The 72,089-nt window shown below is 41.8% G+C and overlaps 1 long non-coding RNA gene across 1 annotated transcript; it reads left to right on the forward strand.

The window, feature by feature from the left end:
• Positions 1–6,971: 6,971 nt before the first annotated feature.
• On the forward strand, positions 6,972–37,811 carry LOC126202936 (uncharacterized). Its single transcript, XR_007540204.1, has 2 exons — positions 6,972–7,034; positions 37,470–37,811. It is a non-coding gene; the product is annotated as an uncharacterized LOC126202936 (long non-coding RNA).
• The last annotated feature ends 34,278 nt before the right edge of the window (positions 37,812–72,089 follow it).

Consider the following 72,089-nt stretch of genomic DNA (forward strand, 5'->3'; position numbering starts at 1 on the left):
CACATACACACACAAAATAACGTGTATTCCCTCACGGGAACTACAGTGCAGCTTCGCGCAGTAACTTGTACTTTCGGAACTTCTTCCAACATTCTAGCTGTTAAAGAACGTCTTGAAGTCCACAAGCACTGTCTACAAAGAAACAGGTAAAAGATGCAACAAGTATAACTTCGGCTTACTGACAAAGAAAAACAATATTTTACAACGAACAGCCTAAAAATACACTTGCGGATTTCGATGTGTTGTACGATTTTTCTGTTACTAAACGGCGGATGTAAACGATCTCAAAGCGAATACATTACGTGTAAGCATCAGAATTAAAACCAGAAACCTCAACGCGTGCAGTGTTATCTTTACCACTAATGCTCCATTATAGGACACCTTGACGGACTCATGTTCATTTTTGAACACTGTCACTTCTGTCCACGCGGGAAAAAGTTACGGAAAACGTACAGCTATTCCAGTCGTAACGTCCATAGATCGATACATAAGTCAGACGTCAAGTAGTGTACGCTGTTATAAGTATATATTAAAAAGTCGATATTGTAAAGAAACAAATCCAGAACGAACAGTGTGCCAAAGCATCAAATAAATCTGCAGAGGAAGTCTTTATTACATTGGACACAAAATAATTAGAAATATACTTTGCTAGGCGGCACATCATTAGATATATACCATGTGAGTACATAACTACATACATTGTTGGAAAAACTGAGACAACAAAAACTAATTAATGTACAATAATGAAATTTCGGGAATACAATTGTCTGAGTAGCATATTTAGGTGATTTACATTGCAAGATCACATGTTAATGTAGGTGCGAGATGAGCCATTGCAGATGTGAAATCCTGGTACATTAATAACCGGTGCAACCGCAGAATGTGAATGCAAGTATCCAAAAGTGCATACATCGTGTCGTTAAAGTTGCCGGATGGCAGTTTGTGGGATGCAATTCCATGCCTGTTGTACCTGGTCTGTCATTATAGGGACGATTAATGCTATTTGTGGATGACACTAGAATTGTCATCTGACGATGTCTCATATGTGTTCGATTAGAGACACATCTAGCGGTCGAGCAAGTCAAAGCAAGACGACGACATTCTGCAGAGCGTGTTGTATTGCAACAGCGGTATATGAATGAGCGTTATCCTGTTGGAAAACATATCCTGGAATGCTGTTCATGAATGGCAGCACAACAGGTCGAATTACGAAACTGATGAACAAATTTGCAATCAAGATGCATGGGATAGCCACGAGAGTGCTCCTGCTGCCATACGAAATCGCACCCCAGGCCATAGCTCCACGTGTAGGACCAGTGTGTTTGGCACACAGAAAAGTTGGTTACAGGACCTCAAGTGCCCTCTTCTTAACCAACAAACGGCCATCACTGGCAATGAGGCAGACCCAGTTTTGATCACAAAACACAACTGACCTTCACCCTGACCTTCAATGAGCCTTCGGGTGAAGTCGTAAATGGCCTTGTTTTGGGGTCGATGGATTACACGCTAAAGGGCGTCTGCCTCGAAGCTGTCCTCTATGTAACAGATTTGTTGCGCCATTGTGGTGCCAACTACTGCTCAGATTTCTGCTGCAGTGCACTACGATGCGCCATAGCTAGACACCGAACAGTATAGTCTATCGGTAGTGCCATGGGGCCGTCCGGAGCACACTCTTCTTGCGAGCGTACAGTCTCGTCACCGCCGCTGCCAGCACTCATTACTGTGGCTACGTTTCTGTCAAGTATATCTGCAGAATCGCAGATGTAAAATCCAGTTTCTCGTAGCCATGTTACATGAAATCGTTAAAACTCAGTGAGGTGTTGATTTTGCTTGTTTGTCGACATTTTTGACCGCCATCAACTCACCACGTCCAATGTCAAAGGCAACTAATGCTCACGACCGTTACAGCGCGAATTTAAGGTAATCCTGATTAACAACCTCATAGTGACGCTACTAGCATCACTCTTATGCGACTGAATAGACATGGTCCCCGAAAAAACATGCTATTTCAGATGTAGAAACATTCCTACCAACTTTCGTTTATGTCGGACAAATCGATCTTTGTGTTGCCATTTTTTCTTTCATTAGTGCACATGTTACAAATAACGTTTACTTTAGCTAGAAAGCGACATTTATGACTGACGATATTTTACATTCAGAGTCAGAATAATTATTGTGATACGTGGCTCGCTACATGACAAATATTTTTTATGTGAAAAAATACAAAGTGAAGGTATATAAACAAAAAATGACAAGCATTATCTGTTGTACCATAAGACTGACATGTTGAAAATGAAGAAATAATCAATTTGTAATTTAGCATCATGAACATAATCATATTACGTAACAGAAGCAGAGGTTTGAGGGCCTAGCATCTAATATAGTAAATGATGCATCAAGTAGAGAACATATATAGAAGCCTAAAATATATGATTGTCACTATCTAAAATATGTACAAAGGTAGTTTCCCACAGGTAAAATAAGTGACTGGGTATAACACATGATAGTAAAGTGTATATTACATAAAAACGATAGTTACATTATTCTCGCATCATGGTCTGGGAACTTCTCATTTAAAGTACTATTACCAGTTTAAAAGAGGAAAAAGGGTGTGTGTGTGTGTGTGTGAAAAGGGTCAGTGGTACAGTGTTTAAAAGCCATAGCAAGCTACATATTTAAAACGAGTAAACAAAAATTGTTTGATGCAGTGAACATAAGAGACAGTGAGTAAGTCTTGCATAGGAGGGTAATCAGTCATCTTATAGCGACAAGACAACGGTAAAATACTAGTTATGTTATTACATATAACATTGAAAATATAAGAAAACGTTATTTAGCGTGTTGAAGTCGGACAATTTATAACAGACAGAGTTACAAACACTAAAAAGGACACACTGCTTAATGGACCTCTGAAAGCAGGGTCGATTCTAGAAGTCGGTCAGAGGAGTGGCGTGAGGGGGGGCTAATGGGGTGAATGAGGTTTGGGGGACTGGAATATCGCTTAACAAAAGGAGAGTTGGGATCCTCCAACGACAAACTGCTAAAATTTGGTGTTACTTAACGTAGTTTTCCGTAACTATTTTGGAGCTCAGGTTAAAAAATGTGTATTAACAACAAAATTATTAAATGTGTTTTAATAATAAGACGCTCATTTTAAGTTAAATGATAATTATGGTTTAGATAGTAAGTTATCTGCCGCTCTGGAGGGGGGGGGGGGGGGACTATAGCCGCCATAGCCCCTCCCTTGCCACTGCCCCTGTCTGAAAATCTACATCATCAGCTAGAAAGCGACGCTTCACGGCTGAACGCAGCTTACACTGAGCCTCAGGACAGTTATTGTAATACAGGGCTTTGCCAGAGGGCAAATAAACACAATTTCTCATATTTCATACCACAGAAAAAAAGTAAAGGTAGATTAAGAAAAGTTCCAACAGTTGTTTCCTATAACAAAAGAAATGCATGTTTAAAACAAAGTACGCAATATATCATGAGGCAATTATCAGTTTATAATTTAGCATCATGGACCTAAGGTCATCTTACGTAAATGGCGCTGCTAGAGCTAAAATATGGCAACTCATGCATCAAGTAAAATATATATATAACAGTCTAAAATATAAGGTCGTCAATATTGAAAATAGTAACAGATGTAGTTCGGTGCAGCAAATATGAATGACAAGGTGCTACACTCACATGACGGTGAAATATAAAATTTATAATAAAGTAACAGTTTATTCTCATATCACCGTCTGAGAAAATCAAACGTGCTCTTGGCGACTAAAATGGGGGGAGTGATGGATTGATTAAATAACAAGGCTGGCTAAAGGGCAAGGCTGTCAATAAATTAAAACATTTAAAGCATTTAAAACCTTATCAAAAATTGTCCGCTGCAACAAACGTAAGTGGCGGGCGTGAGTTCCGGATATCAACAGAATAGACAATAGCATAGTTACTCTAGAATCATGGTCTGAAGCAGTCTCACATAAAATGTGCTCCAGTGGCAAACAAAACAGATGAGAGCCACTCAGTCATTTGTAGTGGCAAAACCAAGTGTAACATTTCAAATCATGTTGTTAAATATTAAAAATATAAAGGCATATTATTTACCTTATTAACATTGAGGATCACGATGTTTGATTTGTGGGGCGTTCAACTGCGCGGTCATCAGCGCCCGGACAAATTCCCAGTCTGTACACAATCCAATCTAGCTACTTTCACGACTGATGATAGAATGATGAGGACAAAACAAACACCCAGTTCCCGGGCTGAGAAAATCCCCAACCCGGCCGGAAATCGAACCTGTGACCCCGTTGTCCAGAGGTAGGAACGCTAGCCACTTTTTCTGGTCTCATTTTGTTCTATATTGTTCGATGGATTTGTTCTGGGCTTGCGTCCGATGACACTCGTTTAGGTTCTTCGTTAGTACGATCACTAAGTTTATTATTATTATTATTATTATTACAGAGAGTAGCGAACCCTCTGACCGAACACGCTGAGCTAGCGTGCCACTAAACCACTAGCTGCGGACATTAACATTGGACTATTTATGTACAAACAGTGATGCTATTGAATATTGAAAATAAAATTGTAAAAAAATATATGGTAAATAATATTGTATTCGTAATACAATATCAACATAGTGGGATAGAGCTCTTAACGGAAAGTCCGCACAACTGAGCCTCTTCATTGTGCTATGTACGTGGTGGTGACACTTCACGTTTTTATCCATAAGTTTGTCAAGATATTGCACACTGGGTTTCACTTAGTATGGGCCCACTGATCTTTACATCTGGTACATGTAAGATATTCTCATTTATTTGGAACTGCATTTTATGAAACTTTAAAAGTTGAACGATTAAACTGTCTGGTATGAACCAGTTGTAAGTTTGTCCCACTATCCTCCTGGCTGTGTTTTGTGTAAATGTGTGTGAGCGCCTTCTTAGTACATTTGTGTCATCAGCGAACTTATGGCTGTATATGGCATACCTCACTTGGCATAAAAAACATGTACAGCCATTTCAATGACAGTGGAAATGTTAAATCTGCACGTCAATGACTAGCGCTGGTTGTATTAACAATTTTTAAAAAATTGAAAAAAAAGGAAGGGTCTAAAAATAAGAAATAAAAAAGTAGGCCAACACTTGACGCAAGTTTCAGAGATGCGCGAAATCACCTACAGCAAATATGCTCTAACATTTAAGTTTCTAAGATTGTAAATTCAATAATGAGCTTTAAATTCTAAATCGGAGCCTCATTTTCCAAACATGATTTGGAGTGCGATTCAAAGGTGAGTCGAATGTTTCTCTAAACTATTTTATTTCTTGCTTTTATTTTAAACTTTTATTCTGAAAGCACGAAATATAATTTATTTAAATTTCGATGTATATGTTGTTATTTTCTTAATTACCCTGATTACTTTGAAGCAGTTATCAACGTGCAGCTGTGCGCAGTGTGATACCGTGACCTTTGACTGGTCCAGCCCTGGTTTGCACTTTGGGTCTTTTGCGACAAATATAGTACACGAGTTTCCTCGACAGCTGAGGAACATCTGCATTTGAGGACGAGATAAGCCTTGTCAGACTGTGGTCAGAAATATTCCGAGAACTGTCTGTGGTCGATTGGCGAAACATTATTAGGAGGGGCGGGGAAGGGAGGGGGACTAAGTGTCGACCAAAGACCTTGTAAAAAATAACTAGACTCACTGATGGCGCTGCAGTCGCGGGATAATTTGAACCTTCGGCTGGACGCCATTATAGTGGTTGTAGTCTGATGTGTTGTGTAGTAGCCGGCCGCGGTGGTCTAGCGGTTCTAGGCGCGCAGTCCGGAACCGCGCGACTGCTACGGTCGCAGGTTCGAATCCTGCCTCGGGCATGGATGTGTGTGATGTCCTTAGGTTAGTTAGGTTTAAGTAGTTCTAAGTTCTAGGGGACTGCTGACCTCAGATGTTAAGTCCCATTGTGCTCAGAGCCATTTGTTGTGTAGTATTGTTGTTTATGAAGACCCTGATTCAACGTTGTATATTTGTTGGGGCGTACATACAGTATTTGTTACTCGTAATTCTACTGTCTGTACGTTCCAATCAAAAGAAGTACAATGGTGAAGAGTTGTGCAGCGATTAATTGTACAAGTAAATTCGAGAAGGGAACGAATATTACACTTCACAGGTATGTGGATATTTTAAGTTGTTTTGTATGTCGGTGCACTTGCTTAATAAATGTTTTTGTAACACGGTATTAGCATAATGTCTGTGCATCTATTTGCAGGTTTCCTTTCTCAAAACCACAGCTGTTACAAAAATGGTTACACGCTGTCAGGTGGCAAGATTTCCGACCGACTGAATACCATTTTATATGTTCTGATCATTTTGAAGAAAGTTGGCTGATAGGTAGTGTTTTCACGGTCTAGGTTAGGTTGAAACTTGATAATTTCGTCGTGAGTTACCAAAACACTATGCCGTATATAACGCACTTATCGTCATAAAATCTAAAGCAAGGTAGAGTCAGAAAATATCTATTAATATAGTGGGCAAATATTCGAGTATTTTGATGCATTTTGCGTACATCTATCGTAAATGAACTACGAAAAGTGCTAGGGGTCCAGTCCATAACTTTTAGCTACGGCAGATTCCATGTAGTACGTAAGATAAATTCATAAACAGTGACTAGTTGCTGTTTGTTCATAAATTAAAAAGTATATTGTTGTAACGTATTTAAATGAGGCATTATGTTTGTGACCTAAGTCAAGGGAAGGCATTTTATAACCAAAAACGATGTATAAACATTCGAACTCCGCGCGTCAGTTTACCACTCTAATGGTCGCCAGCCAGCCATTCAATTTGTCCGCTCTTCACAGTCGACCACTCGTGCGGTTGTGGGGGGGGGGGGGGGGGCTGGTATCGACAGCAGCAGGAGGGGGTTGGGCTACAAGGCCTATAAGAACCCCATAACCCGCACTCCTGACAGTTCACCTGCCCCACAGCAGCTGCTATGGCGCGCCACTTGATCGTGCTTCTACTGGTAGCCGTCTGCTTGGTTCAGGTAAGGTATCGCAGCCCACGGACTCCTTCTCGAACTCCTTTAATACAGCAACAGAGCATGTGAAATACCGACACTTTGCAGGTACACGGCTTTATGATCAAAATAATGGAAATGCTTGTGGTTCCTAAACTGTATTTATTCACGAGAACTTCTAAACAGAGGGAACGGGGAAGCAGGTGGATTCCGTCTTCTTAAGTTTCCGAAACTAACACTGAGCAATCCATTGATATGCGACTGGTAGAAAAGTTTTTGACTGACTGCATTTACTTCGCTACACTGGAAGGCGAATGTTTAACAGAAACGAAACTTTCCGAAGGAAGTGTAATATAAACGATCTATTTGACAGGTCCAACAAGACTATTAAGTTGCTCGGTAGCGGTAGTCTTGTCCACAAGAAAATATCATCTTTGGATGACCGTGAGAAAATGCAGAAAAACCTTTGAAATATTTCCTTTTGATGTAATAACGGAATCTCTCTTTAATAGCAACATAATGTCCGGAATGAAGAGTGATAACATACGCACAATACACAACCGTAACAGGACAGAGAATCACTTATATTGTTTCGAAGTATAAGCCGCCTTTCGCTGTACAATGGCTTGAGAAGTATACAGGAAGAAAATTATTGAACTACATGAAATAAAATGGTTTACGTTAGGACGTTCAAACTGCATGGTTGGCCGTGGGTCATGATGGGAATTAGTATGGGCAAGCATGGTTTGGTTTGCGACGAAGCCCATTTTCATTTGGGTGCATTCGTCAATAAGCAAAATTGACGTATTTTGGGGACTGAGAATCCGCATTCCGCGATTGAGAAGCCTCTTCACCCTCAACGGCTAACTGTGTGGTGTGCGGTGTCCAGTCACGGTGTAATCGGTACGATAGTGCTACCGAACGGTACATGAAGGTTTAGGAAGATGATTTCTCCCCTTTATCCAAAGTGACACTGATTTCGACAGGATGTGGTTCATGCAAGACGGAGCTCTACCCCACTGAAGCAGGAGAGCGTTTCATGTCCTGGACGAATACTTTGGGGACCGCGTTCTGGCTGTGGAGTACCCAGAGGCCACTGGCATCACCCTCGATTGGCTGCCATATTCTCCGGACCTGAAAACATGCGACTCCTTTTTGTAGGGCTGTATTAAGTACAAGGTGTACAGCAATAACCTAATACCATTGCTGGTTGGGTTGGGTCATCGATGGCATCGGTGTTCCGACACTTCAGCGGGTCACGCAGAATTTCGCTATTCGTCTGCGCCACATCACCGCCAATGACGGCAGGCATATCGAACATGTCATAACCTAAATCCGAATATTTGTAATGACGTTTACGTGTTGTATAAAGTGTGTGCAAGCCGTAGCTTGTAGCTAATTTAAGTTTTTTTCCGTATAGTTCACCAATTGACATACTGAACATATACGTGTAGAATACACTTGGAACTAAGAACTGGAACCGAATATTCAGTTTATTATAGTCATAATGCAATCTATACCTCATATTATCAAACTAATCTGATAAAAACAGCCCCAAATGGCGATTTCCCGCCTCAGTGCTTGCTTGCATTACACCATACTTCATTGACAGGTATGTATTCTGACCTCACTGCCTCAACATGACGTTTATTCTAGGTGTTTAACTGCTGCTCCAGTCTCTATTCTCCTAAGTGTGCTTTTCAAACGCACGTTGCGAGGTGTTGACTAATTTTCTACTACACGACCCTCAAATTCTCTTACGCGAACAGTAAGTTGTCGACAGCCTTGTTCAGCACTGTAGTGGCTTGAACGACACAACTTCTCTCCAGTTTCTTTCCACAGAAAAAACAACAAAAAACCCTCTCCTTAACTTGACGTCTGTTTAAAAACTTTTTTGTATAGCTTCGTTCACCTTCCCGGGCTCTATATGCTTCTGCATCATATATATGTAATGAGTCACAGAAAATATTATGAGCTCAAAAGGACTTAATTGATCTTGAACAGAATGATCTTCTCCATACCATTCGGTATGCATTTCTCAGACATCGATCATGTGAAACCCAACTCGCACTTTGATCAAGAGGCATCCTAAAAGTCATGATCCAATCATTCAGGTTGAAGGACATTTTCTTGACTTTCGAAAATCATTTGAGTCAGTACCACTCGTACTAGTACTGTCGAAAGTACGATCTCATACGGTACCAGACGAAACTTGTGACCGGGTTGAGCATTTCTTGGTAGGGAGGGGGCAGCATGTTATCTTGGAGAGTAAGTTATCGACACACGTGTTCCAGGGAGATTTGCTGCCACCACTGCTTTCCACGTTGTGTACTAATGACCTTGCCGACCCCATTAATAGCAGCCGTAAACTTTCGCACGAGATGCGGTTATCTAGAATGAAGTACTGTTTAAAAAGCTGCACAAGTGTTAGGTCGGATCTTGACTGGGTATCAAAGGTGTGCACATGTTGCCAGCTTACATCAAATGTACAAAAATGTCAAATTGTGGTGTTAACAGAAAGAGAACACGTAACACCCTATGACTACAATATAAAGACCTCACCGTTGCAATCGGCCATCTCAAGAAAATCGGTGGTTGCTACAATCTGCAGGGATAAGAACTGCGAACGATCACACAAGACCAGTTGTAGCTGAAGCAGGTGAGAGACTTCGGTTCACTCATAAAATACTAGGAAAACGTAATCAATCTGTAAAGCAGATTGGTTACAGAACACTTCTGCGACCTGTCCATGAATTTTCGCTCTAGTGTTGGGGATGGCTCTAGTGTGCGGGACACGTACCAGACAGGACAAAAAGGGGATATTGAACATGTACAGAGAAGGGCACCACGAATTGTCACAGGTTACTTTGATGGGAGAGTGTCACAGAGATGCTGAAGTAACTCAGCTGGTGGACTCTTGAAGACGAAACATACCTACCAAGGCCCAAGAACTAGCTTTAAGTGATGAGTCTAGTAATATACTACTCTTCTGTATATATTACGGCGACAAAATTAGACTACTTACTACAGACACAAAGGCGTAAAAGTTATGATTCTTGTCGCGTTCCATACGCGGATGAAGAGAGAAGTAGCCTTACTAATTGATACGATAGGGGGTACACTCTACCACGTACTTCACAGTCGTTTGCAGAGGGTGGGTGCAGTATATAAACAGTGGCAGCTCTACAGTCGACACATCACAGACGATTGGGTATTCTCTTTGAAATTAGCGACACCAGTGACGATGCAGAAGTGTTATTTTTTTCAATCAACACAGGCAAATTATAAACACGTGGTTCAGAATTGTCATTTCCATTAATACCTGAAGTATTCAGTTTGTACAGTTGGTTCTGGTATGGTATGACTGTCATAAACATGCAAGCTGCAACATATACTGGAGTGCTTTACTTATGTGTTGTCCTGCAGGCGTCGGTATGCATTTTTGCCTTCCTCCGACTTATCAACCCAATTATAAGGGAACCTACAGTTAAAGTGGTCTCCAAATTAGAACGCAATTTGACATTTTTACGTATGTAAATCATTGTTATAGGTCTAAAGATGAGTAAATGACAGAAAAAATAACTTTAGAAACTGAAGTCCGACAACCATTAAGCCATCGAGCGAAAGCAAAATTTTCTTTCCCCTAACTGTTCACTTCCAACCAATGCATTGTATCTCAGAATACTCAACTTTTGCTCCTTTATTTTATGTATAGTCTTGATCCCGCAAGCGAGACATCCTACGTAACTCTACTGTGGAGCGAAAAGCGAGCATGTAGAGAGTGCTTACTCTAGAGTCCACACTTCAAGTATATCATGTAGCTACTTGCAGGTGAGTCTCGCTAAAAGCAGCGTAACTGCTTTCGACAACAGTCTCAAATGATGTACACTTTTTAGAGCAATACGTAACAAGAATGTTTACTTCATTTGTTTCCACATAGTTGTAGAAGTACCAGCAGTTGGTTTGTTCATAAGTGTATGAGTGTCGTGTCCGTTCAGTTGAAGGCAGATGACGTCAGCAGAATGAGGTGGTGCCCTCGTGAGGCACTGGATACACAGTTCGGAGAATAGAGGCTCAGATCAACGTCCAGGCACCCAGAGTTCGCATTTTCGTTTTTACTGTACATCGCTGAACTAAATGCCGGGATGATTGTTTTAAACTAAGCACAGCGGATATCCATCTCCATTCTTCTTCACACTGAAATTGTGCTCCGCCTAAAATCACCTACATCTACATCTGGATGATTTACTTTGCAGTTCACACTCAATTGCTTGACAAAGACTTCTTCGCGCCATCTTCGGAGTATTTCTGTAGTCGACCGAGACTCGAATTACGGACCTTACCATCTCGCGGCCAAGTTCTCTCTGGCGGAAGTACAGCTGTGCGGACGGGTCGTGATTTGTGCTTGGCCAGTTGAGTCAGTAGAGCATTTTCCCGTGAAAGACAAAACTAGCAGCACACAGTTTTATCCGCAAATAGGTCTCATATCAGCGCACTCTCCGCTGCTGAATGAAAATTTAATTTTATGTCTCTAACGTTTCACTCTCGAACAGTGCGCGGGAAAAACGGTTTCTTACATCTTTCCGTGCCAGCTCCGAGTCCTCTTATTATACTTCGGTAAGTATTTACCCCTATCTCAACGAAAAACGCCTTTTTTTAACGATTGCCACTCCAACGCTGTGTTATATTCATGGTACTCTCTCCCCTGTTTTGCGATAATACAAAACGAGCTGCTTTTCGTCGGACTTTTTCGAGGTTTCTCGTCAGTTCTCTCTGATAAGGATCCCACAGCGCAAAGCAGTACTCCAGAAGATGACATACGTGCAAGTGTATTTAAGGCAGTCTCTACAACAGCTGTTGCATCTTCTAAGTGTTCTGCAAATAAAAAAACAGTCTTTGGTTCACCTTCTCCACAACATATTCTCTGTGATCGTTCCAGTTAAGTTGTTTATAATTACAATTCATAGGTATTTAGCTGAATTGACAGCCTTTAGATTTATGTGATTCATCCGTGTAACCGAGATTTAACTGATTCCTTTCAGTACTCGTGTGTATAAACTTACTGTTTTTGTTTTTCACAGTCAAGTTCCACTTTAGGCACCATACAGATCTCTTGTTTAAATCATTATGCACTTAGTTTTGGTTTACTGATACTTTCTCAGACAGTAAATGGCAATATTATCTGAAAACAATCTAAGAGGGCCGCTAAGATTGTCTCCGAAATCGTTTATACAGGGTGTTACAAAACGGTACGGCCAAACTTTCAGGAAGCACTCCTCACACACAAAGAAAGAAAATATGTTATGTGGACATGTGTCCGGAAACGCTTGCTTTTCATGTTAGAGCTCATTTTATTACTTCTCTTCAAATCACATTAATCATGGAATGGAAACACACAGCAACAGAACGTACCAGCGTGACTTCAAACACTTTGTTACAGGAAATGTTCAAAATGTCCTCCGTTAGCGAGGATACATGCATCCACCCTCCGTCGCATGGAATCCCTGATGCGCTGATGCAGCCCTGGAGAATGGCGTATTGTATCACAGCCGTCCACAGTACAAGCACGAAGAGTCTCTACATTTGGTACCCGGGCTGCGTAGACAAGAGCTTTCAAATGCCCCCATAAATGAAAGTCAAGAGGGTTGAGGTCAGGAGAGCGTGGTCCGCCTCTACCAATCCATCGGTCACCGAATCTGTTGTTCAGTAGCGTATGAACACTTCGACTGAAATGTGCAGGAGCTCCATCGTGTATGAACCACATGTTTGTCGTACTTGTAAAGGCACATGTTCTAGCAGCACAGGTAGAGCATCGCGTATGAAATCATGGCGTTAACCGAGCAAGTACAGTACATACTGACGAAACTAAAATGAGCTCTAACATGGAAATTAAGCGTTTCCGGACACATGTCCACATAACATCTTTTCTTTATTTGTGTATGAGGAATGTTTCCTGAAAGTTTGGCCGTACCTTTTTGTAACACCCTGTATACAGGGTGAGTCACCTAACGTTACCGCTGGATATATTTCGTAAACCACATCAAATACTTACGAACCGATTCCACAAACCGAACGTGAGGAGAGGGGCTAGTGTAATTGTTTAATACAAACCATAAAAAAAATGCACGGAAGTATGTTTTTTAACACAAACCTACGTTTTTTTAAATGGAACCACGTTAGTTTTGTTAGCACATCTGAACATATAAACAAATACGTAATCAGTGCCGTTTGTTGAATTGTAAAATGTTAATTACATCCGGAGATACTGTAACCTAAAGTTGACGCTTGAGAACCACTCCTCCGCTGTTCGATCGTGTGTATCGGAGAGCACCGAATTACGTAAGGATCCTAAGGGAACGGTGATGGACCTTAGATACGGAAGAGACTGGAACAGCACATTACGTCCACACGCTAAAACCTTTTTATTGGTCTTTTTCACTGACGCACATGTACATTACCATGACGTGGAGGACGCATAAATTGGCCAGTCCGTTCTCCTGATCTTACACCTCTGGACTTCTTTCTGTGGGGTACGTTAAAGGAGAATGTGTACCGTGATGTGCCTACAACCCCAGAGGATATGAAACAACGTATTGTGGCAGCCTGCAGCGACATTACACCAGACGTACTGCGGCGTGTACGACATTCATTACGCCAGAGATTGCAATTGTGTGCAGCAAATGATGGCCACCACATTGAACATCTATTAGCCTGACATGTCGGGACACACTCTATTCCACTCCGTAATTGAAAACGGAAACCACGTGTGTACGTGTACCTCAACGCTCAACTCAAGCGTCAACTTTAGGTTACAATATCTCCGGATGTAATTAACATTTTACAATGCACCAAACGGCACTGATTACGTATTTGTTTATATGTTCAGATGTGCTAACAAAACTAACGGGGTTCCATTTGAAAAAACGTAGGTTTGTGTAAAAAAAACATACTTCCGTGCATTTTTTATGGTTTGTATTAACCAATTACACTAGCCGCTCTCCTCACGTTCGGTCGGTGGAATCGATTCGTCAGTATTTGATGTGGTTTACGAAATATATCCGGCGGCAATGTTAGGTGACTCACCCTGTAGATTAGGAGCAGCAGATAGCCTATAACAGCTCTGAGTGGGTCACCCGATATCGTATTTTTTACTCGTTGACTTTCCGTCAGTTATTACGAAATGTGAACGTTCTGACATGAAATCAAGAATCCAATAGCACAACTGAGATGATATTCCATGGGCAAGCATATTTTTAGGTTGCTTGTGGGAAACGGTGCCATATACTTCTGGAAATTTAGAAATATAAAATCAATTTGAGATCTCCTGTCCGTATCACTCATTACATTGTGTGAATAAAGAGCTAGTTGTGACACAGAAGAACAGTATTTTCCGAATCCGTGCCGACTATATATCGATAGGTTGTTTTCTTCGAGGTACTACGCAATGGTCGAACACAGGATAGCTTCCAAAATCCTACAGGAAATTGATGTAAGTAATACTGGTCTGTAACTGAGCAGATAATTTCTATTTCCTTTCTTAGGTATTGGTGTATCCTGCGCAACTTTCCAGTCCTGAAGTACGAATCTTTCGTAGAGCGATTGTAAGACTGCTAGGTATGGGGCTGTAATATCTTCATTCTCTGAAAGGAACCTATTGAAGATACAATCTGGAGCGGAAAACCTGCCTTTATTATGTGATTTAAGTTGCCTCGCTACACCGAGGTATCTACTTTTAAGTTACTCATGTTGGCAGCTGTTCACGATTAGAAAGCTGGAACAGTTACTTCTCCTTCTTTGGTGATGGAATTTCGGAAAACCATGTTTAAGTAACTCCTCTTTAGCGGCGCTGGCATCTGTAATATTGCTGTTGCTATTGCGCAGTAAATTTATTGATTGTGTCTTGCCATTGGTGTACTTTACATACGACGATAACCTCTTCGGATTTTCTGCCATCTTCCGAGATACTGTTATGTATTAAAATCATCTAGTATAGAATTCCGCTCTAAATTTAGAGATTTTGCAAAATAGCGCCAATTTTGGAGATTCTGTGTTCTTTTAAATCTGGCATTATTTTTTCCTTGCTTTTGCAACAGTCTTCTGACCTGTTTCGTAGGAGATCCGTTATGTCTCTTATAATTTACTCGTATTTCATACGAATCTCTCAATTCTGTCGACACTATTTTTTTGAATTTAAACTACCACTGGTCTAAGCTTACATAGTTTGGACTTAACGAGGACTGTCTCTTAGGAAGACGTCAAGCGAATTTTTATCTGCTTTTTTTAAATACACACATTTTGCATTTAGTTTTGGTGAATTTGGATGTTACGGCATTCAGTCTCGCTACAACAAGCTTGTGGTCACTAATCCCTTATCCGCCATGATGTTCCGTATTGCTCAGAAATATTTGTTGTTAAGAGGTCAAGCACGTAAGCGCAATCATTTACACATCGTTTGGCCTCATGAATTAACTGCTGAAAAATATGTTCGAAGTCAGCGTTTAGTACAATTTAGGACGAAGTTTTATACCACCACTGACTTCAAACACGTATTTGCGACAACATATCGTTGGCAGATTGAAGTCACCACCAACTATTATTCGAAATGAGACTCAATTTTTCTTTGAACCTTTCAAGCAACCATATCCTCTAAGTCGAGGGGGTATGTAAATGGAACCTATTGTTTATTTATTCCCGCTGTCAAGTATAACTTCCATCCATACTCATAATAACTGTTTACTTGAGTTTCACTATAAGATAAATTACTTTTAACGGAAGCAGACACGCTACTATCAACTGCATTTGATCTGTTGTTTCTGAACAGTGTTACGTCCTTTGCGTAATTTGGGCTGTTCTCATCTCCGGAGGTAGCCAGCTTTCTGAACCTATAACGATTTATCATTCAGTATTTTCTATGGTTGCCTGAAGCTCTGATTATTTCCCAGCATCTCGTTGTCAACGTGATGTTAAAACCTAATTTTCTTTACTTCACTCCAAAAGACATCTCAAGTCAGATATTTCTGTGTCTTCTCATCTATGTGTATGCGAAATACAACGGGAATCATTTCCTCCGTATATGTCTTCATAGAGCAATCTCGGAAACGACTCAAATAAAATCTCTGTCACCATTTGACATTTAACCCTGGCGTACCTGTAACATATTCTCAGATAACTGTCCATCAACTCCAACTGAGTCCTTACAAAGTATGTAAAGATTTTCTTAAATTACCGCTTCCAGTCACAAACTTTGTCAACTATTGTATACTTATTTATTTAGCGACATGTTTCGAGGGAATACCTCATCTTCAGGCTAAATAGCATTACAAAAGCAACTTTACAATAAGGTCATACTGATGTTACATAGTTGTTTTTGTAATACGATGTAGCCTGAAGAAGAGGTATTCCCTCGAAACATGTCGCTAATAAATCAAGATTTTAAACATGGCTGCAGCAGCAACTGTTAAAATTCTTCACAATAAAGGATGACAGCCAGAAACAGTTGCAGGATAGAATTTTTTTATTAAAATTCTTGACCACGGTTTCGGTACATATAAATATACCTTCATCAGAAGTAAAACTTCCTGAACAGAAAGACACATTCATTAGAAAAGCCATATCAACGAAAGTGAGAAACAAAAGCTTAAGTAACAGTGAAATTACTAAAGTAATACAGGCACAAAATCTTTAGTACTTACTAAAATTACATCATGCCATGGAGAATAATAAAATAATTATGCCAAAGGCGTCGTCAGTAATTTAAAACATCATCTCCATCTGTACGACATGTGTAATGGGCACAAGATCATAGCGAACAGTTTAACACCGTTACTTCGCCTATGAACTATTGAGACACGAGTGTGAAAGCACTAAGGCAGACTGTTTCGCCGCGAGAGGGCACTTGCATGTGCAAGACTCGCGTATATTAAAATCCATAAATACATACATAAGCGCATCAAAAATTATTAAAGGTTGTGTTAATTCAAACTCTGTCTTAATAATAAAACGTATCAGGCCAATTAAAGACACTTATGTAAAATAAAAATATAGAACCAAATTTGCCTGTGTCCTAGTGTCAAACGGATAAAGCTTGAGCTTGGAACATCTAACGAGCGAGGGCACAAGTATAATGCGCGAGAGTCTCGCGTAACGTAGGCATGAAATACATACTAGCGAAACAACCAAAATGTTATAATAAAATGAAACCATCTGTCATTATGAATAAAACATAGTAGTCATTTAACCACACATACACATTAAAATTCATAACTAACAAACATCACAATACTTAGATACAATAGTTGACAAAGTTTGTGTCCGGTAGCGGTAATTTAAAAAAAAAAGGCCTTTACATATTTCTTGAGACAGTCACGGTCGGAAAATAGTCAAAAAATGTTCAAATGTGTGTGAAATCTTATGGGAATTAACTGCTAAGGACATCAGTCCCTCAGCTTACACACTACTTAACATAATTATCCTAAGGACAAACACACACACCCATGCCCGAGGGAGGACTCGAACCTCCGCCAGGACCAGCCGCACAGTCTATGTCTGCAGGGTCTGAGACCGCTCGGCTAATCCCGAGCGGCAAAAAACAGTCAAAATGGCTTCAAATTCCTTACAAAGTAACTATCATGGATCGATTGATCAGTTTAAATAATATTGCTCGGTGTCAGCATTACAACTGGCTATTTGCCGTGTATATATGATGTAGACAACATTCCACTGGAACTACTGACGGCCCTGGGAGAGCCAGTCCTCACAAAACTCTACCATCTGGTGAGCAAGATGTATGACATGGGCGAAATACCCTCAGACTTCAAGAAGAATATAATAATTCCAATCCCAAAGAAAGCAAGTGTTGACAGGTGTGAAAATTACCGAACTATCAGTTTAATAAGTCACAGCTGTAAAATACTAACACGAATTCTTTACAGACGAATGGAAAAACTAGTAGAAGCCGACCTCGGGGAAGATAAGTTTGGATTCCGTAGAAACACTGGAACACGTGAGGCAATACTGACCTTACGACTTATCTTAGAAGAAAGATTAAGGAAAAGCAAACCTACGTTTCTAGCATTTGTAGACTTAGAGAAAGCTTTTGACAATGTTGACTGGAATACTCTCCTTCAAATTCTAAAGGTGGCAGGGGTAAAATGCAGGGAGCGAAAGGCTATTTACAATTTGTACAGAAACCAGATGGCAGTTATAAGAGTCGAGGGACATGAAAGGGAAGCAGTGGTTGGGAAGGGAGTAAGACAGGGTTGTAGCCTCTCCCCGATGTTGTTAAATCTGTATATTGAGCAAGCAGTAAAGGAAACAAAAGAAAAATCCGGAGTAGGTATTAAAATTCATGGAGAAGAAATAAAAACATTGAGGTTCGCCGATGACATTGTAATTCTGTCAGAGACAGCAAAGGACTTGGAAGAGCAGTTGAATGGAATGGACAGTGTCTTGAAAGGAGGATATAAGATGAACATCAACAAAAGCAAAACAAGGATAATGGAATGTAGTCTAATTAAGTCGGGTGATGCTGAGGGAATTAGATTAGGAAATGAGACACTTAAAGTAGTAAAGGAGTTTTGCTATTTGGGGAGCAAAATAACTGATGATGGTCGAAGTAGAGAGGATATAAAATGTAGACTGTCTTGGCAAGGAAAGCGTTTCTGAAGAAGAGAAATTTGTTAACATCGAGTATAGATTTAAGTGTCAGGAAGTCATTTCTGAAAGTATTTGTATGGAGTGTAGCCATGTATGGAAGTGAAACATGGACGATAAATAGTTTGGACAAGAAGAGAATAGAAGCTTTCGAAATGTGGTGCTACGGAAGAATGCTGAAGATTAGATGGGTAGATCACGTAACTAATGAGGAAGTATTGAATAGGATTGGGAGAAGAGAAGTTTGTGGCACAACTTGACCAGAAGAAGGGATCGGTTGGTAGGACATGTTCTAAGGCATCAAGGGATCACTAATTTAGTATTGGAGGGCAGCGTGGAGGGTAAAAATCGTAGAGGGAGACCAAGAGATGAATACACTAAGCAGATTCAGAAGGATGTAGGTTGCAGTAGGTACTGGGAGATGAAAAAGCTTGCACATGATAGAGTAGCATGGAGAGCTGCATCAAACCAGTTCTCAGGACTGAAGACCACAACAACAACAACATATGATGTAGACATTAATCTTGAAGTGCTCTTTTTCTCTGATGAATTACGGCAGCATTTATTTGGGTACTCAAACTTGCAAAACAATTTTCCTCGAAATACTGAAAACTGCCATTATTTTGATGAGACATGGTTCATAGAGTGAGAAATTGGGATCAAGACATACAAACTTTATATTCCTTATTAGCTACACCAAAAATCTCAAAACGAAATGAGAGCAAGAGTGTTGTATGCAATTACTGCTACAGGGGATCCTGTCGTCAAAAACCCCTCATAATGCTCATTGATACTGTTTGGTCTCGCATTATCCTGTACGACATAGCTGTAGATCTTTTTGTCAGCTGTTAGGTCACTGTAAAAAGTTGCAGTTTGTTGTCTACATATCTGCCAGATTAAAACTTTTGGTGGTATAAGGTCGCTCCGTAAATTGCGGACCATATCTAGGGTTTTTACTAGAGCGTAGGCGGGGATTCGACCCTACCATCTCGCTATTGGTACAGTAAAACGGTGCTGTATCCAACGTGGCAACTAAAAGGCACCCAGTCAGGTCCGGTATGAGTGATCTGAATTGTTTCTTCGTATCGTGTTCATTTACTTTTACATCTGACATTTTCGCATGCGTACACTGGTCGAATGCAGAACATTTTCGCTCTTATTTTAGCAACTTTCTGTACGGTTCTGTCCTAATCAAACAACTTTTCGACCGGCAACTTTATTCAATTAACTGTAGTTAAGACCTACGCCTTTTGGATACTTTGCCAATACAATGGGTAAGATCTCAGGCATACTACCGAATAAAAGTTCTCGTTACTGTGCTTCTTAGACCGAATTCGTCTGTTCACGCTGCCCTTGCTAGTTACTTTACCTGTGAATAATTACGGCAACCTACCTCCATATCAACCTATTGACTCGCAGTCAAGTCTGAAACATCCTCTAAGATGTTTATCCCACACACGTATCTGGTAGGCGCTGAGCAGTATGGGACTTAACTTCTGAGGTCATCAGTCCCCCTAGAACTTAGAACAACTTAAACCTAACTAATCTAAGGACATTACACACACCCAAGCCCGAGGCAGGATTCGAACCTGCGACCGTAGCGGTCGCGCTGTTCCAGACTGTAGCGCCTAGAACCGCTCGGCCACCCCAGCCGGCCACACGTATTTCCTTCAACTATTCACTGATGTCTCCGTACGTATTTTATGGACCTATCCCGCCTTATAGTCAAATTCTGCAATAGATTTCTTTCCTCGCTGACAGAATTCAGGACGTTCTCATTAACCAATCAATCTAAATATCTAATATTCGTCATTATAATGTAGCACCACATTTCGAGAGCTTCTAATGTCCCCTTGTAAGTACCGCACCCATATAAGGCTACACTCCACACACTTTTAGTAAGAGTTACTAACACATTAATATTCTATGTAATCGTTTCCCTCTTTGTTAAACACATTTTCCTGTCTGTTACTATCCTGTATTTTATTTTTCATTACGGTCAAGTTAATAAAAATGGTTCAAATGGCTCTGAGCACTATGGGACTCAACTGCTGAGGTCATTAGTCCCCTAGAACTTAGAACTAGTTAAACCTAACTAACCTAAGGACATCACAAACATCCATGCCCGAGGCAGGATTCGAACCTGCGACCGTAGCGGTCTTGCGGTTCCAGACTGCAGCGCCTTTAACCGCACGGCCACTTCGGCCGGCCGGTCAAGTTAATAGATCTCCTCCTTGACCTCTATATCAATTTCTGTCTTTTGATTACCTATACTGGTTCCTCGTGTACTGACTGAATAGCATGTTGGTATGCTGCAACTCTGCATCATTCCCTTCTCAAATATTGCCTTACATCCATGTTTTTCGGTTCTTATAGCTCAGTATTATTTTTGCACAAGTTGTAGATAATCTTTACCTCCCTGTATATTTCAGTGGTAACTTCAGAAGTTTAAAAAGTTTGTTCCAGTCAGCCGGCCGCTGGTGGCCGAGCGGTTCTGGCGCTACAGTCTGGAACCGCGCGACCGCTACGGTCGCAGGTTCGAATCCTGCCTCGGGCATGGATGTGTGTGTTGTCCTTAGGTTAGTTAGGTTTAAGTAGTTCTAAGTTCTAGGGGACTTATGACCTCAGCAGTTGAGTCCCATAGTGCTCAGAGCCATTTTTTTTGTTCCAGTCACCATTGTCAGTACCTCTTAAATGATGTAAATGTATGTTTTTCTTTCTTCTACCAATCCAGGTCAGCATTGCCTACCACATTCCCACATTTATTACAGATTCAAGCATTTTCCTCCAGGTCAGCTTCCAGCAACCGTGAATAAAAATTTTTGAAACAAATACATCAGGGTGATGGAAAAACCTTAAAGGAATCCACAGAGCTCAATATAGGGTTCTTTGTTGTTTCTCATATATTTTAATGATCCTTCATGTAACGCACATAGAGGAAAATTGGCTCTTTTTGCGGCTGGTAAGTATTATAATCAATCCCAAGAGCCATAAAGCAATGGAAGAAATTTTAAATAATGTGCTTAAGGAGTACTGAGTGGTTTTCAGCAAAAGAACTTCCACTGAATCTCTGGAAAACGCAGCAAAATCAATTATAAAGTTAATTACAATCATTTCTCGCATTAACTATTTGACGGATATTTCTGCTTCGAGTGACTAGTCATATATATATATATATATATATATATATATATATATATATATATATATATATATATATATATATGGGCCATCGATATCGAATACTCAGTGGAAACTTCATATGAGAACTGAAAGAAGTATTCTTGTTCTAAGTAATATGCTCACTAATGCTCTCAACAAGTAACGTGGAAAATGTGAGTAGGATATTCAATTTTTCATATCAGTTGGTGCAACACCAGCAATAATTTTAAATCATAAGCAGTTGTTAGTCAGCAACTCTCCAAAATTCTTGGTTATATGTGCTTGAATGGACGAGAATTTAAATGTCGTACGGAATATACCCTGAGGTGACTCATCTTCAAGAAGGGAAGTGTTCATTGCACGAGAACGTGCCATAAGAACAATATGTCGTGCTCATCTTCGGCCGTCTTGTAAAACACTGTTTGAGGTGACAGCTATTTCAGCTACAACAACCCAGTGCGAACTTACTCTAGTGAAATTTGTTATAAATATTCCATTAGATATCAGAAGCAATAATGACATCGATAGTTATAATATTCGAACAGAAAATAATTATCCGTTACAACTGACATAGGGGTGAACGACGCTGCTACAACAATCTTTGATCGTCCGTACAATGATATATGTATGAAAGATGACACATGCAAATTTGAAATTAAACTGAAAATGTTCCTTCTAAACAACTCATTCAATTCCGTAGAAAAAAAAAAATATTAAAAATTTGTAGCCTGTTTGATGCAAAAGTGTTACTTTTTTTTCATGCAGCTGATCACGAATTCTTCTCCGGTGCCAAACTTGTCATCTCAGAAGAGCAGTATGTCCTAAATTATTTGCTGGATGGATTCCAATCTCTGTCTTCCTCCACAGTTTTTACCCTCTACAGCTCCCTCTAGTACCATGGAAGTTATTCCCTAATCTCTTGAAAGACGTCCTCTCATCCTGTCCGTTGTTCTTGTTAGTGTTTCCCATAGATTCCTTTCCTTGCTGATTCTGCGGAGAACATCCTCATTCCTCACTGTTTGTAAATAAATAGTCCACTGTTAATGTCCGCTGCTCGTGGTCTAGTGGCACGCTAGCTCAGTGTGTTCGGTCAGAGGGTTAGCTACTCTCTGTAATAATAATAATAATAATAAACTTAGTGAACGCACTAACGAAGAACCTAAACGAGTGTCATCGGACGCAAGCCCAGAACAAATCCATCGAACAATATAGAACAAAACGAGACCAGAAAAAGTGGCTAGCGTTCCTACCTCTGGACCACGGTGTCACAGGTTCGATTTCCGGCCGGGTTGGGGATTTTCTCAGCCCGGGAACTGGGTGTTTGTTTTGTCCTCATCATTCTATCATCAGTCGTGAAAGTAGCTAGATTGGATTGTGTACAGACTGGGAATTTTTCCGGGCGCTGATGACCGCGCAGTTGAACGCCCCACAAATCAAACGTTGTGATCCTCAATGTTAATAAGGTAAATAATATGCCTTTATATTTTTAATATTTAACAACATGATTTGAAATGTTACACTTGGTTTTGCCACTACAAATGACTGAGTGGCTCTCATCTGTTTTGTTTGCCACTGGAGCACATTTTATGTGAGACTGCTTCAGACCATGATTCTAGAGTAACTATGTTATTGTCTATTCTGTTGATATCCGGAACTCACGCCCGCCACTTACGTTTGTTGCAGCGTATAATTTTTGTTAAGGTTTTAAATGCTTTAAATGTTTTAATTTATTGACAGCCTTGCCCTTTAGCCAGCCTTGTTATTTAATCAATCCATCACTCCCCCCATTTTAGTCGCCAGTAGCACGTTTGATTTTCTCAGACGGTGATATGAGAATAAACTGTTACTTTATTATAAATTTTATATTTCACCGTGATGTGATTGTTACACCTTGTCATTCATATTTGCTGCACCGAACTACATCTGTTACCATTTTCAATATTGACGACCTTATATTTTACACTGTTGTATATATTTTACTTGATGCATGAGTTGCCATATTTTAGCTCTAGCAGCGCCGTTTACGTAAGATGACCTTAGGTCCATGATGCTAAATTATAAACTGATTATTGCCTCATGATATATTGCGTACTTTGTTTTAAACATGCCTTTCTTTTGTTATAGGAAACAACTGTTGGAACTTTTCTTAATCTACCTTTACTTTTTTTCTGTGGTATGAAATATGAGAAATTGTGTTTATTTGCCCTCTGGCAAAACCATGTATTACAATAACATGAGATCTTCCCAGCCCATGATGGGAGAATAATCTAACCATCGTTCTTACGTAATATATATTTTACTATCATCTGTTATACCCTGTCCTTACTTTGCCTGTCGCAAACTACCTGTGTACATATTTTAGATACTGACAATTATATATTTTAGGCTTCTATATATGGTCTCTATTTGATGTATCATTTACTATATTAGCTGCTTATGCTAAATTACAAATTGACTATTTCTTTCTTTTCAACATGTCAGTCTTATGCTACAACAGATAACGCTTGTCATTTTTTGTTTATATACACTCCTGGAAATTGAAATAAGAACACCGTGAATTCATTGTCCCAGGAAGGGGAAACTTTATTGACACATTCCTGGGGTCAGATACATCACATGATCACACTGACAGAACCACAGGCACATAGACACAGGCAACAGAGCATGCACAATGTCGGCACTAGTACAGTGTATATCCACCTTTCGCAGCAATGCAGGCTGCTATTCTCCCATGGAGACGATCGTAGAGATGCTGGATGTAGTCCTGTGGAACGGCTTGCCATGCCATTTCCAACTGGCGCCTCAGTTGGACCATCGTTCGTGCTGGACGTGCAGACCGCGTGAGACGACGCTTCATCCAGTCCCAAACATGCTCAATGGGGGACAGATCCGGAGATCTTGCTGGCCAGGTTAGTTGACTTACACCTTCTAGAGCACGTTGGGTGGCACGGGATACATGCGGACGTGCATTGTCCTGTTGGAACAGCAAGTTCCCTTGCCGGTCTAGGAATGGTAGAACGATGGGTTCGATGACCGCTCCCCACACCATGATGCCGGGTGTTGGCCCTGTGTGCCTCGGTCGTATGCAGTCCTGATTGTTGCGCTCACCTGCACGGCGCCAAACACGCATACGACCATCATTGGCACCAAGGCAGAAGCGGCTCTCATCGCTGAAGACGACACGTCTCCATTCGTCCCTCCATTCACGCCTGTCGCGACACCACTGGAGGCGGGCTGCACGATGTTGGGGCGTGAGCGGAAGACGGCCTAACGGTGTGCGGGACCGTAGCCCAGCTTCATGGAGACGGTTCCGTATGGTCCTCGCCGATACCCCAGGAGCAGCAGTGTCCCTAATTTGCTGGGAAGTGGCGGTGCGGTCCCCTACGGCACTGCGTAGGATCCTACGGTCTTGGCGTGCATCCGTGCGTCGTTGCGGTCCGGTCCCAGGTCGACGGGCACGTGCACCTTCCGCAGACCACTGGCGACAACATCCCGTAATATATTTCCACATTAAAAACAGTTTCACAACTTCAACTTCTTCGTGCAGTTTACTGCGACTGAGGGAGGGAGGGGAGAGCGGAAAATAAGAGAGAGAGACTGGGTAGAAACTAGAAAATGTATAGTAAATGTTCATCAAATATACGATGGAAGGGTGTTGGTCAGTATAGGGGGTTAAAGTTGAGGGCAGATACCGTGGTTTTAGGGAGAAGCAACTGGGAGAAGCTCATAGTAGGGAATGGGAACAGAGTGGGGGAGAGAGCGATATTGAGTGGATGACATAGCCACAGGTGTTCTCGTATATAATATTATACTGAACAGCCAATTAATTTAAAAAGCCCTTTAAAAGGTGTGTCATTTGCCAAGTGGCACTGATCAGTTACGAGTTGTTTCATTCGTATTTTGGTTTTATGAAATATGTAGTTTTATTGTAGGGTGTGAATGTGGGTTTTATTATTTAACGTAATGATTTCCATGTCTGTGTCTCAGTTGGTAATTTTATGTTGGTGTCGGTGGAAGTGTTCAGCAAAAGTTCATTGGAAGATGTCTAGGAACGTTTGACATCAGATACAAAAGACATGTAAGAGCATGAAAGTACAGAATAAGGAAAAGATAGATTGCTGCTCACTGTAAAGACCACACATTTCCTTATATTGTTGTTATTCCATTCTGGACTTTCCAATGTTTGAAAGTACAGAATAAATCAGTCAACTTACGCTGTACACTTGCACCAACATCAATATAGACTTTAACTTTCTCTCCCTCCCTTTATCTCCGTTTCTCTCTTCCTCTTTCTCTCTGTCTGTTTGTCCATTTGTTTGTCTCCCTTTCTATCTCACTCTCTCCCTCTCTCTCTCTCTCTCTCTCTCTCTCTCTTTCTCTCTCTCTCTCTCTCTCTCTCTCTCTCTCTCTCACACACACACACACACACACACACACACACAGTTGAGAGCGGATACCGTGGTTTTAGGGAGAAGCAACTGGGAGAAGCTCATAGTAGGGAATGGGAACAGAGTGGGGGAGAGAGCGATATTGAGTGGATGACATAGCCACAAGTGTTCTCGTATATAATGTTATACTGAACAGCCAATTAATTTAAAAAGCCCTCACACACACACACACACACACACACACACACACACACACACACAGGAAATTTTCAAACGAAAGTATTTACAACGCTCTTAATACTCAGGACTTACACAACAAACAGATGAATAAACAAAAACATTGCGCTGAGTGCAGAACAGCTGGAATTACGGTACTTTAGTGAAGTTTACAAAATTTAAGTGTGCAAGCTAGCCTATGGTGGTGGTAGTTCTCCATCTGCCAAACGACTAAAAAATAGTAATCATCACATCCAAGAGGTGCCACGGTTATCAATAGCGCAAGGAAATCTGACTAGTGGCCCCAGTGAGGATCACCCCTGAGTTGGCTAACTTGACATAAAATTAATTTAATTCCTTCAGACCCGCAAGAAAATCAATGACATCATAGGGAATGAGAATGTGTGTCATTGAAAAATTAATAACAAAGACCTATGGTATCATAAAGAGATTTATTAACTAGTATCAAGGGCAAGTGGGAACAAAGACATACACAGAAACTCCAACTGTGTCACATTTCATTAACACGAACTCAGGTTGGTTGGAAATAGACTTGATGAACCCAACTGGAATTTACGTATAGTGAAGACTGGCTATTGTGAGTTGAAGGAAGCCAATGTAGGCAAGCACATTCTGCTGTATCGTTCCACTGTTTGGCCTGTCATGTCAAAATACACTCATGCTCATAAATTAAGGATAATTGCAGAATGTGGCGCCACATAACATGGCACTAGACAAAACTGGTACTAATAGCGTAGGCACATAGGGAACACACACGACACAGATCTGCAAGTCCACAGTATTGGTGGTAAGTTGAGAAAACCGTCCCGAAACACATGTGCTACAAAACGCCACTGATTCCTGCGCATGTACCCCGACATCAATATGAGATATAATCTCCACGCACACGTACACAGGCCGCACAACGGGTTGGCATACTCTGGATCAGGTGGTCGAGCAGTTGCTGGGGTATAACCTCCCATTCTTGCACCAGTGCCTGTCAGAGCTCCTGAAGTGTCCTAGGGGTTTGAAGACGTGCAGCGATACGTCGACTGAGAACATCCCAGACGTGCTCGATGGGGTTTAGGTCTGGAGAACAGGCAGGCCACTCCATTCGCCTGATGTCTTCTGTTTCAAGGTACTCCTTCACGAAGGCAGCTCGGTGTAGCCGTGCGTTATAATCCATCAGGAGGAAGGTGGGACCCACTGCAGCCCTGAAAAGGCGGACATACTGGTGCAAAATGACGTCCCAATACACCTGACCTGTTACAGTTACTCTGTCAAAGACATGCAGAGGTGTACGTGCACCAATCATAATCCCACCCCACACCATCAAACCACGACCTCCATACAGATCCCGTTCAAGGACATTAAGGGGTTGGTATCTGGTTCCTGGTTCGCGCCAGATGAAAACCCGGCCAGAATCAATGTTCAGGCTATACCTGGACTCGTCCGTGAACATAACCTGGGACCAGTGTTGCAATGACCGTGTACTGTGCTCTTGACACAAGGCTTTACGGGCTCTCCTGTGACAAGGGGTCAGCGGAATGCACGTTGTAGGTCTCCGGGCGAATAAACCATGTCTGTTCAGTCGTCTGTAGACTGTGTGTCTGGAAACAATTGTTCCAGTCTCTGCGGTAAGGTCCCGAGCAAGGCTACCTGCAGTACTCCGTGACCGTCTGCGGGCACTGATGGTGAGATAGGGCCAGTGCAAGGACCTGCTATGTTTGACCAGCCTCCTGTCACCCTAGTATTCTACCGCTCATAACGTCATCAGTATGTGTTCTTTGAGGCATTTTCAACACACAGTCACCATTAGCACGTCTGAAAACGTCTGCACACTTACTCATTGCACCGTATTCTGACATGCACCAACACACCTCTGCGTATGTGGACTGCTGCTAGCGCCACCGTGCGACGACCGCAAGTCAAATGCACCGCATGGGCATACCCGGAGGTGATTTAAATCCGCAAACCGACTACCACAGCGTTGCTTCACCATGTATCAGCATTATCCTTAGTTTATGAGCATGAGTGTATAATTAAGCCTGAAATGGACAGTGGGAGTGACTATTGCAAGTACAAGGCTGCTATGAAAAAAAGATGGTTGTGAAAACGATTGATAGGCTTCTGAATTTGCTGAAGCTGCGCAACATTACCGATATATCCGGTGAAAGAGGAGACACAGTCGTCTGCTTGCGGGCGCTGCCAAAGCGTCGTACTGCGGAAGATGACCCCACATCCGCCAGTGATTGTACCATGTCCGCGAAAATATATAGCTTCGCCCAGGTGTCCGGACATGTTTACAGCTAACTCCTCCCTCCATAGATACTGAAGGGCGGAATCGAACAAATGCGACGTCCAGAGAAATTCGTCGTCCTATCTTACAAGGTACGCTGTTCTTGTAATTAACACATTATCCACGCGCCAGCCTGACGCCGCTTTACCTGGACACGCACATGGGATAAGGTTACCAGACTCCCACACCACATCCACTCGCTAATAAGGTGGTTAGGCAGGTGCCAGGAAAAGCCGGCGCCACCAGCTTCTAAAGAAGTGTCATTTCGCATTCAGCCACGACATTCCCATCCTCTTGCTTGGACGCTAGTGGAACAAATCAGGCCAATAAACCACAGCCTGCTAGGCCCACGGTCCGCTTTGGTGACGGCAAAGGAATCTTCGAACTTGCTTGCTGCTCGGGGAAAATTCTACAGCTGCCCTAAGGCAATGGTCACCTCCACCGTCCAAAAATCTGTCTCTAAAACGGAATTTAATTCTACTACCTCTACTCAAGTCATACAAGTACTGCGAGATAAATCAGTGGTTTACCCTAACCCTAATAGAATGAGTTTCTCACTCTGCAGCGGAGTGTGCGCTGATATGAAACTTCCTGGCAGATTAACACTGTGTGCCGGACCGAGACTCGAACTCGGGACCTTTGCCTTTCGCGGGCAAGTGCTCTGCCAGTTGAGCTACCCAAGCACGACTCACGCCCCGTCCTCACAGGTTTACTTCTGCCAGTACCTCGTTTGGGTAGCCCAGTTGGCAGAGCACTTGCCCGCGAAAGGCAAAGGTCCCGAGTTCGAGTCTAGGTCCGGCACACAGTTTTAATATGCGAGGAAGTTTCATATCAGTGCACACTCCGCTGCAGAGTGAAAATCTCATTCTAGAAACATCCCCCAGGCTGTGGCCTGGCCATGTCTCCGCAATATCCTTTCTTTCAAGAGTGCTAGTTCTGTAGAGTTCGCAGGAGAGCTTCTGTAAAGTTTGGATAGTAGGAGACGAGGTACTGGCAGAAGTAAAGCTGTGAGGACGGGGCGTGAGTCGTGCTTGGGTAGCTCAATTGGCAGAGCACTTGCCCGCGAAAGGCAAAGGTTCCGAGTTCGAGTCTCGGTCCGGCACACAGTTTTAATCTGCCAGGAAGTTTCCTAACCCTAATAGTCCATCTGATTAATATCAGTCAGGGAAAATTCAGGTACACCAAAGGCGAATAAAACGGTATGATAATCATCAACACAAAATGAAAGGGGAAGCACTTGACGGGTATTACCACGGCAGTGGCCATCTTTCATTACCCCCCACTCACAGTAGATCATTTTGCGCCATTTGTGGCTCACTTAAGGTAAGGGATGGTGTGACATAACACAAGGAAAATGTCTGAATTAAAACATCATAGCAACCACTAGTCGTGGTGAAGCAAGAAAGGGCAGAGGTCATGGAGGCGAATATTGCAAACATCACAGCCAATTTTATCCTTGTACCTCAAGTGATGCTCATTCATTCACGTGGATACCCACGTGCGCACACACATCCTCTCCTCCAGTTGCAAGATAGTTGAGCACTGCTGGGTGTTACCATTGTCAGTTCCATGGACCATATCGTCTGGCTAACATCCAGACTTACTTCGTTAACAATGCATAGTTTAGCTGTGCAAACACACACATTCAGTAGAAGAAGGAAAGGGGAAATCCTTACAAAGGACATTCCTCCCTATGTGAAAAGTGACCACATACTTTCAGTATCCCTGAGCGAAGAAAAGACATGGCCTGATATCCTTTTGTACTGATTCATTCATGAGACATGACTACTACACAACTTGCACTCACCTTTCATTAATACATGTGCAGCTGGATTTACGAAACGTGTGTCACAATTTATACGTGAGAAATATGTTGTATTACAAGACTAACAGTAAGTGAAAAGCTGCCGCGCGGGATTAGGCGAGCGGTCTAAGGCGCTGCAGTCATGGACTGTGCGGCTGGTCCCAGCGGAGATTCCAGTCCTTAGGATAATTTAGGTTAAGTAGTGTTTAAGCTTAGGGACTGATGACCTTAGCAGTTAAGTCCCATAAGATAAAAAAAAGTGAAAAGCTGGTGAGGATACATAGGAAAACAAATTATCCAGGATACACAAAAAAACAAATCGAATCTGATGTTAACGTTACATGAAAACACAAAACTAGCATTGTTTAAAGCAGAGACTGACCGACAGTGGCCTGTTGTGGTATACTGGTTGCCAAAACAAAAATGAGACCTACTTAAATCTATGACAGGGAAGCAAACAGACAATTATAGTGTTCATCAGTGAAATGGATGATGACAAGAAACGAAATGTCAGTCAACATTTGTGCATATAATAAGTTGTGGATGTTAGCGTCCTTGGACTCGACCTATCTTGTGTAAATGTTGACAGAATTCTTTTGCACAAGACACTACATAACACAGGTAGACGGCACAGTAGTCTTGCGAGAGTTGTGGGCGGTCTTACAGACCAGGACCACACGTGATTCGGTGGGTGTGGGCGTCGGTGGCCGTGAGGCAAGGCACTAGACGCACATCGCAACCCATTAATGCCGCTGGCCACTGTGGGTTGCGGGCGGTCACACAGACCATGCCCACACGAGGACCAACTGCACACATGACAGCCACCGTTTGTCACACTGTGTTACATCTGACTTTTCCCTCATGGTGGCGCGCCGACAGGAGGATCAGATGGCACGTCTCGTACAGCTGCTAGGTGCTGGAGGCTGGAACAGACTGGGTAGTCACACGGACCACACCACGCCATCAACTGTCTGGCAGCATGTAAGAGGCGCTCCAGGACGTCCCTCGGCCGATGGGGATGCCCCTACGTGGGCGTTGTTCTCGGGTAGTCGCGTTGACAGCGACGTGCCCCATGCGCTGCCCCTTCCAGTTCATGCAGCTAGTCAGGCCGGACCACTGGCTGGCGTCAGCTCGTCCCACAAAGAGAGAAAGTGCACACCAGCAGACAGCGGTCCACACTCAGGGATCCTCCAAGGTTACTTCTCTCGCGTCACCTGTCAGCGAAGGCTAGCGTAGCACGTGGTAGCCAATGTCCACTTCTCCCAGCAGGGGTAGCCCTGGTCATCTGCTTGTCGCAGCGCTGTCTACCGTGCCAGTTGACTGGTGGGTTACACCACCTGCTTCTCTCAAATGGCCTTAGCCTCATCCAGTGGCGGCCGGTTTCTCCTCCGACCTCTTCGTACCTCCATGAACAGCACCTGAACAGTCCTCACTGAAAGCCAATTAGTACACTATCCAAACCTTTTACAAAGTCTTGTACATAGTTGCACTAGCACGTCAGATTATTACTAAAAAAAATTACAATGTAGATGATACTAAAATCACGGCATAGATTAAAATATTTATTCATGGATTACTACCATATATATAGATAAAACAAAATATGAATATATGGCACTTGGCAGTAGACATGAAAAATCACAAACATTACTCTAATGTCTAACAGTAGACAGGGGTACCCCTTGCAAATTACCTTATATGTAAATTTGCAGGCCTTAGGCACTAATTGTGCTTAAATACTACCCTGCAACAACTTTTATATCCTAAACATTCTGGCATTCACGGTGGTAATAAAAAATGGCGACTAAATCTAACATGCAGAACTAGATGATTAAGCCCAAATGCAACAGTAAGTCTAAAAACGTAGTCTTCCATCGTGGTGATGGCGCCTGGCAGATCTGTGAACAATTTCAAGACACGTGCAGGGGTCCACAGTAACAAAATAAAGGGACAACAGAATAAAGACAGTGAATACCAACAGTACAATCTGCATGAAGGGAAATAAAATTTCGATACTTAGGTGTCCATCTGGCCCAATCTGCAACAACCGAGTCGTGAAGTGTCGTCTCCCCCGTCTCTCCGAGATATTCATGTTTCAATGGCAGTTCTTCTCCGATTCTCCAAAAAAAATGGTTCAAATGGCTCTGAGAGCTATGGGACTTAACTTCTGAGGTCATCAGTCCCCTATAACTTGGAACTAATTAAACCTAACTAACCTAAGGACATCACACGCATCCATGCCCGAGGCAGGATTCGAACCTGCGACCGTAGCGGTCGCGCGGTTCCAGACTGTAGCGCCATGAACCACGCGGCCACGCCGGCCGGCCTCCGATTCTCCAGGTTTCTATGTTTGTGTATTCCTGTAACTCCGAGGACGAAATGCTTAGTAGACTTTAAAACTCCAAAAGGAAAGCTGGAAAAACGTCCAGACGTGTGCGGTTATACCAAGAGCCAAGAAACACAAGCAATAAAACGTAATTATCCCTACAATGAGACGTAACTGATAAGCGTGGGAAATACGGAGTCCAGTCCCATGTCTCGATTTTTTTTTTGTTGGGGTGTGAATCACTATTCTCCACTATCTTTTCTCCACGATGAGGTTGCACACACACACGTGTATTTAAACGTGGAGGTGACTCAGCCCTGTCATAACACGAAAGTATGACCTCAACGCACAGTGGCGAAGGCGGGCTCGACGGCCTCCTAAGCATTTCACGAGTCCGAATTCAGCACACGCAACTCAAGCGTGGTGAGCACACTCGAGAAAACACCACAAAAATAACTGGCGCAACACTCAAGGCCGTGCCCATACGCACTCGAAACTGATCAAGAGATAGATGCAACGCAACGAATGTATGCCCACTCACTGTCATAAGCATTCGTAAGAGTAGTAAGCACCCCACAACACCACCAGAGACACAAGACCGGCCCAGGATTCACACATGCCAGATGACGATGCCCCCATCAAGAACACAAAGGCCGAGATCACCCATGTATCAGTCATGACCCCAGAAACAGAATGCATTCGCTCACAAAAACACAGATAAATACCATTTTTATAATTATGGCGTTCAAAAAAAATGGCTCAAATGGCTCTGAGCACTATGGGACTTAACGTATGAGGTTATCAGTCCCCTAGAACCTAAGGACATCACACACATCCATGCCCGAGGCAGGATTCGAACCTGCGACCGTAGCGGTCCCGCGGTTCCAGACTGTAGCGCCTAGAACCGCTCGGCCACTCCGGCCGGCTATGGCGTTCACATTCCAGATCAGTGTTCCATGAGAAAAGCAGTCATAGAACAAAAAACAAACAAAATAAACACAATTTTAAGTTGGATGCGACACTGAAAATGCAGTAGTCAGACACAAATGCCCATTACAGACTTGTTTTCACTCAACCCATACAACCAAAAATAAACCCTATGTTACACCTAATTTTTACACAGTTACATTTACCAAACTACTAGACAGATGTGTGATACATTACGAAGACCCTATTTTATGATGTGCTTCACGTAACATACGGGGTGAAGGCCGATCGACCTTTTAGTCTTCAATGACTTCAGTTCCATGGCATTCTCGTGAGTGATTCTGTGAACATGGAAAGGCCCGTTATACACTGCGAAGAACTTGTGGCATTGATATTTTACCTTATTAGACAGCCGGAAGGATTATCTCCAATGTGGAACTGTCGTACTCGTGCAGTCTTGTCAGCCCGAATTTTCCTGTGTGCGGCTGCCTAAATTCTACAGAGCGCTTCCTCCACCAGTCTCTTATGTTGTTCCCACGTCCTCGCAGGGTGATCAACAATGGTTCTAATCAGGTCCTTTGGCTGCTGATTCCTCAATACTGTCACAGGTGTGAATTGTGTCACGCCGTGATGCACCTCATTGAGTATTTCCTGAAAGTAATGCAGGAAAATATTCTACGTCGTATGTTGCTTATTGCAGTATATCCTGCAGAGATTACCCAGTTCCTTTACGACGCCCTCCGCGGGATTCGGACTTGGATGGTGGGAGGAGATAAGCATTTTGTGTTTCTTTAACACCTCCTTCCATTCCCTCGATTGAAACTGTGGACCGTTGCCCTAGATGATCTTCTCGACTTGTCTCACTTGCAGCAGGAAATCGTTAGAGGCCACAACACCGTCCTCGCTGTCACCCTCTTAAGAGGCGTCAACGTTACGAATTTCGACTTCAGCTCCACAAGACGAGGATGTAACAGTACGCTCTATTACTGCGAGGTAAAGGGCCCATGAGGTCCGTCGCTGCTAGAGGTTTGAGTTTCCGGGGTACAATGGGGAAGAGGGTTGCCTGCATGCTTGTGGTGGTGTGTTTTGCCTTTTGGCATGATTTGCACACCGACAGGATGCGGCGGATTCTCCTCTCCAAGTTGTTGAAGTGCGCAAGAGACTGCAACTTCAAGTTACACTTCCGAGCTCCAATATGCCCGTAACTGTAATGAGTCTCCAGACAACTTTCTCTAAAAGGTGCTCTGGTAGGTACAGGCGCCATAGGGTATCCTCCATTCTTCCTCTGTGAAACAGAATTCCTTTCCAAAGAAGGTAGAACTGACGGATTTCAACCTCTCTCCGGTTCTTCCACTTCTCTTAAGTTCAGGAGCCCTGAATCTTTGCCCTTCTCCTCCCTGGTACATTGCATACTCGTAGAGACATTCTCTTCGAATGCGACTTTCCATACGTAATAAATGCAAAAGTGGTCACCCTCTAGGTCATTATCATTGACTTCCTCGAAGCCAATGGGTGACCGAGACAGAGCGTCAGCTATTACATTGGTGCTACCTTTTATGTGGACAATCTCGAAATCATACTCCTGAAGCTGGAGAACCCACCTCCTGAGCCGTTCATGAGACAGCTTCGCCATGAGCAGGAATTCAAGAGCTTTGTGGTCTGGGTAGACCTTGGGTCTACGTCCAAACAAGAAATACCTAAGCTTCTGGAAGCCCCCACCATATCAAGCGCCTCCAACTCCGTCACCGAGTAGTTCTTTCGCTTTTGGTGAGAACTTGGCTAACAAATGCTATAGTTTTCCACATGAAGTTGCCTCCTTCCAAATATCTTTGAAAAATCATCACTCCAAGCCCCGAATACGCACTGTCTGTCACCATGCAGAAGTCCTCTGCTATGTTTGGTTTGATAGTATCGGAGCCTGAAATTGTTTTCCTCTTCTTCGTCCAATACCCACAGTGTTTTCTTGCCGGTGAGTTTGGTTCGACAAGGGTTACTCAAGGTATTTGTATCGATGAAATGCTGATAGAAATTTATGACACCTAGAAAACAGCTTGGTTGTCGTTCGGTCGTCAAAAGTTGGAATTTTGCTATTGCTTCTATTTTTTCTGGGTTAGGGGATATCCCCTCTGTCGTAATGACCTGTCCCAGGAATTTGACACTGGTGGCCCTGAAACATGATTTCTCGACGTTAACTGTGACCCCATAATCACGGAATGTTTTAAGGACTTCTATGATAACTACATTGTTGTCTCGCCACATTTTCTCTGGTATCAGCAGGTTTTCAACGTATGTGTGACACATTCCTTAAGGAAGTCACTCATTATCCCATGAATTCCCCTAATGAAGGCCACAGACGAAATGTTCCGATCGAATGGCAGTCTTTGGAACTGATAACATCTACTGAATGCGAGGAACGTGGTGTACTTTCGACATTCCGGGTGTAATTGAATCTGCCAAAAGCTACTCCGCAGATCTATGGACGAAAACACGATAACACCATGGAAATTCTGGAGCAGCTCTTCCAGCGCCTCTGGTCTGTCTGTTTCCATCTCGATTATCGTATTTATCTGCCAATAGCCAAGAACACGGCGAATCGTCCCGCCTTTCGTCTCCACAACACGGACTGGGCTATTGTACACCGACCTCCTGGTCTCCATAAAACCGTCTGCCAACATTCGGGAAATCTCTGCTGCTACCAGGTGAAAGCTGTTTGGAACGCGATTGTGGTCTGTAATCTCGAAGACAGAGTGCAGTTTTTTTGTTGTGATACTACAGCTTCAAATACAGGTCATATCAATGGTGCCTGTGTGTTACTTGAGCAAAAAATTAACAGAAGTGTCATTCGTTTTCCTTGCCGCCACCACGTCTATGAACTAGTGTTAAAAAACGTGTTCCAGGCAAAAATCAGTTCAGTGACAACAAGTCCTGATATTACACTCTTCAAAAAGTTCCGAGATAACTGGAAAAGTGTAGATCCAGATAACATACAGTGCTACAAACAAAAGGTCGCAATGCACCTGACTGTTTCAGAAATTGGCAATCTGCTTGAGTTTTACCGCACTGAACTGACAAAGGAAGTAATCAGAGATGATTACCAGAGCTGATAGAGCTTTCTGTTGTATTTTTAGTTGGAGATACAGACAGAAAATTCAAGATACGGCCTCCAGGTGCCATACACCAAGCTCGATGGATGGCGAGAGCTATATATTCCCTAAAAATATCATTACTTCGTGCTCAGTTAAAAATTTCGAGCAGGGAGAAGGTAGCGCCGTTTGACGTTTGCCTGTTCATCGTGACATCCTACGTCAAGCCATGTGTATTTTGGCAGTAAAGGCACCCCACCAAGATTTGTGCTTTTTGAAGGCAATGAAGGCATACGAAAAAATAGATAAAGATATCTCGAACGCAGCTCTACAGAATATAAGCCAGCATTTATGGTATTTTGCTGATGAAGTTTCTGTCTTGTCACGCTGTTTGACGATGATGTGGATCTAGAAACAAAAGTAGAAATGGTTGAAAATTTAACCAAAGATAATTTATCACCTCGTGCTAAACGTTGCATTCCTTCGAAGGAAGAACTTTGCGGTCCATTGTATGGTGAGTTAAATAAATGAATAGAGACGTTGTTTCTTCAGTTTTCTATTTACATCGCAATTTTGTTAACTGGTTTGTTCTCTCTTAATTACAGAGAAAAACATCTACGACTTCATTTCTGTCATAAGCATGTCATTGCTCTTAAAATTGATGACAGTTTTCTCCACGAATGTCCTGCCATGTGGTCGAACAATGCTTCCTTTCAAGAAACCAGAAAGAAGATTTCAGCTCGAAAAGCAGTGAATGATACAGCTGAAAGAGCGGTCAAGACTTTCATTGTGTAATCTCGGTTGAGGAGGAACAAAAACAATTTTTGTTACGTTGCCTACAAGAACACCTAAAGATTTATCCTGGCTGCAGAAAACAAACTTTGAAACGAAAATTTAGAGACTAATGTTTTTACATGTTAAATAGTGAATAAACACGATTTGGGCAACTTGGTGTTTTATTTACCAAACAATCATTAAGTTCCAGAATCCCTCCATTCCCACATAGTAAAAGTTTTCAAGTTTCATGTTTAGTGTCAAGTCGGTACGTGTTATAATAATTTAATTATAATAATATTTAGTATGTGAGTTATTAAGGTCAATTAGAAAAAAATAGAGGGTATGCGTTTTCGATTTCACGAAAAAAAATCCCCGTTATATCTTGGGACATCGTAATGGCGAGGTTTGGTACTACTATAAAATTAGTCTCCAGGCGGTGTCCTTGACACTCAAAGTCAATCCTAGCCTGAATATTGACCTCGGCCGCTCTTCGAGCTATTGCCCCTTTAATTTGCGTGTTGGTCGTGGCAAGCATGGGCCAGTTTCCATGCTCCGCGGAAAGCATGTTCCGAAATGGCCGTTATGTTACTACCACTGTCCACAATAACTTTAATTATTACGTCTGCTATCGTTACTGACATTACCAGATGGAGATAATCACCGCTGACTACATATTTCTCCTCCATTAATATGACCTGTATGTCTTCATTACCAACCATGTGTATATGGTTTCGTCCAAGTTTGGCAACGAAGGTATTCGCGGAGGGCTACAGTTAGGTGTGTTGTGAGAGGGATTGGGCGGACGAATCCCAATCACCTCTCCTACCTGCTGATTCGTGTCTGTACCGCGCTAACCTCCAGAAGCTTGCTGGTTCTGTTCCCACTCCCGCCAGTTACGATCGTAGTGCCACACATTATATCCTGCTCGGCTCTGGTACCCGTAGTTTCTGCAGTCGGGTTGAGGTGCACTTCCCTCTGAGCCTCCCTGTGGAGCGTATGGCTCAGTGTGCCAATCCTTGTTCTGCGTTTATCGCTTACGTTCTGCCTCCCATATATCAATTCCAGCTCACTGACTAGACAATTGAAAGTTTCAATGTTGCCTCCGCCCCTACCGACGAATGGCCGTTGGTAGTGCGTGGGGAGCTTTGAGAAACAGAAACGAATAATCTCCGACGGACTGCTGGGTGCGTCCTAGAACTGGTTCTTCTTTAATATCGCCTATAACATTTTTACCAGTCATTTGTATCCCGAAGATTCGAGTTCAGGCCACATCATAATACCCTGTTTTGTTCTGTCCTGCATTTCACGTGACCAGTAGGTAGCGAGAAAAGCTTCCTTGAACTCTTCGAATGTGCTGCACTCTACCGCGACATCTCGCATTTTTTCGGCGGCCGTTCCCACAATATGTGCGCAGATAAATTCCAGCTTCGGACTGAGGGGCCATGAAGATGGTAACGACTGGATGAATTGTCGTATTAAAATTTTAGGATGCAAGCCGCCGCCATTTTCCTTAAAATTTTGAAATTTTGGGACGGACAGAAAATGCTTCTAGTCGAACGTAGGTTCTACCCTCGCATTTGGGAATCTGTCATATTCCGTCACGGCGATTTGGCCGTCACAGCTACCAAAATTCTCCGGGAAAGTATCTACCCATCAGCTGAGAGGTATCGCGTGTGTGTGCACAACACTCGGAAGAAGACGTGACATGCATCGCACTGCTCTGTGAACCAACCGATGGCATCACTCGTGCCGTTCAAGTTTCACAGATAGGGAACTGTTCCGCCGTGCAAGGTCTCGGAGTCTTTGTATACAACTTTTGCTCTTTTGATCTAGTCGGTCGTTTACTTTGGCAACATTCTCCGTGTTGGCCGTCACTGCCTTATGTCCCTCGGCCAAGGCTTTCAGACACTTTTTTGCCATGGAGCTCGCTCGTTTTGCTCGGATGTCAGTAGCAAGAGCGATGTTCTTCGCACCTGCTGCCTCTGTACCGGCAAGGCGAGCGTCTTTCTTCACCTCCGTCCAGAATTTGCGTACATCAGAAAGCTTTGCCCCAAACTCGTCCATGCATTCACTAATGTGCTCCTTTAATGTGATCGCCTCATGCTTTCCTGTTCGTTCTAATTCTTCTGCCTCCTCCCTTCGTTTCCTTTCTTTCTGCCTCCTCCCTCCGTTTTCTTTCTCATGCTTCTGCCTACTGCTTTCGTTTTCTTTCTTTCTTCTACCTCCTGGTTTCGTTTTGTTTCTAATTCTTCTACCTCCTGTTTCCGTTTCCTTTCTGGATGATCTACCTGCTTCCTAAGCTTACCTAGGAGAGCAATGACTGGATCGGGTTCCGGTTCATAATGCGTGCCTGTCATTGGTGAAGCTGCTGCATTGGCGTCGCACTGTGTGTCTGTCTTCTATCTCCCTTTCCGAATTTCTACTTGTCACTAATACATCTAAACGGCCATGGTCGTCTCCATCATCCGACTCATCACCAGTGTAAATTCCGTGTTCTGATCCATGATCCAGCATCATCTATCAGTACCCAGTCCCTATCATACGTGTTTTTTGGCCTGACTCCCCCTCCCCCCCCCCCCCCCCGTGAAACCCCTCAAACACGTCACCAGAAGGGTTGACACCGTTATAACTGTGTTCCATCGTATTTCCCGAGTCTACTAGACTTTGGTCAAGAAGTAACTTCGCTTTACTCCTCGTCAACATTCACGATGTTGGACGATAAGAAAAGAAGTTATTTTGCATGACCCGAAAGAGAACGAAAAAACAGAACACAAAACAAAAAAATGTTACATATGTAAGAACACCTAATAATATCTGGCTCTCAGATTTACTAAATAAACGTAAAGGTCTTGAAATGCTCTTCCTATGACTCAGAACTGATTAATAAGTCTTCGACATAAGTAGCATAGTTACCTCGTCCCTTGCGCACAATTTACATTTTTGATGTCATGCATGCAGGTCAGTGCCCCATCCATGATATCGTATGTGACACATGCCTTATCTATCCGCCGGCCGGTGTGACCGTGCGGTTCTAGGCGCTTCAGTCTGGAACCGCGTGACCGCTACGGTCGCAGGTTCGAATCCTGCCTCGGCCATGGATGTGTGATGTCCTTAGGTTAGTTAGGTTTAAGTAGTTCCAAGTCCTAGGGGACTGATGACCACAGATGTTAAGTCCCATAGTGCTCAGAGCCATTTGAACCACTTTAAAAAAAAACATGCCTTATCTATGATGCCATCACGTCACAAACATGTACCTTTTCATGATATCACATTACAAGAAGCAACACCTCTTTTCGTGGATTGGTGTTGGCGTTTAAAACGAAACAGTCAGTCACATTTTAGAATTCTACAAGCCATTACATTGAAACAGCCAATCAAAATGTAGCCATAAACCGCCATCTTCGTCACTTTGAATAGTGGCTGCATTATCTGAACTTTGTGCCATATTAAAAAACAACCGACTATTCAACAAAACTAGTAAATATTGACATACTGGTTTAACTGCATGCTAGAGATCAAACTTACAGGTCAAGCAGCACTTGTCAATGAATTTAGTTTGATCTCTTTACCACACTCCGCGTAGCGCAATGCAGCTCGTAGATTGTATATTTACACAATTAAATTGTCTGTACTATTTATCAGACACACATTAGCGCACATGCACGCACGTACACACACACACACACACACACACACACACATACCTGTCGCTATTAAAATACTTGAAGAGACTAACCGACAGTATTTTCACATCTCAATTATTCTGTAACTGTACAAAACACATGTTCTCTGCTAAAATAACAGCTATGAAGGCAGCTGACGTTTCCTCCTTCTCCTAAATGAAACTGGTCACAAAAATCTATCTCAGCGAGTACTATTTTAGGCTAGAAGAAGACAACAAAACATATAATGTTTATTTCAAGCGCAGATATGCCATTTTCGCTTTTAAAATGTCCATTACAGTCTATAAAGAGTATAGAGTTTAGTATTCCCCAATCTAAAATGTTTTTCAGAAAATACATTGGCAACAAACGAAATAATTATGTCAAACGACACAGTGTTATTTTCACGTCAAAATATTTGTGAAAATATGTAAATAGTAGGGAATTTTGGCCGTAAGCCTACTCCAGACTATGTTACTGATGGTACGTAAATCAAACTTTCACCATCTGATGTTTTTAGAAGTGTGGTGGTAATGCTTCATATCACCAAGCAGCATTTCATGAGGGCAGAAGATAACGCAACATGTTCCACATTAGAAAAATCTAATTGTCGTTATTTACTGACTAGCATATGTTCGTTGATCTTTGATATACATACATTTATGTTCCGTGATGTACTGTATTCTAAATCGCATTGTCTGACACTTCATTGCAATAAACCACCCTAAAAATTATACACTTTGAATTGGTGTTTAGCTTTTTTAGCGTGCTGTATTATCTTCGTAATATGCAAGGAAAACATGATAATGTATGAACTATGAATGCCGATAATACTCAACATGACTAAAAACAATAATGCAACAAGCTTCCAAGTACAAATATCTTTGTATTGAAATAAATTTATTTTTCGGAATGTGTAAAGAATTTGAGTGGAGGCATATGCAGGTTGCTTATTCTAATCTGAAAGTGTAATTACAGATCTCCAATATTTTTGCACCTAACACACTTATTATCTAAATACATAAGTATTTTAAGTACTAAACACACACGGCACTAATATCGCTACTTAAGTGATATGTAATGATAAAAAAAACAGACATGGCTTGAATAATAGTGATACATTTCTAACTTCCAAGTTATTCAGCACTTTTCAACGAGCATAATTCGATCTTTGTCCCTCTTATTAAAGAAATCGGAGTTACTGTATTATTTATGAAAATACGTAAAAATTAGTTCTGTAACACAGCAAAACACACATGGCACTACTCTTTTTCTTGCAGTTTTAAGTGCACTTATTGGAGAGAATACCAGAGTAAACAACGTTAGTTTCATGACTAAACTGTTTGTATCACTTTGCCAAAAAGTCGTCTTAGTTCCATTAAAATGAATATCAAAGTCACCCAATCATTATAGCTAGCTACCTCACGTTGGGGTACAAATTTGATCTTGTGGTACAAAAAATTTGTCATCATCTGTTGATAACGACAACTTAAGCTGTTGCGTGTTGGAAACTACATGCCACTTCACTCCATACATCGCTATGTTACTGAAGAACTGTGGCAAATTACCCACACATCACTATGTTACAGTCAACTTACGACAAATTGCCTCAAATATCACCAGTATTATACAGAAATGTAACAAATTACCACATGCATAGTCATGTTATTACGAAACTGTAATGAAATACACCACACGTCACTAAATTACAGGAAAATTTTAGCAAGTTGTCTCATACAGCTTCAAATTACGGTAAAATTGCAACAAAACGCACCATAAGTCACCATGTTACAGCAAAACTGCAATAATTGCCCAACGTCACAGCAAAATTGTAACAAATCGCCCCATACAGCGACAAGTTACAACCAACTTGTAACAAACAACCCCGTACATCGACATGCTACGGCAAAATTGTTAAAACTCTGATATATTGCTGTTACGGTAGAATTGTAACAAATTTACCCATACATCACCATTGTTATAAGAAACTGTAACAAACTGGGACAATGATCATCAGTTTATTTGTCTAAAACTCATCTTAGTTTGGCTAAAACTAATACAGTACCTCCCAGTGTCCTGTAGTAAGGGGCACAGCATTTGTGTACTCTCTGAAGAACACACACATCAGAATCAAATGGTTAGGGTACTGTGTAAGTGGTGATTGGACCCTTCCTGCTTAGAACAGGAATCTGTAAACTGTGAGACACGGGGTTTGTGTACACAATGTACATTACTGTGTCATAGTCATGGATTAGAGCACATTGTATATGGTGATTGGAACTAGCCGTCTCTGTGCTGGAAAACAACTAACACCCATGAAATTGTAACGAATTGCTCCATACATCGGCGTATTACAGAAAAATTGCAACAAATTCCCCCATAAAACACCATATTACAGCAAAAATTTAACAAATTGCCCCAAACATCGCTACGTTACAGCAAAATTATTACGAATTACTCCATACATCATCATCATCATCATTACATGAAACCATAACCAATTCCCCATACATTGTGAGCCTATAGTGGATCTTATCATGGGCAATAATGCTATTGGCTGGAGTTATAATGGTCAGATCATAGTGTAATTACCATTACCCCAGATACTATATTTGCATTACTCTGAAAGCAAGGTGGTAGTATATGCACAATAACCTAACAGTTGGTGTCAGTAAGTGTATCGACAATGATACATATCACCAGAAACTGATAGTGTATGGAACATGACAATGCATATCAACTAGAGGATCTTAAGACTTTATTGTAACACCAGATGCTAACAGTATACGTCTCATAACCTGACAGTAAGTAATGAGAAGTAGCGTAAATGAAAACAGCGAGAAACTTAAAATGAGGATGATGATCACGAGGTAGATGAAGTTAAGGAATTCTAGTACCTAGGTAACAAAATAACCAATGAGGGACAGAGTAACGAGGACGTCAAAAGCAGACTAGCACTGGCGAAAAGGTATTCCTCGCTAACAAAGTCTACTAGTATCACACATAGACGGCCGGAGTGGCCGAGCGGTTCTAGGCGCTACAATCTGGAACCGCACGACCGCTACGGTCGCAGGTTCAAATCCAGCCTGGATTTGGGCATGGATGTGTGTGAGGTCCTTAGGTTAGTTAGGTTTAAGTAGTTCTAAGGTGTAGGGGACTGATGACGTCAGAAGTTAAGTCCCATAGTGCTCAGAGCCATTTGAACCATTTAGTATCAAACACTTGAGGAATGTACATCTGGGGCACAGCATTGTATGGTAGTGAAACATGGACTGTGGGAAAAGCGGAACAGAAGAGAATCGAAGCATTTGAGAAGTGGTGCTATAGACGAATGTTGAAAATTATGTGGACTGATAACCATATGAGGAGGTTCTGCGGAGAATTGCAGAGGAAAGGAATATGTAGAAAGACGGACAAGGAGAAGGGCCAGGATGATAGGTCATCTGTCAAGACATGATAGAATGACTTCCATGGTTTTAGAGGGAGCTGTAGAGGGCAAAAACTGTAGAGGAAGACAGAGCTTGGATTACATGCAGCAAATAATTGACGACGTAGGTTCCAAGCGCTACTCTGTGATGAAGAAGTTGACCCAGGGGAGGAAATTGTGATGGCCTGCATAAAAAAAACTAACGGTTGGTTTCAGCTACTGACTACTGTATTTTGAATACCAGAAGGAAAGAAGATAGTGGTTAATGCGCCATCAATATAAAAAGTCGTTAGAGATGGAACACAAGTTCTGAATGATTTAAGGATGGGGAAGGACACTGAACATACTCATTGGAAGGAATCATCCCAGTATTTCCCAGAAACAATGTACGGAAATCATAGAAATAGTAAATCTGAATGGTTGCATGTGGATTTGAAATCTCATCCTCCTAAATGTGAGTCCAGAGTGATAGTCGGCAGCTGTGGCCGAGCAGTTCTAGGCACTTAAGTCCGGAACCGCGCAACTGCTACGTTCGCAGGTTCGAATCCCGTCTCGTACATGGATGTCTGTGATGTTCTTAGGTTAGTTAGGCTTAAGTAGTTCTAAGTTCCAGGGGACCAATGACCTCAGATGTTAAGTCCAATAGTGCTCAGAGCCATTTGAACCATTTGCAGAGTACTAACAACTGCACCACCTCACTTGGTGCCAATACCAGAAGCTGACAGTGTGTGTATGTGTCATAACTCAGCAGTGGTTGTCAGCTATTGGAGCTTAAAACTGTCCTGTAGCAACAGAAGCTGACAATGTAAGTCTCATAACCTAATATCGAGTGTAAGCTACTGATTTTCAAAACCTAGAAGTTGACAGTGGGTTAATGTGCTGTCACTTGACAGTGGATACCACCTACTAGACTTCCCTTATTTTGAAATCATTTGCAGATAAATATTAAATGAAACTCTAAAAAAATACTACATGCATTGTCAAGTTATATAAAAATTTGTAACAAATTACTCCATACACAGCATTGTCAAAGTAAAATCGTATCAAACTTCTGCTGTTATAACAAAATTATAACACATTGTCCCATATGTCAACAAAATAAAAGATTGTAACAAATTAAGTATACATGACCAATGAATGTCAGCTTGGATTTGCAGTACCAGAAGGAAGAAAGGAAGATTGGTTTTTAATAACTCATCAACACTGAGGTTATTAGAGATTGGGCACAAACTCATGATGATGGGTAGCAATGGAAATCGACCATACCCTTTACGAAGAACTTTCCTGGCGTTTGCCTGCAGAGATTTAGGGAAATAACAGAAAACGTAAATTAGGATAGTTGGGTGCAGATTTGAACCATCCTCCACCCAAATGCAAGTGCAGTGTGCTAAACACTACGCTACCTCACTCAGTCCCAACACCAGAGGCTTACTTCCTATGTTCCATTACTTGGCAGTGGGTGTCAGGTTCTGGGTCTTAAAACTGCACTGTAACACTAGAAGTTGACATTGTATGTAGCATAAGTTGACACTGGGTGTCAGCTACGTACTGGGTTTCGAAAGCTAGAAGCTGACAGTGAGTGTATGTGTCACAACTTGGCAATGGATATATGCTACTAGAGGTATCTGCTACTAGATCTTCCTCCTTCTGTAATAGGTTTCAGATAAGCAACAAATAAAACTCTAACAAGTTGCTACATACATTGTCATGTTACAGCAAAATTCCAACAAATACCCACGTACATGAGTATGTTGTGGCAAAAATTGTAACACACAGCCATGTCAAAGCAAAATTTGTAACAAACTGTCCCTATTGTAATGAAATTGTAGCAACTTACGTCACACACTAACGTGCTTACAGAAGATTTGTAACAAATGACTTGTAAATTGACAGAGTGTATCAGCCAGTCGATCTCATTTAGTATTCTAAAACCATAATATGAATCCAGAAGCCAACACTATATGTCCCATAACCTGAAAGGAGCATCAGTTGTTGAACTTCACATAGTATTCCAAGCATCAAACAAAAGTGTAACAGATTGCTACATACATCACCATGTAACACAAAATTTTTGTAAATTGCACCGTAATTTGTTGAGTAAAATGACACATGTTCTGGGAAGTTGATACTTCTGCCAGAAATGTCATTGGCAGACCTTACAGTTTTTATTTATTTGCCTTCACCTTTAATTTCATTTGCACATTTCTCCTTGGTTTCTTTCACAGTTTACAAATTAGGAATATACTGTAAACCTGTCCCATTTCTATCACTTATAATTGCAGTCTGGTTACTGTCTTATAATTGCACTCTAGTTTCTGTACAAATTGTAAATAACCTTTTTTCTCTCTGTGTTTTATTCCGTCTACCTTCAAAATTTCAGAAAATGTAGTCTAGTAAACATTGTTAAAGTACACTCTGAGTTTAATATTTATAATTTCAGTAGAATGAACCATAGTTGTTGTGTGTGGGTTTGACTTGCAGTGCTGTACAGAAATAGTTCGTAAATTCTTTTACAATTATGATTTGTTAAACATATACTCACTTCGAATATATAAAATTTCCTTGAGATGTAAGCTTCTGTCCGCAATCAGCAAGGATTTAGAAAGCATTGTTCATACAAAAGTCTTTTCTCTCAAGATATCCTACAAACAGTAGATGGAGGGCAATTCCTTTTCTTTAGATTTTTGGAAAGTATTCGACGCACTGCCCCACAACAGACTGTTAATGAAGATAAAAGTATCCGGAATAGGTTCCCAGATATATGAGTGGCTCAAAGACTTCTTAAACAGTAGAACCCAGTTCATTGTCTTCAATGCAAGTGTTCATCAGAGACATGGGGTATCGTCAGAAGCGGCCCAGGGAAGTGTGATAGGACTTCTTCTGTTCTCAGTACACATAAGTGATCTGACAGACAGAGTGAGCAACAATTTGTAGTTCTTTGCTGCTAACGCTGTGGCGCACGAGAAGTTGTCATTGTTGAGTGACTCGAGGAAGATAACTTAGACAAATTTGTAGTTTGTTTGATGAATGGCAGCTTGATCTGAATGAAGAAAAACGTAAGTTACTGCCGGTGGGCAGGAAAAACAATCCCATAATGTTCAAATGCACCATTAGTAGTGTGCCGCGTGAGACACTCACGTCGATTAAATACCTAGGAGTGGCAAAGCTAAGCAATATGATACAAAACGGGTATGTAAGGAAGGTAGTAGGAAAGGCAGATGATCGACTTTGGTTTATTGGCAGAAATTTAGGAAAGTGTGATTCATCTCTAAACGAGACCACATATAGAACATTACTGGACCCAATATTAAGTATCGAGTGTTCGGTATCCCCTCCGCCAGATCGAAGTAAAGGAAGATATCGAATTAATTCAGAGGCAGGACACTAGATTTGTTACCGGTAGGCTCGATCAACATGCGAGTATTATGGAGATGCTTTTTGAACCACCCAAGTGGGAATTCTTGGAGCGTAGATGACATTCTTATTGTGGAATACTATTGAGAACATTTAGAGAACCAGCATTTGAAGCTGGCTGCAGAACGATTCTACTGCTGCCAACCTACATTTCACGTAAGGATCAGGAACAAAGGACGAGAGAAATTAGGGCCCAAAAGAGGCTTACAGACAGTCCTTCACCCCTTTCTTTTGCCAAATATGTACGTAAATGTAGATGTTACACAAGAAGTTTTCACTTCAAGCAGAATAACGGGTTGTTGTACACTATCCGATGAACAGAATTCAGACACTCAATGAAGTGCAGAACTGGCCACAAGATAAAAGAGAGACAGATCTGCCAGTGCAACAGGAGCTGAGGAATACTGTATTGTCAGTAGAGAAGCTGCAATACCAGAATGGGACAGTCAGGAGAACTCAGAAACCTCGAACGTGCGCTGGCCATTGGACGTCATTGCGAAGAGCGATTGTAAAAAGTCGCATGATATCAGTGGAAAGAATCACGCATGAGTTTAAAAATGCTGTCACAAGATCGGCTAACAAAATGACTACGTGTAGGAAGTTAAAAAGAATTAGGTGCAATGCTCTAGCAGTTTCTCGTAAGTCACGCTCTTCTTAGTCAGTGCCAAGCAACGCCTGAGCTGGAGTAAAGAGTCATGCTACTGGATAGAGGATGATTGGAATGACGTATCTGGAATGATGAATCACGTTATATCGTCTGGCAATCCCATGGAAGAGTTTACGTTTGGAGGTTGTTTGGAGAACGTTACCTGACATTGTATGGAGAGCTGACAGTGAAGTATGGAGCACGTGATGTTACCGTGAGGTTGGTCTGATAATCCCATGAAGGGGTTTGCGCTTGGGGCTTGTTTGGAGAACGATACCTGACGTTGTATGTAGAGCTGACACTGAAGTATGGAGGAGGTGATGTTACCGTGAGGTAGGTCGTGCTTTTTATTACTAAGCGGTGGTCCCTTATTGCAATTAAGAAGATGCCTAGTGAGTTATGTTCTACATAGAATAGAGCAACATTTGGGAGAGGATGATCGAGTGTATCAGCGTAGCAATGAATCCTGTCATAATGAAGCGTCTGTGCGGCATTGGATTGTGGCCAGTAACATTCCTGAAATGGACTGGCCCACCCAGACTTCCCACCTGAACCCAATGGAACACCTTTCATATGAGGGACAACGTTTACTTCGCTCCAGATTCCAGTGCCCAACAAGATTACTATCTCCAGCTGAGCAGTGGCATCGTCTCTGCCAATATGGCATTTGGGTCAAGATGATCTTTGACCAGGGAGTGCCAGATTGTTTGCACTGCAGTCCTTACCAGAGTGGAAACTCGCAAGGTTAAGTTGATGATCAGGCGCACGCACCCAGAAAATAAAGGAAGTAAGTTGCTGCGGACAGTGGTCGGACAGCAGTGTGTGTGAGAGTCGGATCAGTGAGTAGTATAGGGAAACGTTTTCGCTACTGCAGAGATAGAGGTAGAGAGAGAGAGAGAGAGAGAGAGAGAGAGAAATTGTTTGTGGCTCAGTTAGGTGTGCGGGGCTCGCAAATTGAAAGTAACTGATTCTGGATCCCTGATGAAGGCAGAAAAGCACCACGAGGGCTCGCTTCAGGAATTAAGCAGATGATTGACTTCAGGCGTGGTGTTTTGGGACGAGTCGTTGCTTTTCCTTGGATGGGGAACTGGCTGTGTATTGAATCCAACTCTGATTTCAATGAAGTCTGCGAAAGCTTGGGAATTCGCCATGAATGTGGTGGGCCAGTGCAGATTTATTTAAACTACTGAGCACTTCTCTTTTGCTAGTTATGTGTAAAGTAGTGAATTTGGTATGTAAATGTAAAACTATTCCTCATCTGCTATCCTCGTTTATAGTGGTAAATTTTGTACTTGATAATTTTACCCATTTGTCTGGCACTATGTATTAAGTGGCTAAAGCTCACACTATTTCAGTCAAGCCAGTGTACGAAGCTACAGGAGTGTTTTTCTTAAAAATACGATTATCTTTGTAAGTTATTGCCAGCAGAATAGAGCCTATGAGGTGAACTGGTACACACTAGATTTTTCCAATATATGTGTGACACGTTTAGACCCTCGCAAATTATGGTGCCGTAAAACTGTTGTCAAATGGTGATTATTCAATTCTTGGGTTGCGCTGGTATTAACAGTCTGTGTTCCCGGATTTTTCTGTGTTGTCAAATTCAATTTTTTGAACTACTGTGCCGTTAAGGCGACTTTAGTATAATAACAATTATTCGTTAGTAGTAAAATTTACCATGCGTTTTTGGATCAAAGTTTTAAACCAAGCAGGAGCCATTTTACTTCATCTATTTACTTTATATTTTAATTCTTTAAGGAATTTTCACGTGTTGCAGAAAACCTTATCGTTTTTTTTAATGTTATTGAGTTGATGGTCTGTGGGGCTTTCGTCATGCTGAGGCGTGGCGAGTTGGCGCCTGTGTTGGGTTACAATATAACAAGGCCTTCACGTGTTAAACTAGTGCCTGCCTGGGCGTCTGACATAGATTTTTAGTTACTTGAGTTATTTCAGGTGTTGAAGTTTGGAAGGCGTTTGCATATGACTGTACTATGGCATTTACATTTCGAAAGATTATAAGGATTTTTTAAGAATTTTATTTCATTTAAATAACTTTAACTTCTTTTATAATCGTAAGTTTGAATTTTTTTTAAAAGAAAGGTATAAGGTAAACGAGGTTGTATTGAACTACTGTTTGAAGGAACTTCTCAGGAAATGTGAAACGGTATTCCACAGCCTGGGTGTTTAATGTACAATAAATATTTATTGAAAGTAGTTACATATTAATTAATCCCAGCACTTTCCCTACTCCACAAGCGTAGACGTGTTTACCGTGGTCAGTAAATATATTATTTTACTTAAAGAAAGATCTGACTGTTTCACAGTCGTTTCACGTCTCCCATGTCAAGTATTAGTCTTTTTCTGGCACTTCATTGGTCTGCCCATCTTTTGTCTTTGTAGTCCTCCATCCCTCTGGTTCACCTGTTCAAATTACCCTATAATCAAGTGGACGTTGTAGCCTTAGCGGAAGCAAGTGTCAAAGTTGACATACAACATATGCAAGATGATGGTTCAAATGGCTCTGAGCACTATGGGACTAAACATCTGAGGTCATCAGTCCCCTAGAACTTAGAACTACTTAAACCTAACTAACCTAAGGACATCACACACATCCATGCCCGAGACAAGATTCGAACCGGCCACCATAGCGGTCGCGCGGTTCCAGACTGAAGCGCCTAGAACCACTCGGACACTCCGGCCAGCCTATGCAAGATGAAACGAAACTGTGTTTGTGCCCTCTTTTCCTCTGCTGGCCCAAGCGCACGTTGGGACTGCACAATATCAACCGAGATTTACAAAATTATAGTAGTTAACCTACTGCAAAATGTAACTTAAATTGTTTCAATACATACAACACTAGATCTTGACTTAAGCAATGGTTAATATAGTGAAGGAAAAAACAATCGCAATACCAAAACATTAATGTAAACTAATAAAACTTCTGGAATAAACTTGTCTACGTAACGTATTTAAGTGATTAACGTTGCAAGATCACAGGTTAATGCACGTGCGAGACAAGCCAATGCAAAAGTGAAAAGTTGGTACAGTAATAACCGGTTTAACCGCCAAGTATTGAATTCAGGCATGCAACGGCCATTCATTGTGTTGTACAGGAACCGGATGTCTGTACATGAGGTGGAGTTGCACGCCTGTTGTCCTTAGTCGTTTTGTACAGGCATGATTAACGCTGTTTGTTGATGATGCTGGAGTTTTCGTCCTATGGTGTTCCATGCGTGCTCGACAGGAGACAGATCTAGTGATGGAGCAGGCCAAAGCCACATGTCGACACACTATAGAGCCTGTTGGTTTACAACAGCGGTAAGTGAGTGAGACTTATCCTATTGCAAAACTCCCTCTGGAATGCTGTTCATGAATGGCCGCTCAATGGGTCGACTCATTAGCCTGCAGGACGAATTTGTAGTCATGGGCTAACTACGAGAGTACTCCTGCTTTCATTCGAAATCGCACCCCAGACCATAACTCCAGTTATAGGTCCAGTGTGTCTAGAGCGCAGACAGGTTTGCTGCAGGCTCTCAAGTGCACTTCTAACCAACACACGGCCATCACTGGCACCGAGGCAGAACCAGCTTTGTTCGGAAAACACAACAGATCTCCACTCTGCGCTCCAATGAGATCTCGTTTGACACCACTGAGCCGTGGTGAGCTGGCGCCAGTGTTACTTTGTTTACGTATCGTTGAGATCGATTGTGGTTGAGCTAAGCCATATTTGATTTTCATGTGTTTTATCTTCCGGGTTGGCGGGCGAAGCGATTTAGTTGTTAGCCTTCGACGGGTAACCCTCGAGATCTCGTGACACTCGCTGGGAGACGAGTGTCAACGGCTGCCGAATGAGCGTGAGGACCGTTATATGTTGTGGTGTGAAGTTGGTCGGGCGTTTTGGCGACATGGGCAGCTTGGAGACACAACTTCTGTGACTTCGCTGGCGACAAAATTTGAAGTGAAGCGGTGAAGCTGTGAAACCCGCTCCTTCGTATTGTATACGTGATAGGAGTAAGTGGTCGTAATTGTGTGTTGTTGACCGACGCACTAAGAGGCATTTAAATTTTATTATTATGGTGAGACTTTCATAGTCGAACTTTAAGATGGTGTGGAAGAGTTCAGTTGGCCTAATTAAATGGTGGCCGTTATTTGAAAGCTTTTTTCAGAAGTTTTACTGGTGTTTTGTGTTTCTTGTAATCAAAAGATTTTATGTTGACGATTTCAAAGTCTGCACTCTATTAATGGAGCTGTGCATGTGTAAAATGCTTAAGGTTGAAGTTGCGAATTTGTCGGTAGTGTAACGTGTTCCTTTACACGTTTACCCATATATCGAGTCAAAGGTTCTGCCGAGTGCTTCTATTTTTCAGACTTATTGGAATGTCTTTGTGATTCGCGTAAAAACCTTTGATTGTGCCAGCGCCTTGGAGGGGAGTGAAATGTCATCCGAGGTCTAGGCCTGGCAGTGTTTATGAACCTGGCCACAACTGGGAGTTGCTCACATACCGCCTTTCAAAGTTTAGTATTTATCTTCCTTCCGCCAAGGCGGGTTAAGCTGGTAGCTATATAAATTTACATTGTATGTAACCTGTTCTTATACGAACCTCGTTCCTTAAATATTAGCGACTTGCAACTGGTTAAACTTTAAACTGCATACATCTGCTCAATTCCTTGCGCAGATCTTTCTAGTAGTCTTTTACTAACACGTCTGAGCACGTGAACATTCATTTTAAAGATCAGTGTTTCTGCAGTAGTTTTTTATGTAAGTGGTTCTATTATGTTATGTAATTGGATCTTGAAGTGTAATTAAGTCACCCTTTATTGGTAACTGTTTTCATTTTATGTATTTTGAGGGAAATCCTATATGGGAGTTTGAACTTCTGAAGTTTGTTTCCTTAATAAGGGAAAATAAAGCGAGAGGTATTAGTGCCCGGCAACGTTGAATTTGTAATTGACCTTTTAACAAGTGCTTCTTTAACGGATTGAATTAGTAATTTATTAGGGTATTTTAGTAAAGAATGTTTTAAGTGTGGCCATCTTAACGTAATAACTGGTTTTAAGGAGTTTGCTGAAGTGGCTATGTGAAGTAATTTATAACTACTATGCTTAAGGTTTCTATAAATGCCTGGCACATTAAGATTTTATAACTTTCTCTTAAGGGACTGTTTGAGTACTGAGTACGTTGGGTTTCTAACTGTATTTGCAAAGTTTTATTTAGTGGCTCGTCCACAATTTGTAATTGTCAAATTCCTTAAAAGGTGTAATGTCAATGTTGTTGTTGTGGTCTTCACTCCTGAGACTAGTCTGATGCAGCTCTCCATGCTACTCTAGCCCGCATCTCGTGGTCGTGCGGTAGCGTTCTCGCTTCCCACGCCCGGGTTCCCGGGTTCGATTCCCGGCGGGGTCAGGGATTTTCTCTGCCTCGTGATGGCTGGGTGTTGTGTGATGTCCTTAGGTTAGTTAGGTTTAAGTAGTTCTAAGTTCTAGGGGACTTATGACCATAGATGTTAAGTCCCATAGTGCTCAGAGCCATTTGAACCATTTGAACCATGCTACTCTATCCTGTACAAGCTGCTTCATCTCCCAGTACGTAAAGCAGCTTACATCCTTCTGAATCTGCTTAGTGTATTCATCTGTTGGTGTCCCTCTACGATTTTTACCCTCTACGCTGCCCTCCAATACTAAAATGGTGATCCCTTGATGCCTCAGAACATGTCCTACCAACCGATCTCTTCTTCTAGTCAAGTTGCGCCACAAACTCCTCTTCTCCCCAATTCTATTCAATACCTCCTCATTAGTTATGTGATCTACCCATCTAATCTTCAGCATTCTTCTGTAGCACCACATTTCGAAAGCTTCTATTCTCTTCTTGTCCGAACTATTTATCGTCTATGTTTCACTTCCACACATGGCTACACTCCATACAAATACTTCCAGAAACGACTGCCTGACACTTAAATCTATACTCGATGTTAACAAATTTCTCTTCTTCAGAAACGCTTTCCTTGCCATTGTCAGTCTACATTTTATATCTTCTTTACTTCGACCATGATTAGTTATTTTGCTCCCTAAATAGCAAAACTCCTTTACTACTTTAAGTGTCTCATTTCCTAATCTAATTCCCTCAGCATTACCCGAGTTAACTCGACTACATTCCATTAGCCTCGTTTTGCTTTTATTGATGTTCATCTTATATCCTCCTTTCAAGACAGTATCCATTCCGTTCAACTAACTGTCTTAATTATAAATTGTGACTACCAACCATGACTCCATCCTGCTTCCTCTTTTATAGTATCTAAAATATGGTGGGTAAGTGTGGTATGAATAGGGAACCCACGTACCAACCACTAAGGTCTCACATGGCGTTGCTTTGAGGTCAATATAAAGCAAGCTACAGGTCGTCTGTCTCGGAGCTGTCCTTGAAGCAACCGATTTGTGACAGTTCGTTGTGTCACTGTGGTACCAGCTGCAGCTCAGATTTCTTCTGCGGATGCAGTACGATGAACAGAGCCACATGCCGATCACGATGGTCTTCCCTCTCGGTAGTGCCACGTGGACGTCCGGAGCCCCGTCTTGCGACCGTACATTCCCGTGACCATCGCTGCCAGCAACCATGTACAGTGGCTGGTTTCTTGCCAATTCTGTTTCATATTTGGCAGATGGAACATCCAGCTTCTCGTAGCCCTGTTACGGGAAATCCTTCAAACTCAATGAGGTGCTGGTAATGACGCCTTTGTCGCCTTAAAGGCATTCTTAACATACATGCACTCACCACGTCTAATCTCAAAGGTAACTAACGATCACGACCGTTGCAGCGTGTACCTAAAACAAACCTGATTTGCATTGTCAGAGTAGAGCTACTAGCACCACTCTTGCGCACTGGCATGAAATTTGAACAGACATCATCTTTCAGATGTGGAAACACACCTGCCACCTTTTGTTTATGTCGTATAACTACTTCTTGTTACGATTTTGTGTAATAGTTCCCGAAAAAGTCGCTGTTTTGCATAATTTTCAGTGGCGTGAGACTTGAAAGCTGTAGATTTACTTTATCATAAAACCATCGCCCTGAAATCCCTTCTTCGACAACTGTAATATTTTTCGATTTTTCACTAAAAATTTATAATTTGGCACAAAATTATTAAAAATGCTGTAGATATTCTACTCCTTACAAACAAGTTATATATATATATAGCACTCCGTCTTCAGGCCACGAGTGGCCTACCGGGACCATCCGACCGCCGTGTCATCCTCAGTGGAGGATGAAGATAGGACGGGCGTGGGGTCAGCACACCGCTCTCCCGGGCATTATGATGGTATTCTTGACTGAAGCCGCTACTATTCGGTCGAGTAGCTCCTCAATTGGCATCACGAGACTGAGTGCACCCCGAAAAATGGCAATAGCGCATGGCGGCCTGGATGGTCACCCATCCCAGTGCCGGCCACGCCCGACAGCGCTTAAGTTCGGTGATCTCACGGGAACCGGTGTATCCACTGCGGCAAGGCCGTTGCCTTTATAAAAAAGTTAGTAAGCGGAATTTCAGCACCGCTTTACAGTTGAAGGCTGAGAAATTGTAGCAATTTTCAAGACGAGTCTAACATTACATGTACAGCAATTTGGAAGTGGTAAGTCCAAAGTAGCTACATTTAAAAATTCGTAGACGGCGTAATTACATAAATAGAGAATCCATATTTTGCCAGTGTTTTCAGATAAAAATTATTGCATGGAATCCCAATTGGGAAAAAATATTTGAGATTTGGTGTCACTCGCATTGACTTTTGAGGAGTAAGTTAGTGTTCCCAATGCCGTCCGCACCGAGTGACAAAAGCAGCACCGGTGTGCGTAGTGGACACAGTCTGCAGTGGTCAGTTAATACGAGCAGTCCATGAAAAGCTATGTGAGGCGCAGGCTGAGGTACCTGAGCTGTGTGCATAACTGTCGCTTGCAATATAGATGGGGAGTGTGAGCCCTTGATGCCACTGTTTCGAAAAAAAATTCCTTTTGAACTTCGAGCGGACCTTACGAAATAGTAGAGAGACTTTCTTGGGCTTTTGCCTCCAATTTTCGGTATTGGCAAGTTTTGGTGTTGCTGGCTATGTTAAAATTTCTGGTGGTAAGTGTAGTATCAGAATTTCTAGTTCATTTCTTATCTATCACCGACTAAACCGATCGATGTTTAAGAATAACATTATATGGCACAAATGGAACTCCAGTAGCATTTCCGAATTTGTAAAGTAATAGCTGTAAAAGGTTTTAGTATTTTCTAAAAACATGCAAAACAAAAACGCATAAATATTTCTTTACTTAAAATAACCAGTTTCGACAGCCTTTGCTGTCATGTCCAAGTTTTTTTTTTTTTTTTTTTAATCTCATTTTGCTCTATATTGGTCGATGAATTTGTTAGTGGCGGACGTCCGATGACAGCTGTTCAGGTTCTTTGTTGATCCCGTTTTTTTTTTAATCTCATTTTGTTCGCTTATGTCAGTTTCATCTGCTCGGGGCGGACGTCGTTATTGAGTTGAGAGTCCAGGTTTCACTTCAGCTCGTCAATAATGGTACTTAAGTTTTCTTACTTTATCATACACATTCGCTGCACTATTTCCAGAAACTTTCCACTCTGTTAACTGCGACGTATGTATCCCGTGGATAATTTTTTACGTCATTTGTAAGCTAAAAAGTATACAATATACTGTTTCCAGAAACTTTCCACACCATAACTACAACGTACGTATACTGTGGACAATTTTTTAGTCAACTAGAAGCCAAAACGTATAAAATAAAAACCTAAATTTGTTCAAATATTTCACTGTTAATCAAAAAAGTAGTGTATCATTTCTTGCCTTCAGAGGACAACCACTTGGTTTTCTGTGCATACATTTCCATATTAACCCTTCAATAAACAACGTTGTCAATAAACACAGATTTCTATTAGCATTGAACGTAAACGAAGAGTGCTTACAATTAGGATTACATTGGTTTTTTTCAACGCCAGTTTGACCTGACTGTTAAAACCGCTCAAAATAACTGGTTGTAAAATAACCAATTTTAAATTCCTATTGTTTCCTGTAATAAACGTAGAAATCAAACAAGGATTGGAAAAATTTGTCTCCTTTAATTTCAAGAGACACGGAATCAAAATACTGAATTAAATAGGGAAATAAAAGTAGTCCTTCCACCTTTCGCTGCTTTTCTAGAAAGGTTATAAGTAGTTGAATACTACAATAAGTCATCAGTACTTTCCTATGGATCCTAATTTTTTGAAACTCTACTCAAAAACCATATTGTAATCCAGTAACGTGCCAGTACTTGGTCATTACGAATAGTCAGTGCTAAAGGGTGAAAACTGAGGTTGAAGAACTCTGTTTTTCGTGTTAATTTGTCCCTTTTCACGGGTACCATGTACATGGCTTGACAATTAATAAGCAATAACTGATAGCTGCTGACAAATAACTGCCAGTTGCCATGGAAAGCAAGAAATTGCTACCGAACACCCGACCAGTGGTAGTAAATGAAAATGAAGAGCGGGCGTTAGGGTGAGGGGAGGGGAGGTAATGTTAACTACAGAGAAGCCTTTGCAAGATCACTTTGTATGCATTCGACAGTAAATGCAGAGAGGTGTTCGAAGAAGTTTGTTGTAGAACATATTAGTGCGACATTCCGTGTGGTATTGCAACATGTCTGTGTAAGACTCATTTGATTGCTTACGATCGTGGAAGATCAGTTGTACAGGTCGAGGCCTGTCACAGTATCATTGCTGCGACCTTAGTAAAGGATGTGTCCGAAAGCGTCATCTCGCCATTAAAAAAGGCCGTTGAAGGTGGAAATGCTATGCGAAAGCAAGCCGGTATTCGTAAATGGACCACCACACAACACGAGGATGCCTTAGTGGCAAAAAAGAACAGACATCTCACTGCTTGGCAGATACAGGATGTTTCAAAAATGACCGGTATATTTGAAACGGCAATAAAAACTAAACGAGCAGCGATAGAAATACACCGTTTGTTGCAATATGCTTGGGACAACAGTACATTTTCAGGCAGACAAACTTTCGAAAGTACAGTAGTTACAATTTTCAACAACAGATGGCGCTGCGGTCTGGGAAACTCTATAGTATGATATTTTCCACATATCCACCATTCGTAGCAATAATATGGCGTAGTCTCTGAATGAAATTACCCGAAACCTTTGACAACGTGTCTGGCGGAATGGCTTCACATGCAGATGAGATGTACTGCTTCAGCTGTTCAATTGTTTCTGGATTCTGGCGGTACACCTGGTCTTTCAAGTGTCCCCACAGAAAGAAGTCACAGGGGTTCATGTCTGGCGAATAGGGAGGCCAATCCACGCCGCCTCCTGTATGTTTCGGATAGCCCAAAGCAATCACACGATCATCGAAATATTCATTCAGGAAATTAAAGACGTCGGCCGTGCGATGTGGCCGGGCACCATCTTGCATAAACCACGAGGTGTTCGCAGTGTCGTCTAAGGCAGTTTGTACCGCCACAAATTCACGAAGAATGTCCAGATAGCGTGATGCAGTAATTGTTTCGGATCTGAAAACTGGGCCAATGATTCCTTTGGAAGAAATGGCGGCCCAGACCAGTACTTTTTGAGGATGCAGGGACGATGGGACTGCAACATGGGGCTTTTCGGTTCCCCATATGCGCCAGTTTTGTTTATTGACGAAGCCGTCCAGGTAAAAATAAGCTTCGTCAGTAAACCAAATGCTGCCCACATGCATATCGCCGTCATCAATCCTGTGCACTATATTGTTAGCGAATGTCTCTCGTGCAGCAATGGTAGCGGCGCTGAGGGGTTGCCGCGTTTGAATCTTGTATGGATAGAGGTGTAAACTCTGGCGCATGAGACGATACGTGGACGTTGGCGTCATTTGGACCGCAGCTGCAACACGGCGAACGGAAACCCGAGGCCGCTGTTGGATCACCTGCTGCACTAGCTGCGCGTTGCCCTCTGTGGTTGCCGTACGCGGTCGCCCTACCTTTCCAGCACGTTCATCCGTCACGTTCCCAGTCCGTTGAAATTTTTCAAACAGATCCTTTATTGTATCGCTTTTCGGTCCTTTGGTTACATTAAACCTCCGTTGAAAACTTCGTCTTGTTGCAACAACACTGTGTTCTAGGCGGTGGAATTCCAACACCAGAAAAATCCTCTGTTCTAAGGAATAAACCACGTTGTCTACAGCACGCTTGCACGTTGTGAACAGCACACGCTTACAGCAGAAAGACGACATACAGAATGGCGCACCCACAGACTGCGTTGTCGTCTATATCTTTCACATCACTTGCAGCGCCATCTGTTGTTGAAAATTGTAACTACTGTAATTTCGAAAGTTCGTCTGCCTGAAAATGTACTGTTGTCCCAAGCATATTGCAACAAACGGTGTATTTCTATCGCTGCTCGTTTAGTTTTTATTGCCGTTTCAAATATACCGGTCATTTTTGAAACACCCTGTATCTGCAGACACTGCAACCGCCACTGGTACACGTGTTTCTGTCAGAATAATTTCGCAGCGATTTCAATCAGGCTGTCCGTATGCCCGGAAGCCCATTAAATGCTACCCACTTAAACTACGCCGTCATCGAGAAAGATGTCGTTGATTGGGGTCAGCAACAGTGGTGCAGAGTGATGTTCTCCGAAGAATCCCGCTTCACTGTGGAAATGACGCAGGCCACCAGTTAGTGGGCAGAGAGAGGGGCACGTTACAGACCACAGAATGTACACTCTTTGACATAAAACTCAACCGGCGGCCGGCCGCTGCAGAGGCTAAGTACGCGCCGATCGCGGAATGGGACAAATAAACTGGCCAACTCGCTAATTCTCTAAGTCCGGTTATCTGCACAATCTGGCAACACTGTAGACTGCGGCACTTCCTGGAGGAAAACTTGTCCCATGATAGAGAAACCCTAGGCTGATTACGCCTGTGGTCTAGCGGTAGCGTGGGTTGTTTCTGTTCATAATGTCAGTTGATCGAGAGCAGCTGGCATAAAATATTTTTATAGCCTCTTCTGTCTGAATGCTGAAGACGTGAATGTAATGGTAGCGCAGATTCAATCTATTTCGCTTTGTGACACACCGGTATCAAAATTTTATCCAGTAACGATTTTGCGGCAGATTTCCTGCAGACTGTCCTCCTCTGGACGCCGTAATCGGCAAAGCTCCGGGATCCATATGCTGGCTACTGGCAGCGGCCGTGGCGACAGCAGCGGCGCTGCACTCCCCCGTTCTTTATCGAAAGAGCCTGCTACCGCTAATCGCTTTTGATTATTTAAAACGCTTTATTATTACATGTTGCTCCACAGAAAATTTCTACAATTTCCATTCACGCCCAAAAGCAACGGAGACAGACGCCCTGATTAGTAGGCGGGTATTATATTACATTAATCGGCAAGAGCTGAGTATGGCCCGAAATTAATTTTATAGACTGGGACGAAATTAAACCACCTCTATATTCGATGAATTTATAAATGCTTCATACCTCGTTTCTTTTCCTTTCAAACTCAATTATTTGTGCAACATTTGGTCAATGTTTGGATGTTTTCGTCAAGCCAGAGTGAGCGTCTGTGGTGTAAAGTGTATTACAGTTCTTGTTTCATTCCTTATGGTAAGTCTATGCGATAAACTGTGTGAATACCTTGCAATGCATGCTCTGTAGCAGTGCAAGAACACTGCACATTTGGAGTTCCATGTATGGGTTCATGAAGTATTTATTGTTGATCGGAAGTGATAGTTAAGGTCATCAGATTTAAACCAGAAAACGTTGTCGTTTTGAAGGTTTCAGAGAACGGAAAGGAATTGCTAACGCCGGTGTTAGAAAACGTCTACAGTTAAATGCTATTGCAAACATTTAGAAGAAGGGAACTATATTAATGAACATGTGCACTTCATAAACAACCTTCTGACATGTTAGACCTATATGACGAACAAAGCTCAAATTTATATCGTTGACAGTCGGTTTGAATCTTTACAAAATGGTTCAAATGGCTCTGAGCACTATGGGACTCAACTGCTGAGGTCATTAGTCCCCTAGAACTTAGAACTAGTTAAACCTAACTAACCTAAGGACATCACAAACATCCATGCCCGAGGCAGGATTCGAACCTGCGACCGTAGCGGTCTTGCGGTTCCAGACTGCAGCGCCTTTAACCGCACGGCCACTTTGGCCGGCAGAATCTTTACAGGACCTATTTTACAGTGAAGCACCTTGGAATTTGCAAAGTCGAATCGGACAAAGGTTGATGTTTAAAGGCATTCTTCAGATGTCGCATAAGAAATTTTTACTAGCAGTTTGCAACTCCATTAATTAAAATGGAAAGTAAAAGGTTGCAGTCAGCGGCTTCTACCGTGATTCGAACTGCTATGTCTTATAGTACAAGCACTGCAAAGCACAAGGCAACCTCTGAGCTAACGACACTCTGGCGGCCAGAGGCGGACTATAGTCACTGCGATGTTGCCTGAGCCTCAAAACGCAACCTTGAACACACAGAGGAGGTGGAGATTACTGATTTAACGTCCCGTCGACAACGATGTCATTAGAGACGGAGCACAAGCTCGGATTAGGGAAGGATGGGGAAGGAAATCGGCCGTGCCCTTCCTAAGGAACCATCCCGGCATTTGCCTGAAGCGATTTAGGGAAATCATTGAAAACCAAAATCAGGATGGCCGGGCGCGGGATTGCACCGTCGTCCTCCCGAATGCACACACAAACAGGTGTTACTTATGTGAAGAACTCCGTTCTTGGAGTCCAGAAATTAAATATACTTTCTAATTGTGTCATCTTGCAGTGGATTATATCGTACGAGTCTTTGATGTGGGAAACGAATGTCAAGTGAATTTAGCGAGGTAACGCCGACCTACACCCGGAAGTAAATGCACTATCAGAGTGTTGACAAATACTTGCTACGACGCTGCCATTTCTCGGCTCTCTGACGAGGCAGCTCTTCAGAGAAATGCTTGCCGTGATTCTCCGATACGGTTCTTCAGAGTGGAGACGCGCGCGCACGTTTGGTTTTTATGCGGCGTTCTCCCCTGATGGTTTCTGACGTCGCCTTGTGGGCTATGTATACATATGAGACATTCAATTATCATTAATCCAGAATGATACAAGTTTCAGCTTCCGGCGTGGAAGAAGGCTGTTGACGCCGACATTATATCATTTCAACGTAGGGAAAGCAAAACGGATCATTCAATGTTTCTCATTCAACATAAAGCATGTGAGATAAATTTCCGTAACGTTCATAATTATCTAAAAATACAAACGAAGTAAAAATACACCGGAAGCTTATTCGAATTGAATATAATGTAAGATACCAAACGCTTTGCACCTCGATGTCGAATTTGTCCACTTGCAATCTTTTGCAGCATACACATAGAATGTCATGATTACCACGAGAATGAAGAAATATGTTGGTAAGGATGGAAGCAAGAAAGGACGCAGTCAACAAATATTCTATTCCTCATGGCATACATTTCATTTGACACGTAAGAAGAGGTAAAGCGGGAATTTACTTTCGTTAACACGAAAGATATGCCGCACATATTGATAACGAGGAAGTCTGCGTCTTCATACGTTTCCTTAGCAAATATCAACTTTAAATTGCATAACGCAAACATTATCAACAGACGCGAATTCCTACCCAGCATCTATTGTCCCTGTTAACGAACGACGAGAGATGTTAAATATTGCTTCTTCACAAGTAACTTACTTGAAATGCCGTGAGGTAAAGCTGTGTGTTGGACACGGATTCGAACCCGGAACCTAATCGGATTGCTATCGAAGCACAGTCAAATGTGACATATCGGAATTTTGCGGCAGTAGCTAGATGTTTTAACTGAAATGACGAGACGAAACGTTAATTTTTTCCTTCCCAGGAATCCAACCCGGCACCTATCGCTGTTATATTCTAGAGAAAACGAACGTTAAATATGGGTTTGTTGCACCAGCAGTGACATGTGAGCATGTTTCAACTGAATATGACGAAGAGTTCAGCGCTCACTGGGAATAGAGCCCCACACATATCGTTGTTGACTACACACAGAGAGAAGTCAGTTACCGAATTTTTCTCCACCAGCTGCTCAGAATAGCATCTTGAACTTAGTCATCTCGCAAATAGTTCTGTGTCTCACTGGGAGTTAAAAACGTCAGATATCGTTAGTGTTGACAGCGAATGAAAATACATTAAAAATCAAAATTAATATCCACCAGCAGATAGGTGTTCTCATGATAGAGCTTGATAATACATAATTAAATCCATAGTGCCGGGCCAGGATTCGATCCCATTCACGCGTAATATGTGAAGGTGTTGAGGAATCTGCAGTTTTGAACAAACAACAAATTGTAGCCGAGCTGTATTGCCACGAAGGGATCAAATTCCGCGTTAAGGGCGGTCTGAGTTGCATTCCCAGTTCAGAACCAATTTTATCGACATACAGAAGCTCAAATAAAAGATGGAATAAGTGTCCTGTGACCATACATAGCGTTTGTGTCGTCACTTGAAATAAATAACTAGTATAAGAAAGGTTACTGGTGATAGAGTTTCTACATGTCGCCACTCCAGACTTTGTGGTTCAACCTACCGTCTACTTGGTAAAGAAGGAATATCATCTTTAATGTGAATTTTCAGACCACGCAGCCATTATATCTCCTTCACATGGTGTAGCCAGGAGAGAATGGAATCTGTCTCTCTCTATCTAAAATCATTGACAGAAGTGGGAATCGAACCCAGACCATAGGTATAACAACCTACCATCCGTCCAACAGACCACGAAATCCTCTTCTCTGCGAGTCATTTTTCTATCGTAACGCAGTTGCGCCACACTGGATGAGAATTCTGACACACAGGCTCCCTGTAGTAATTTGCAGCATGTTCAGTAAATTCATTTATTTGGTTTACCGAATCACCATGATCTAGCTGCCTCGGCTACCCAGTGCATACATTCGACTATTTTGTAATCACAGAAATAAAATCACGTAACTGCCACCTACACACAACTGCCAACAGTGTAGGATGCAGAAGTTTAAATAGGAAGTGTTCCTTTCCACTTGAGCTATTCTATTGCGCTATCTGTTACTAGAAAACGTCGCTCAGTCCAAAAGAAAAGCTGTAACTGTTTGTCTCTCAGAAGTCAAGACCTGGCCATATGCATAATCTCACAGTGCTGTGGAATCCAAAAGTTCTGGAGGAATAGTTGCCGAGCTCTGGAGCTGTTGTAGCTACGTGTCAGCTTGTAGCATAGATAAGATGTCGCGAGTTCGAATACATTCAGTGCTACATTTAATAAAACGCAATTCTGCTCTCTGCTGAAGTTATCAATCTAATGGAACTTTGAACATAATTCCCTTCACTTCTCAACCCAAAGTAGTCGCATGTGGAAAAAGGACTAACTACTGTGACATTTTGTTCTATTCAGGTTTAATAGACAGCAGGCAGCAGATGCATCTCGAAGATGTGCAGGGAGAGCGCATCGTGCCATAACATGTCAGAAAAGTATTTTCTACATTAGCCGTCGTGTGGTAGTGATATTTTATTCTTCTTCAAACTCTGACAGCTTTAACTCAGAACAAGTTTTCTACATGCATGTAATCAATGAACTGCATGTGCATTGTCAGACTGTCATAGGTAACATCAGAGAATTCGCATATATCGTTGATGATTAATTTCTCTCTCATGTTTACTATTGTTTTAACAACACTAAAGGAAACCTTACGAAAATTGTGCACTGTATTATAAGAAATGAAATAAAACTAACCATGATAACCTTACGACGAAAGTATCTGTACACAAGCATGCCTCTATCGACACGAATTAGTAAAATACTACTCACTTAGATTTTTATTGGGTCTGTGTTTAATTGGTATGCTGTGTCATACTCGAGAGGTATGCAAATGTGGCATTTCATAAATATAGTTACGTATTCCTAGAAACCCAAAATTCACTTGTCAGCAGCGGAAAGAGGCGTTACCTGCTGTGCAGCATTGTAAGTTTTTCAACATTGCACTATGGGCTGAAAGCGTTTTCTTGCGATTTCCTTATTGATGTTTGATCTGACTGCTTGTAGATCTTTCACAGAAGGGATAAAAACGTTACAGTCAGTGAGACTGGAACTGCGAACCGTAACAGACGCTGTTTCACAGGTCAGCACGTTACCCCAGAGCTGGCGAGGAGGTATGGGTCTCAGGTTCCTATTTCGAGGGCAATAGTAACTAGAACTCGTAAACCGCTATTTAAAGGTCGAGATTAGTTGCGATTTCCACCTGCAACGACTTTCCTGGGCTGAAAACCGTAAATTATCAATCTTTTGTTACCCTTCAAGCGATAACAACTCAGATTATTCAATGGAAATGACAGGTAAAATCAAGTGAACTTTGAGGCTTAATTCCGTGCACACCAGGAAGTAACTCGTCGATCACAGAGTTGCCAAACATACGTTTCCTTGTTGCCAAATCTCAGTTACAGTACCAGCAGGAAGAAGACGAACCGATGTGATCCTACAGCGGTCTGGGGAGTGACCATAGCTGGTGTCTCCAAGTCGCGGCTGCTACGGCCTGGAATACGTAATGCGTCTGATTCGCTTTCTGTAACTAGGTTTAGGGACTGGAGCGTAGTTACTAATAATACTCAGAACTGACTGCAAACTGAGCATCATAAATCAGTAACTCTCATTGTTGTTTTTATATTTCTTTCGTAAGTGTACTCAAAACTAAGGAGAGAGAGAGAGAGAGAGAGAGAGAGAGAAATAAAAAGCAATGAGAGAGAGTGTAAAAAATTGGTGTAAAGAAATTGAACCATGGTATTTAAAGAAATCTTTCATTAAAATGACACGTTCCACATCCTTACGAAATGTCGTATTCATGATCTATGGAACAAGAGGTAATCTAATGTAATCTAATCTAATCTAATCACATCATATTGATGATTAGCCATGAAGAGTCATGAATTACCGAAATTTTTGCCAATACCAGTAACCAAATCTAAACTTGAAAATAAAAGACGACAATTTTTGTAATAAACCGTGACTCCTGTCAAGACCCTTTCGTCCCTGTTATCTAACCACGAAAGATGTCTGATATACCTCCATTCTGAAGTAACAAATTTAAAGATGAAGTGCATGATGTGAAGTTCTGTGACGGAGATACGGACCCAACACGTAATCCGATTGTTAACTAAGAAAAATCAAATGTTACGTATCGGTTTTTCTTACGAGCCGCTAGGTGTCTGAATCTAAAATAAGGATACAAACTTTTGTGCCTAAGCGACAATCGAACTGCACACCTACCGTGCATCCACGAATATAGCGTAAGTATCAGTTGCTTACTCATGAACAGTAAGATGTGTGCGTGTTTGACCAGAAATAACGACACCTGTTGCGATTGTTGGCAACACATGAACAGACATTGAAATTGCGCGTTGATTTTCACTAGCAGGTCGGTGTGCACTTGATAAAGCTAGAAATGAAATTATGAATATTTTTGTACTGGATCAGGTTTCAGACCCACATACTTACCTTTGGAGGAGACCTAGAGAAGATTGCAGTCTTAGGAAAAGGAACGAAATGACTGAACTATACTGTTCCGAGAGATTCAGATTCTCGAAAGAGGAGATATGAATTCGAATCACAGTCCAGCACCAAATTTTTAAACGTCTCTAGTTCAATCAAGTACAAGTAAAATAAGAGCCCTGTCCCTTTAAATGGCTATCGGTTCATCAAATAAAATAAAATTTGCTAATGTAAGTAAGCTTACTGGCGACTGTATTTCTGTTTACCATGATTTCCGCTGTGTCATTTCCCAACGTAAACCGGCTCTGCCCAGTCGGTAATGAAGGAACGTGATGTTTAATGCGGATTCTGGATTATAACGTCTTTCTCTTGAGGTTACCAGAGGTAAAATAAATATGTTTGTGCCTCTTAAAAGTAAATGCCTGAACCCACGCATTGCACCTGTGATAGCTCGTTCCACCAGATCATTGTGGTCACATTACCCAGCCCCAGGAGTGTGCTGTAACGGATGATGTGCTTAGCTTACAAAATTAGTCACGGTGGAAAAAATGCGAGTCTATTAAATGGTCAAGTAGAAGCAAGCTTCTGACGCAGAGATTATGCTATTCTCATGTCAGCAGGATGTAAAGACTCTTCTAGGCATCATAGACTGGATGTGAAGCCATTTTGATTTTTCACAAATTCAGCAAATTTCTTAGTTCGAGAAAATCCACTGTGAAGTGTGAAGTTGCCGGATAATTCGATTATTACTGTTATTATTACTATCATTTTATTCATACCGCTGCTGGAACCCGACCGTAGTCTTGAGGTAAAACGCGAGACCAGCTAATACGACGTCTGGCGACCGAAAGCACATATCGACAAAAATTTTATCGCCCCTTTCCTTTCGGTGCTGAAGCTATGAGTGTAATTCAAGCGAATCTACTATATAATATTATCTGGTCTCGCGTTTTACCTCAAGACTACGGTCGTAGTGAAGAGTAATGTACTAAGACTGGAGTCAAGACTTCCTCTGGGAAGTGCCGCAGTCTACATGTTGCCAGATCGAGCATATTGCCAGACATAGAATTCTGAGAGGAGCATGACTGTAATGTCCACCTTACGTGAACGACTCGGCGGTCAATTTTTTGGTCTGAGACTGTATCTACAACACATATTGTACGCTTAAGACCCAGAAGAATTTTAAAAAAAGTATTTTTTAAGAGAGCAACGTTAACCATAGCGTTCGAAGTATTCATAGTATTGTATACGTGTGTGTAAACGCCTTCCAATGACCACTCAAGAAAGACAAGGATACACAGTCTAGCTTCAATATTATAAATACCCCTCAGTTTGTGGATGAACTCAGACTTAGGTTGATAATAATTTTGAAAATTTAGCAGCCCTGTACCCATTGGTGTTAAACTCGTTTTCAACCAATGATTCCCACAGCTACAGGGATACTACTTGTGATACCTCTTAGACAGAATACTTAAGCAGTGTTATCAGACGAAAAGATCAACCTGACACAAACTGTGGGAAGTTTGTTTTACAACCTTCGTACCTGGATATTCAGCTTTTTCCTATTTGAGATATCTGTGAACGTTGCTGCTTAAGACGATTTAAGCAGAAACTAAATTCCCTCAGCTTCGACAACGTTTAAAGAAATCGTCTTATCGGCACTAAATCGTGGTTTGTGAATTGTTTACCGGCCGTACTCTTCCGTATTTTGCCGGTTGGAAGGCGAAAGCTTACTGACAAATTTCACACAGAAATTACTGTTACAGTGTACTTATGGAGCCAAATGAGTGAATTGCGTATTATCCGGTGAGAAAGAGCACTGGCAAACAGTCTTCGCTACATTAGGTTATTTAAACTGGTGTCACTCTGAGCTAGAATTTATGGTCAGCGACTAAGTGTAAGGTCAACGTTTCGGATGCGAGTTTTGCGACTGTGAAATACTTTCCTACATTATAGAAGCGAATATTAAATTTGAACTAATATTGCGAAAATTTTGTACTTGGACAGCTTAGAATGAAAATACTTCTGTTTATTGCAAAGGGAAACAATAGATTTTCTAAAACACTGTCTGTCATACACTACTTGAAACAGGTCATGTCGACCAAATCATGTGGAAGAACTGACAGCAACGTATATCGGAAGGCAGTAAGATCACTTGCCTTTTGGTTTGTCAGTACTCGATAGCCATTTCTAGGCGAAAGTAAATGAAGAAAGGCAGTGCGATTTTGCTACCGAGTAACGTCTTCGTCAATTACTTCAGTTTTAATGTAATCTACGACTAATTGCTGGTGTTTGATATTAACATGAAAAGGATTCCGTAGACAGGGAAAGAAACTGTTCTTGGGAAACTACTTCTATAGCGACCAAAAGGCATTAAATGATGTTCAAGCACTTGTGTTACAGCAGCGGTATGAATAAAATGATATTAATAATAACAGTAATAATCGAATTATCCGGCAACTTCACACTTCACAGTGGATTTTCGCGAACTAAGAAATATGCTGAATTTGTGAAAAATCAAAATGGCTTCACATCCAGCCTATGATGCCTAGAAGAGTCTTTACATCCTGCTGACATGAGAATAGCATAATCTCTGCGTCAGAAGCTTGCTTCTACTTGACCATTTAATAGACTCGCATTTTTTCCACCGTGACTAATTTTGTAAGCTAAGCACATCATCCGTTACAGCACACTCCTGGGGCTGGGTAATGTGACCACATGGTCTGGTGGAACGAGCTATCACAGGTGCAATGCGTGGGTTCAGGCATTTACTTTTAAGAGGCACAAACATATTTATTTTACCTCTGGTAACCTCAAGAGAAAGACGTTATAATCCAGAATCCGCATTAAACATCACGTTCCTTCATTACCGACTGGGCAGAGCCGGTTTACGTTGGGAAATGACACAGCGGAAATCATGGTAAACAGAAATACAGTCGCCAGTAAGCTTACTTACATTAGCAAATTTTATTTTATTTGATGAACCGATAGCCATTTAAAGGGACAGGGCTCTTATTTTACTTGTACTTGATTGAACTAGAGACGTTTAAAAATTTGGTGCTGGACTGTGATTCGAATTCGTATCTCCTCTTTCGAGAATCTGAATCTCTCGGAACAGTATAGTTCAGTCATTTCGTTCCTTTTCCTAAGACTGCAATCTTCTCTAGGTCTCCTCCAAAGGTAAGTATGTGGGTCTGAAACCTGATCCAGTACAAAAATATTCATAATTTCATTTCTAGCTTTATCAAGTGCACACCGACCTGCTAGTGAAAATCAACGCGCAATTTCAATGTCTGTTCATGTGTTGCCAACAATCGCAACAGGTGTCGTTATTTCTGGTCAAACACGCACACATCTTACTGTTCATGAGTAAGCAACTGATACTTACGCTATATTCGTGGATGCACGGTAGGTGTGCAGTTCGATTGTCGCTTAGGCACAAAAGTTTGTATCCTTATTTTAGATTCAGACACCTAGCGGCTCGTAAGAAAAACCGATACGTAACATTTGATTTTTCTTAGTTAACAATCGGATTACGTGTTGGGTCCGTATCTCCGTCACAGAACTTCACATCATGCACTTCATCTTTAAATTTGTTACTTCAGAATGGAGGTATATCAGACATCTTTCGTGGTTAGATAACAGGGACGAAAGGGTCTTGACAGGAGTCACGGTTTATTACAAAAATTGTCGTCTTTTATTTTCAAGTTTAGATTTGGTTACTGGTATTGGCAAAAATTTCGGTAATTCATGACTCTTCATGGCTAATCATCAATATGATGTGATTAGATTAGATTAGATTACATTAGATTACCTCTTGTTCCATAGATCATGAATACGACATTTCGTAAGGATGTGGAACGTGTCATTTTAATGAAAGATTTCTTTAAATACCATGGTTCAATTTCTTTACACCAATTTTTTACACTCTCTCTCATTGCTTTTTATTTCTCTCTCTCTCTCTCTCTCTCTCTCTCTCTCTCTCTCTCTCTCCTTAGTTTTGAGTACACTTACGAAAGAAATATAAAAACAACAATGAGAGTTACTGATTTATGATGCTCAGTTTGCAGTCAGTTCTGAGTATTATTAGTAACTACGCTCCAGTCCCTAAACCTAGTTACAGAAAGCGAATCAGACGCATTACGTATTCCAGGCCGTAGCAGCCGCGACTTGGAGACACCAGCTATGGTCACTCCCCAGACAGCTGTAGGATCACATCGGTTCGTCTTCTTCCTGCTGGTACTGTAACTGAGATTTGGCAACAAGGAAACGTATGTTTGGCAACTCTGTGATCGACGAGTTACTTCCTGGTGTGCACGGAATTAAGCCTCAAAGTTCACTTGATTTTACCTGTCATTTCCATTGAATAATCTGAGTTGTTATCGCTTGAAGGGTAACAAAAGATTGATAATTTACGGTTTTCAGCCCAGGAAAGTCGTTGCAGGTGGAAATCGCAACTAATCTCGACCTTTAAATAGCGGTTTACGAGTTCTAGTTACTATTGCCCTCGAAATAGGAACCTGAGACCCATACCTCCTCGCCAGCTCTGGGGTAACGTGCTGACCTGTGAAACAGCGTCTGTTACGGTTCGCAGTTCCAGTCTCACTGACTGTAACGTTTTTATCCCTTCTGTGAAAGATCTACAAGCAGTCAGATCAAACATCAATAAGGAAATCGCAAGAAAACGCTTTCAGCCCATAGTGCAATGTTGAAAAACTTACAATGCTGCACAACAGGTAACGCCTCTTTCCGCTGCTGACAAGTGAATTTTGGGTTTCTAGGAAT

The sequence above is a fragment of the Schistocerca nitens genome, chromosome 9, assembly GCF_023898315.1.
Source record: "Schistocerca nitens isolate TAMUIC-IGC-003100 chromosome 9, iqSchNite1.1, whole genome shotgun sequence".
Taxonomy (NCBI): Eukaryota; Metazoa; Arthropoda; class Insecta; order Orthoptera; family Acrididae; genus Schistocerca; species Schistocerca nitens.